Genomic DNA, 72,089 nt, shown 5'->3' with positions numbered 1-72,089 from the left:
CCTTTACTGAAGCAGTGGAATCGATTACTATCCCTTACAATAATCTCCCTTCCCTCCAACTTTGAAATGATTTTGATTGCTGTGTGCACAGTTGGTATATACGCACACATTTGGTAAATCCATATACAGATGGTATATACGCACACATTTGGTAAATCCATATACAATTGGTATATACGCACACATTTGGAAGTGCAAATCTAATTGTTCACTGAAAGTGCACAGTTGGTGTATAAGCACACATTTGGTAAATCCATATACAATTATTAGGAAGTAGAAGGAAATATAAGCATCATACTTCTATTGGTAATTCATCTTATTGGGAGTAAATGGAGCTCTTCATATGAGCAGAATATTTAGTGCAGAACTACAACTTCTCCTTAAGTGAAATCCCTCCAAATCTTGCATAAAGTTTATATGTTTTTGCTGTCTACAATGGTGTGATTATCTCTGTCTTGCATTCCTCTTATATTTAGTGATGGCTAGTAGAAAAAGAAGATTTGCTTGCATGCGTACATGTACCGTGCTCATATATTTCATGTATTGACGTAGTTATTTTATAATTTCAGGTCATACAGTCTGATGATCGATAATTTAGCGGGTCGAAGATTTCAATATGATGAAGAGTTACATAAATTATTTGAAGACTATTATTCGTTAGGATTAGTCATATAATGACATTAGCTATTTACTTCAAACAATATAAGTTTATTTTTAAGTTACTGTGATATTAATATTTTGGATTAGTACTGTCTTTTATTTGTTAAGATTTAATGAGATACATTATGTTTTTATGAATTATTATTAATATGTTTTGTTATTTGGATCATCTTTTGAACGGATGTAGTATTATTAATGATTGGTAAACAATTGTCCATTATAACTGGTGACTTTTAGCGACCGTTTAACAGGATTTACCAGTTATAAAAATGGACGACAAAAGGGCAAATTACGATGTTTCCATAGAGGATATTGTAGCCATTATAATTTCTGTTAAAGATGACTTTTAGCGGCAATTTAATTGAATTTACTAGCCATTAAAATAGATGCTAAAAGGGAATACTAATACGTTTTTCAGAAGGGATATTATAGCCATTTTAATTGCCACAAAACAATTACCGCTAAAAGTATGCACTTTTAGCGACAATCTTTTTAAATTTATCGGCTATAAAAATGGACACTAAGAGATCATTAGTAGCCGTTTTATATTGGATTTAGCAGCCATCATAATTGTCGCAAACAATTGTCGTTAAAGCAAATGATATTTAGCGGCAATATGTCATCCCTTTTACCAGCTTTTGTGATAATCGCCACTAAAGGGTTTGCCGACCCCAATTTCATCGGCTAATAATAAATGGCCGGTAAATGATATAGCGGCGATTGTTATTGCCGCTAAAGCCCCTTTTTGTTGTAGTGCGAAACACACCCGAGGCCCCCGATACCCCGTCCAATCATACAAACCAGTCCCATAATGTAACACAAACTTTCTCGAGACCTCAAATCCCATCAAACAACATCAAAATCATGAATCGCACCCCAATTCAAACTTTAATGAACTTTGAAACTTCAACTTCTACAATCGATGCCGAAACCTATCAAATCACGTCCGATTGACCTCAAATATTGCACACAAGTCACATTTAACATTACGGACCTACACCAACTTCCGGAATCGAAATCCGACCCCGATATCAAAAAGTCCACTCCCGGTCAAACTTCTCAAAATTATCCAAATTTCCAACTTTCGCCAAATGACCCCTTAATGATCTACGGACCTCCAAATCCACTTTCGGACGCGCTCCCAATACCGGAATCACCATACGAAGCTATTCCCAGACTCGGAATTCCAAACGGACATCGATAACATTGAAATACACTTCAACCCAAATTTATGGAATTCTTCTAAAATGCTAACTTCCACAATAGGCGCCGAAACGCTCCCGGGTCATCCAAAATCTGATCCGAACATACGCCCAGGTCCAAAATCATCATACGAACCTGCTGGGACCTTCAAATCCCGATTCCGAGGTCGTTTACTCTGAAATCTAATCTTAGTCAATTCTTTCAACTTAAAGCTTTCGAAATAAGAATTTCCTTTCCAATCCAACTCTGAACTTCCCGAAATTCAATTCAGACCATACACATAAGTTATAATACCTGAAGTGAAACTTCTCATGGCCTCAAACTGCCGAACGACGCGCTAGAGCTCAAAACGACCGGTCGGGTCGTTACATTTACGATTAGATTTTTTTTAAAGAGTACAAAAAAAGTTAGTTTATTTATTTTATTCTTGATCTTCCCGAATTACATATGATACGTAGGCAACCCACATCAGGTTCGACCGAATCATCTAAACAAAAAAAAAAGAAAAAAGTGAAAGAAAAAATAAAAAAAATAAAAAGAGTGTTTATTCTAACATGTTTGTTGTTTTGAAATAAAAGCTAGTAAAAGGTGGTCGGTTTGACGGTTTGCAATGGCAAGTCACAGAAACAATCCACGATCCTTCAAAAATTAAGCAACATCTCAACCAGTGGAACAAGTACCATTGTTGTTGATCCATCCAAGGTCATAAAAAGGCAAGTAAACAAGTTGTGGTGAAAAATCAAAATGGAAGGCAAATGTTGGTTTGACTTTACCAGATTTAAGTAATAGGACATGCCCTGCTCGGGATGATTTTATGATGGGGAGACATGATAATTCTTCCAAGTCCTTTGGTAAATAAGTTGTTTTGAAATTTCCCATGCCATCAGTACTGAAATCCGACAGCCAATATTTTGAACGGTTCGGTCAAAAAATCAAAATTTGAGTGCTGAATCAAAAGCAATAAAAATGATTGAATGCTGTAGTAATGCTGATGTGGAAATTTGTGGCTAAGATATCGCTTAGCAACTGGAAAGTCACTCCTCTTTTAGCCAGGGAGGAGTCTTGGTAGCTTATTTTATCGTCTTTTATGTTATCTGGGTTATCCAGAGTTGTTATCCAGATTTCAGTTTGTTTGTCTTGTCGTCAAATCCTTCTATCCGTTATTCAATGAAATACAGTTTGTCCTTTTGTGCCATTCTATGCTTAGTTTTTCGCCGCTAGTTCTAGTGACATGACATGCATGCGAAATTTTTGTCCAGATCCTAGAAAATTGATTTAGTATTGAATTGATAACTGAGAAAAAAACACTTTTGAGGATGAATAAAGAGTCAAAATACTTTGGAATTAAGCTCGAGTAAAATTCATGTGGAACTAGAATAGTCATACCCATGGAGGTTAATGATCTTTACCTTCAAATCATTGTGAATGTCGGGTTTGAGGAAGAACCAATTGAAGTTTGGTGAAAAGTTTGATATTAATGGATGGAAAGTGTCTTTCGACCACGACACACCAAGAAAACAGACATGTTCATCAATGTTGTGACCGCGAAAAGATAGCATGATTGGCCATTCTCGAAGCTAGGAGGCCCTTTTTCTGCTTCCCACACACTTTATACCCTTTGTTACCCCTTTTGAGTCTGTATTATTTTCTTTGACCACCCTCTTTTGGAATCAAGTTTAGAGTCAAAAGTTTAAAAAAAAAATATGAAAAAAAATGAAAAGAAAAAGAACAGTCAAAGGTCCATGCCCCCAGAAAATAAAAGTTGGGGCAACTTGTTTTGAAAACAAAAAAAAAAAATAAGAAAAGAAGAAAAGAAAAAAAAAGAAAAAAAAAAAGACAAAGAAAAAGAAAGAAAGATGAAAAAAATTAGTTAGGTCACATGTTTGAACTACGTTTGACCTGATTCCTTAAAACAGAAGGATACGTAGGCAGCCTTACATGGTTCGGTCCAACCAAATACGAATTCACAAAAACAAAATCCAGTATCTAAAACTGGGGCATGAGTTTGTTTTAGTTTTTGAAAGAGTCGATTCCAAGAATTGTAAAGTATATGACCCCCATCATTGAGTCTTTTGAACTTTCATACCGTCCTTTATTTCTAACCATATCCAAAAGCCTTCCAAATAAGACCTCCTGATCAGTTTTGAGAATGCCAAGGGAAATTCGCAATGAGCAATGTTTGTCATATGAAGGACATGGTCATGGTTCTCACTCAAGGAATCAAGAAAAAAAACAGAAAAAGAGAAATGATGAGAGAGTCTTACTAGTGAAAACCCTCACAGGAACTGTAAGACGACGATAAGTAGAGATAAATAAATGAGAGAGACTAATTGGTGAAAACCTCTTGGGGCACCACTAGCCGAAAGTGAGTCGTGAAACTGATGCAAAGAATTAACACAAATAAGCTCGACTTCAAAGCCCGAAGAAATAACTAAAGGAATGATTAGATCAGTTTGATAGATCAGGCTGGTGAGTCCAAAATGCATGTCACGATCATTAAGGCTAGTTACCTCATTTAAAAAAAATAAAAAAAATAAAGCCTCTTCCTTCTTTATAAAAAAAATAAATTCTCTTCTTTCTTTCCTGACTTAGGCATCTCTTGTTAATATTGTTTCTTCGCATCATGATGTCATTTGCTTTGAATCAGTCCTTGTCAAAACAAGCAAGAAAAGATTTCAAAATCTGCTACTAGCTTTTCAGTTGCACAAAGTAGATTTGGCCAGCACACTCAATTGTTACAGTCAACATGTCTTGAGGATTCGTGTAATACGAAGGTTTCCCCCAAAAGATGCTCATGCCGGCTCATTTGTCTAAGGCAAGCAAAGAAAAATTGCAAGGTTAGGTTTTCTGTAGTACTGAATAGAGACTATAAAGTGTGTATATCACGCAAAAGGTGCATACCCAGTTGCGATTCTCTTTGACAAACAAATTGCTCAAAAGGCAAGAAGTCATTCAAGATATCAGAAAAGGTCACCTAAGCAAAGATCTCTATTTGGAATAAGGCCTGATTGATCCACAAATACAAATGGTATTGGGTGTGAAACAACCAGGGTTGATACAGAGCAAAAGTCTCTTGAAAGCAACAACAAAGTCTCCCAGTAGTGCATCCAACTACCAATACTGTCGGTCTCCCAAAAGCGAATGGGCACAAGGCCAAGCTGCCAAAGACATCAAGGCCATAAACCGATCACCACTTTTGAAACTCACAAAAATTTTCTTTATTTGAAACATGAACAAAGCAGTGCAAAGAAGGTGGTTCAAAAAAAAGAAAAAAAAAAGAGAAAAATAAAAAAAAATGATGAAAAAAGAAAAGAGAAAAAAAAAGAGCAGTCAAAGGGAAGTTTCTCAAGTCTTTGCATTTATTTGTCTTTCTAGTATGCATAAAATCATGCTATTATTCTTCACGTTTTCCTCCTAGGGTAATACATCCTAGTCTGATGGATTTTTCTCCCAATAAAAAAATCTTAATATGATGAATCTTTCTCCTAAGATAAAAAGACCTAGTCTGATAAATTTTCTCCTAGGATAGAAGTCTTAGTCTAATGAATCTTTCTCCTAAGATAAATAAAACCTAGTCTAATGAATTTTCTCCTAGGATAGAAGTCTTAGTCTGATGAATCTTTCTCCTAAGATATAAAAACCTAGTTTGATGAATTTTCTCCTAGGATAGAACTCTTAGTCTGATGGATCTTTCTCCTGAGATAACAAAAAAATGACCTAGTCTGATGAAATTTCTCCAAAGATTGAAGTCTTAGTCTAATGAATTTTTCTCCTAAGATAAGAAAACCTAGTCTGATGAATTTTCTCCTAGGATAAAAATCTTAGTTTAATGAATCTTTCTCCTAAGATAACAAAAAAAAGACCTAGTCTGATGAACTTTCTCCTAGGATCGAAGTCTTAGTCTGATGAATTTTTCTCCTAAGATAAGAAAACCTAGTCTGATGAATTTTCTCCTACGATAGAAATCTTAGTTTGATGAATCTTTCTCCTAAGATAACAAAAAAAAGGACCTAGTCTGATGAACTTTCTCCTATGATCGAAGTCTTAGTCTGATGAATGTTTCTCCTAAGATAAGAAAACCTAGTCTGATGAATTTTCTCCTAGGATATGAATCTTAGTCTGGTGAATCTTTCTCTTGAGATAACAAAAAAAATCTAGTCTGATGAATCTTTCTCCTAAGATAAGGAAACCTAGTCTGATGATTTTCTCATAGGATAGAAATCTTAGTCTGATAAATCTTTCTCCTAAGATAACAAAAATAAAGACCTAGTCTGATGAACTTTCTCCTAGGATAGACGTCTTAGTCTGATGAATCTTTCTCCTAAGATAAGAAAACCTAGTCTGATAAATTTTCTCCTAGGATATAAATCTTAGTCTGATGAATCTTTCTCCTAAGATAATAAATTAGAAAACCTAGTTTGATGAACTTTCTCCTAGGATAGACGTCTTAGTCTGATGAATCTTTCTCCTAAGATAAAAAATCAAGTCTGATGAATTTTTTTTCTAGGATAATTAAAAAAAAGAAGTCTGGATTTTTTAAAAAAAGGGTCATTTGTTCATGCCCTCAGAAAATAAGCGTTGGGCAATTTGTTTAAAAGAATGATTTTCTCAACAAAAAAAAAATCCTTCATGGTTCATTTTAGCATAGGGTACACAATTTCCTAGTCTCGTTTTCCAACATAGGGTTTCCACTCCCTAATTGATTTTATTTTAGATATAGGGTCTCCACTCCCTAGTCTTCTTTTTCAATATAGGGTCTCCACTTCCTAGTTAATTTTATTTTAGACATAGGGTCTCCACTCCCTAGTTGATTTTATTTTAGACATAGGGTCTCCACTCCCTATTCTCCTTTCCAACATAGGGTTTCTACACCCTAGTTGATTTGATCTTAAATGCAGGGTACACAACTACCTGATATCTTTGCCAATATAGGTTATACCATTCCCTAGCCACATTTTCCCAACATAAGGTACACCAATCCTTAATTGAGACATCTTTTTGAAAATAAAGGAATACCATTCAAAAAAAAATCATCATCATCTTTTCAGGGTAAACTATTCCCGACCTTTTATTGCTTTCAATAAAGAAATAGTTTAGAATTTTGTTAAACTAACTCACGAAAAATTTTGTTCGTTTGTTTGTTTTGGTGTCTAAGCAGGTTTTACCTCAATGCACAAGGTTCGAGATGACCAAAAGAAGAAGTCTCAACCCAGAATAAAAGAAAACAAAAAAGAAGTAAATCCAAAATGCAGAAGCAGATGAAAGATGTGAAATGCTCAAGACATGACTGAAGTCACGAGCTCTGCATTCCCCGTTTATATCAGAAGAAGCCATAGAAGAATGAACTAGCACCTGCAAGGTTCAAATCAAAAGTCTGCATGAAGAACCATTCAAGACTCAAGATCAAGCTTTGGAAGACTTATAGATAGGAATCTTGTAACTCATAGCTGATAGGCATGTTTAGTTCCTTTTGATTTTGATTTTGATTTTGATGTAATAACAGAACCACGGACCGGAGCCTCGACGGAACCTCACTCGACTCTCGAACTCATCACTCCATCCTTTAACCCATTTGAACTACACGCGACATGATTCTCTTATAACCCGGGATATGTAGGTTGTCCAAAACCAGGACTCGGTTGCACTCTTTTCTCTCATTTCTTCCCTTTTGAATAATGGTATGGTCAAAAATTAGTCACATGGCTCACCTTGTCTTTGCCTGAAAACTCTTCATGTTTCCAAGCAAAGAGGAGCATGTTGTGAGCACCTAATTTTTGACCATAATCGAAATTTTCACCACTTTTTAGTATGTAAATATCTTTGAGTTTAAACTACATATTTTAGCTTTTATTTTACCTTTTATGAATTTTTCTTTAAAAAAATAAAAATCACAAAAGATTCACATTTTTGAATTACTAGCTTTTTTTTAATTCGCAAAAGAAAAGAAATTCACAAAAATATGTTTTTCTTCTAAGACTAACAATTTTATAACTTTTTCCTTAATAGTTTCTTATATTTTTCTAGTTTTTAGTTTTAGTGTAGTATCTTTAATTTTGATTATCTTTAATAAATAAAAAAGAAAAAAAGAACCAATGCAAAAATGTCACTTAGCAAGATTCTTCCATATCTTTTGTAACAAACTCACATGCTCTCACTCAAAAACTCACATGCACATACACACTCTTATTTTCTCGGCCACCAATTAATTCCTAAACATACACCTCTATATCTTTCACTCACTCACACAATTAAAAGGACACACACACACGAAAATAGATCTGGAGAAGAAACAGAAAACAAAGGGACGGAGGTCAAAAAATGGGGGGAGGAGCTGAAGGAAAAAACGCAGCCTTCCTCTTTCTTCTCCAGCACTGAAAATACCATGTCTCACCACCCAAGCACTCCCATCTTCTTCCTTAAACCACCAGTAAAAGGCCAGCCATGAAAGGCAGCTAAACCATCTCCAAAAAGGCACCAAAACCCACCCATAACGACCTCCAAAGCCACCCCATTTCAACTCCAAAAATGAGCTGAAAATTATCCATAAACCAGCCGTTAAACCACCTCAAAACAGCTGCAAAAATGTCCAAAAACAGTCCGAAAATTAGCTCCAAAACACCATCATTTTTAGCCCCAAAATCGACACCAAAACACCAGTTGAAACGCCCATTCAAAACCATCGAAATCTGCCCCAACTTCACGTTAAAATAGCCCCAAATTTACTAAAATAAACGACCATGAACGAAGCTCCAAAAATCGAGCTACGTCGCATCATTGACACCACCTAAAATATGGAAAACAGTCCCCTTTCACACAAAAATAGCAACTCCAAAAATTGAGTTCGGGGTAGACGTCAAGTTTCTCTGGTTGGGTCTCTGTCGTGGTCTTGTGTACCAGTCATTTGATCTTCTTTCTGTCGATTGCTTGCCTCCGATTGTTGAGGTTTGTTTGCTGGGAGATTCCATATTAATTCAACTCATTTGTTTGAAAAGAAATCTTTTGCAAAGAAGGTGCATCTCTTTATGTCTAATATTGTGTTTGGCTAGTTTTCATGCTTATAAATATTGTTATATTGTTGTTATGTGGTTTAATTTAGTTGTTGATCCAATATGTGATTAACGTTCGCGGATATAAATTTGCATAAAAATAATGACCTGATAAATGATTTAATTAGGAGATGATGTTTTTACTTTGATACTAGCTTATTAATCATGTTGTTAATCAATTATCATGATTATGCACACATTCACGTGACATAGTACGATTTTCCAAATTAAAAGCAAAATACGCGTTCGCAAGACTTTGGCCAAACAATCTTAATTATTAACAATGTGTTATTGATTGTGTACACGTTCGCGTGATATAATTTCGAAACACCAAATAAAACGAGTACACGTATGCATGACGCGTTTCAAGATAATTTCATAATTATGAATAATCAAGCAATTAAAAGCGGTTTAAGGCAAAAATGCATAAATTTTCCTAGAACACGTAATAATCCGTTGATTAAGCCAGGTATAAATTGCAAAGCGACCGTGCTAAAATCATGAAATTCGGGAATGCCTCACACCTTCTCTCGGGTTAACAGAATTCCTTACCCGGTCTTCTGTATTCGCAGACCATAATTCAGAGTCAAAACTTTCCTCGATTAGGGATTTAAAAATTGGTGACTTGGAACAACTAAAAAACTCCATTCCAAGTGGTGACTCTTTAAAATTAAATAAAATTGATCCCTTTTCGAATAATGTCACTTTAATTAAAAAAACTACCAAGTCTCCGACATTGAAGTGTCGAAGGTTGGTTCTTCGATTATAATATCTCTTGATACGCTACTTTTGGGTGGCCAACAGGACAAAGGCTGCTTCGCGCCTTTTATCCAATAAATCTAGGTTCGTGTTCATAGCTTCGCCGTTTGATCCCTCGGTTGCATACCGGAATCTAAGGCTTGGATCTCCGACTTCGACCGATATTAGAGCTTCAACGCCGTAAACTAGTGAGAACGGGGTGACCCCGGTGCTGGACTTCGAGGTCATTCAGTATGCCTATAAGACTTCGGGCAGGATTTCCTTCCATCTTCCTTTGACATCAATTAACCTCTTTCTGAGGTTTTGGAGTATGGTTTTGTTGGTCGATTCTGTTTGTCCGTTCCCACTAGGGTGGTAGGGCGTTGATAGTATCCTTTTGATCTTATGATCTTCGAGAAACTTGCTTACCTTGCTGCCGATGAATTGTTTCCCATTGTCGCACGCGACCTTGGCCGGCAATCCGAATCGGCATATGATATGATCCCAAATAAAGTCGATAACTTATTTCTCCCTGAACTTTTCATATGCCTGGGCTTCCACCCACTTAGAAAAATAGTCAATCATAAATAATATAAATTGAGCCTTACCGGGTGCCCATAGAAAGGGGCCGACAATATCCATTCCCCACTTCATCAACAACCATGGTGACAAAATCAAATGCAGCAGCTCCCCGGCTGATGAATCATCGGGGCGTGTCTTTGACATTCATCACATTTTCGTACAAACTCATTTTCATCCTTTTCCATATCAATCCAGTAATAGCCGGCTCTGATAACTTTTCGAACCAATGATTCAATGCCTAAATGGTTTCCATAGGTGCCTTCGTGGATTTTCCTTAAAATGTACTCGGTGTCCCCTTGTCCTAGACATATCATGAGTGGGCCATCGAATGTTCTTCTGAACATGGTTCTGTCTTCGGATAGAATAAACTGGGCTGCCTTTGTATGTAGGGCTCTCGATTCCTTTGGATCCGATGGCAGTTTTCCGGTCCTTAAGTATTCTATATATTTATTTCTCCAGTCCCAAGTTAGGCTCGTTAAGTTAATCTCAGCTTGACATTCTTCCACAATTGATCTCATAAGTTGTACGACTGCCCCTCGAGTTGAACTTGTCGTCCTTGACTGATAACCCTAGGTTAGCAAGGGCATCGACCTCACTGTTTTGATCCCGAGGTACGTGTCGCAAAGTCCATTCTTTGAATCGATGCAATGTTACCTGTAATTTATCCAGGTACCTTTGCATTCATTCTTCTCTGACCTCGAACGTCTCATTAACTTGGTTTACCACAAGGAGGGAGTCGCACTTAGCTTCATTTAACTCTACCCCCAAGCTCTTAGCTAGTTCGAGACCTGCAATAATGGCCTCATATTCGGCCTCATTGTTAGTCAATTTCACAGTCCTAATAGATTGTCTAACCACATTGCCTGTTGGTGGCTTCAATACGATGCCAAGTCCGGATCCTTTTGCGTTCAAGGCGTCGTCCGTAAAGAGGGTCCAGATCCCCGAGGAGGTCCCTGAATTGATTAATAACTCTCTTTCGACCTCGGGTATTAGGGCCGGCGTAAAGTCAGCTACAAAGTCTGCCAAAATTTGAGACTTAATGGCGGTTCGGGGCGATATTTAATATTGTACCCACTGATTTCTACGGCCCATTTGGCCAACCGGCCCGAGAGCTTGGGTTTATGCATAACATTCCTCAATGGGTAAGTAGTCACGACATATATGGGGTGACACTGGAAGTATGGTTTTAGCTTTCTAGAGGCGCTTAGCAGAGCAAGCGCCAGTTTTTCTAGGTGAGGATACCTAGTTTTGGCCTCACCTAGGGTCCTGCTAACATATTAAATTGGAAATTGCGTACCTTTCTCTTCCCAGACCAGGACCACACTTACCACTATCTCCGATACTGCCAAGTTCAAGTATAGTTATTCGTCTATCTTCGGCGTGTGGAGCAGCGGTGGGCTCAATAAATACCGCTTGAGTTCTTCCAAGGCCCGTTGGCACTCCGGGGTCCACGAAAATTTATTCTTCTTCTTCAATAGTGTGAAGAACCGGTGGCTCTTGTCGGAGGACCTCAAAATGAATCGCCCAAGGGCGGCTATGCGCCTGGTTAATCTTTGCACGGCTTTCACATTGTACACAACCGTGATATCTTCGATGGCTTTGATCTTGTCGGGGTTGATCTCGATTCCCCAGTTGGATACCATGAATCTGAGGAATTTGCCTGACCCAACTCCAAATGCAAATTTCTGTGGGTTTAGCTTCTTATTATATTTCTTCAATATGCTAAAGGTCCCTGTAAATGTTTTAAATGGTCCTCTGCTCGCAGGGACTTAACCAACATATCATCAATATAAACCTCCATTGAGTTTCCTATTTGTTCCTCGAATATTCGATTTACTAGGCGTTTGTAAGTGGCACCGGCATTTTTTAACCCGAATGGCATCACGTTATAGCAGTAGGTGTCGTATTTAGTAATGGAGGAGGTTTTTTCCTGGTCACCCGGGTCCATCTATATTTGGTTGTACCGGAATAGGCATCGAGAAAACTGAGAATCTTGTGGCCGATCGTGGCATCGATCATGCGATCGATGTTGGGCAAAGGGAAAGAGTCCTTGGGACATGCCTTATTCACATCCTTATAGTCTACACACATTTTTGGTTTATTCCCTTTTTAAGGACTACCACTACGTTCGCTAATCAATCCGGGTATTTGACCTCCCGAATGGAATCTATTTTAAGGAGTTTAGATACTTCGTCCTTGATGAAAGCATATTTGATCTCGGACTGGGGTCTCCTCTTCTATTTCACTGGATGGGATTTAGAGTCCAGTCTTAGCTTATAAGTGGTTATCTCCGGCGGGATCCCTGTCATGTCAAGGTGGGACCAAGAGAAATAATCTATGTTTGGTATAAGAAACTGAATGAGTTTTTTCCTGAGCTCCGGGTTTTACCCCGTGCCCTGGTATACCTTTCGATCGGGTAGGTGCTCGACCAATATGACCTATTATAGCTCCTCGACCATCGATCTTGTGGCATCGAAATCATCGGGGGCTATAAAAGACCTGGGTACCCTATAGTCATAATCATCGTCTTCATCAGGCCCCTGTTTATCTAGTTGGATCGGAGCTGGTGTCGGTAATTGCTATTTAGTTTCTAGCTTTGTGACCAAACTCAGGCCTTTTGTCATTGTAAGTGCGGATACCGGAATCACCTCTTCGACCACAAACATCTTCTTTGCGACTGGCTGTTCTCCGTAGATTGTTTTGACTCCGCCAGGTGTTGGGAATTTCAATACATGGTGTAGTGTCGAGGACACTGCTTCATGTTGTGAATCCACGGCCTCCCGAACAAAGCGTTGTACCTCATGTCTCCTTTGATCACATAAAACTTAGCTTCCTGGATGGTTCTGGCGGTGTTCACGGGTAATGTTATCTCTCCCTTAGTGATTTCACATGCCATGTTGAATCCGTTTAGAACTCGGGTTGCATGTATGATTTGGTCTTGTAGACCGAGATGCTCCACGACCCTCGATCGGATGATGTTGGATGAGCTACCTGGATCAATTAACACACACTTAACTCAAACTTTATTTACGAGTACAGATATTACCAGTGCATCATTGTGGGGCTATATGATCCCTTCCGCATCCTCGCCATTGAAAGACAAGGTCACTTCTGGTATGTAATCTCGAGTCCGCTTTTCCCTTGTGATGAATACTTTGGTGCGCTTCATCATCGGCCCTTGAGTGACATCGAGCCCACCGATTATCATGTTAATGATGTGTTGAGGTTCCTCCTGTTTGGTCTGTTTGTTAGAATCTATATTCCTGAAATGATTCTTTGCTCGGTCGCTCAGGAATTCTCGAAGGTGCTCGTTGTTGAATAGGCGGGTTACTTCCTCTCTTAACTACCGGTAATACTCCGTTCTGTGGTCGTGAGTGCTATGATATTTACACATCTGGTTAGGATCCCTTTGGGTTAGAACGAATTGTAGAGGTCGAGGCCATTTAGTATCTTTTATGCGTCCGATAATCGATACAATGGCGGCAATATCGACATTAAAATTGTATTCCGATAACCTCAGTGCTTCTTTAGGCCCGATGGGTCTATCAAAGTTGTTTTTGCTCATGAGTCCCCGGTTGCTCTAACCTCAGTCACTTCTCATTTCGTTTCTTATAGGGTTCTGACCAGACCCATTGCTTCTTCGATCTCTATTATACGGCTGGTACCGATCGCTGTTTGGTATTGGTTTAAGATCGATGTCTCTCCTGACTATGTCGATGTTTCTGACGGGATAAACAGACCCCGAAGAGGCCCCGAGTTGATCATCTTCCACTATGATCTTCGATTGATACCGGTTATGCACGTCGGCCCAAGTAACGACCGGATATTCTATCAGATTGTTTTTCAACTGCTGTGAAGCCACCGATCTTCGAACAATGAGTCCTTGGGTGAATACCTGAACTACCCAATCATCAGCGACCGATGGCAGGTCCATTCGTTCCATTTGAAAATGAGATACGAACTCTCTGAGCATCTCGTTATCCTTCTGTTTTACTTTGAAAAGGTTCGATTTTCTGGTCTCGACCTTGATGGCCCCGGCGTGCGCTTTCACAAAAGAATCCGCAAGCATAACAAATAAATTAATAGAATTAGGAGGTAAGTTGTGATACCATATCATAGCCCCTTTTGATAGTGTTTCCCCGAACTTCTTCAATAGGACAGACTCGATCTCATCATCCTCCAAGTCGTTCCCTTTGATGGCACATGTGTAAGAGGTTACATGCTTATTTGGGTCGGTCATTCCGTTATACTTAGCAAACTCGGGCATGCAGAAATTTTTGGGGATCGGCTCTGGAACTGCGCTCGGAGGAAAAGGTTTTTGCACAAACTTCTTGGAATCCAGGCCTTTCAATATCGGCGGTGCTCCTGGGATTTGGTCTACCCTGAAATGGTAAGTTTCCACCTTTTTGTCATTAGCTTCAATTTTCTTCTCCCCTGATTCTATCTGTTTTGTCAGCTCTCCGAGCATCTTTATGATCTCGGGGTTAGCCCCCGATTCAAGTTCATTTGACCTTTCTGCGACCAGTTCATCCCTGCGGGTGTATTTCCTGGGGCGAATCGGGTTCAACCCTTCTCGGTGCACGGCTTTGGTTCTGTAACAGAGTTATCGCTGCCTGTTGAGCATGCAGCATTTTGAAGATCACCCGTAAACTGATCCCGTCTCCTCCAATATTTTGTGTGTTTCGAGTTACCAATCGGGCTCCACCACGGATGCTATTCTCAGGGTCGGTAGGCAAATTTGCTTTGATAGCCATATGTGAATTAGCGTCAATCGGACCCGCGACCGGAATTCCGATGAAATCAACAGGCGGCACCTCGTCACCGGCCGCTATGTTGTTATTTTCACCTTGGTGGTCGGACTAGTTGTCCACATGTAGGGGTGCTGCTGATTGAGAGTTTGACATTTTGTGTTTTAACCTGAAATTAAAGACACTTCAAAGAACAAGCATAAGTGGTGAGTGATATGGAGATTTGTATCAAATAACCACTATTATCCTCAGCCCCACGGTGGGCGCCAAACTGTTTACCCTCAAAATCGGATAACAATTGAATTTATAAGTGGTTTTAAAGATACGTGATCTAACTTGATACAAAACGATAAATCAGTTTGCAATTGAAATAAGTAATGGTTAAGTGAATGCAAACCACAAGAATTGAGCGGTCTTAGCCCTGGAAGGTTAGCCACCCTCGAGCCAAAAACGCCTTGATCGATATCAGAAGAACAATAAGAGAATAATAAGAACTTAAAGAGAATAACAATATATTGCTTTGGGATGCGTGTTACCATCTCCGCTATGAATAATCAAACCCCCATTTATATAGCAGAGGAATCTTACTTTATGTACAATTCTATAAAAGGTAAAAGATCTCTTGATTCACTGATTGCCGGTTCTTTATTGATTCGTGCCGAGATTCACGCCGTAATATCCAACCGGTCACGGATATTTCAGATTTCTGTTAGTTATCTCAGCAATGTTTCTCCGAGCTCGTCCGAGGCTAAGGTCGACACCGAACTTAATGTTCTTCGAAGGCAGGCTTTCCGACCTCGGGTTCTAACTCGGTGGGACTCGAGGTCGATCTTCAGTCCTTGATCGCCACGTTCCAAGCCTAATCTACCAAGTTGTAATCGAGCTCAACTTCGACCGTATACAATATATAATGCACTTATCTCACATGTGTTGTATCAAGGTTTAAATGTTCATTGTGATAGGATTTGGGAATAATTAGGTATAATTGTACAGTTTGACTTATTTGTCTAGAACCTTGCAATGCGTTATAAATGGTTGGAGCACTAATAATTAAGCCTCCAAACGGGTTGTTCATAAAGGTAACAGAGTTAACTTCTTTGTAGATAATTGGTTTTCTAATCCAGGTACCCTACGAAGCAACATTTGTGGACATCTGAACAAATAAACAAATATTTGAAGGGACTATACTATGAATAATTGAATACTATGAATTGACCAGATTGGTGGTACAAAAATTTTATGAAAAGTGCATCATATAAGGAGGAGGCAATTATAGAACATTACTGGTTTCAACTCATTCAAAATCACCACGTGATACCTTTATAAAAAAAAAGACTTGTTTATTTTAAAGATGTTTATTCCGCCCAATCCGAAGAACATATATAATAGACAAACGGGTGAATTACCTGTCGAGTATGGTAATTTATAAAGTTTAAGTTTTATGTATTAAAAGTATAGAAATTATTTAAACGATCAGGTTCATTATTAAGTAATTACAGATAAATCTCTTGAAAAACATTAATTTATATTCTGCCAAAGATTATCGAACCCATTAACTCTACTCCTTTTGAGCCTGGTCTCTTCTTTCTATCATGCTTCAGATTCACCCTTTATCATGTTGAACTATTCCAACCCCGCCCGCTCTCTCTCTCTCTCGATCCACACTTCCAACTTCTTAAAGATTTTTTTAAATAAAAGCTCCCTATATCAGGTTACACATACAAGATAATAAGAGGGTTTTAGAAAATACATCTTTTCACATTGGCTATTCAACTACTAGGTTTAATATTTATATTCTTTAACACATGACTGAAAATCGAAGTTTGATTAATAAGGGCATTCTATGTATCGAGGAAGTGATACTGTCACGATCCAATTTTTCCTCCGTTTGGGTATCGTGATGGCACCTAGTCTTAGGAACTAGGTAAGCCTAACAATAACTAAAACAACAACATTATTAAATAGAATCTCTTAAAATTCTCAAAACCGGTAGTACAAGTCATAAGCTCTACAGAGTGTTTGCTAGAAAACTTCTAAATACAACTGTCCAGAAATAAGAATAAAAAGTACAAAACGAAAAGTTGAAGGTGACTCCGAAGCCTGCGAACGCAGCAACAGGTTTACCTTGAGTCTCCATAGCAACAGTCCACACAACTAGCTAACGAACAAGTACCTGGATCTGCACAAAAAAATGTGCAAAAGTATAGAATGAGCACACCACAGCAGTGCCCAGTAAGTATCAAGACTAACCTCGGTGGAGTAGTGACGAGGAACAGTCAAGACACCCACTGGTCTAATAAACTGAACAGGTATAAATATATGAACAATAGAAACATGACGTCTATATAAAGACTATGCAATTTGGCTCACAATACAGTAATGGCAACCAAGAAGGAAACAACGAGTATCAACAAAATATCATGAAAATGACACAGACAAAGTGAATGGAGCACAACCTAAATCCGGAATCACAAATACAGCAAGGACAAGTAATAACTCAGCGACTATAACTGCCTTTACATCAGATTTTAGTCAACAACTCCACGAGGTACCGAACCTCGAAAAAATTATAATTCACGGGTCTCAATACCTGAACCCTAACACTTGGCATCATGTGTCCTCATAACCGCACAGACGGCTCACGTGCCAATAGAGCCATTCTCACATAGAGTAAAATAAACAAGGGTGAGTATCTATGCTCCACAATATCAAGAACACCTCTTATCCGATAAGAGTGCTTAACTACGTATCTGCTTGTGCAAGTGTCCTACCATAGTCCATGTCAGCAATAAGCATAAGGAAAAAGAACGGACAACACGTCGAATATTTTCTCACAGCTTTCACAAGATAAGGCTCACACAGGTACATATACCACTACACAAATATCAACAACAAGAATGCCCCCAGGCCACAAATCATCACAATTCAATCCCTGACACAGCCCACCTTGTCTCGCCACGTGTACAATAGTAACATAAATGCCCGCCTTGTCTCGCCACACGTGCATAATAATATTCCCACCTTGTCTCGCCACATGCGCAACCCATATATATATATATATATATATATATATATATATATATATATATATATATATATATATATATATATATACACACACACACACACACACACACACATCACGCCGCATGTGCAAATATCAATAGTAATAATAGCACGGCAGAAATCTCGTGCAATCCCATAATAACAACCGCACTACAGAAATCTCGTGCATCACAATAATAACAACCGCACGGTAGAAACCTCGTGCATCACCACAATAAGTGCAATAGCAACAATGACAATAATACAAAGTACGACAAGTAAATCAACTCAAGAACTTTAATTCACAAAGAAATGGTACAACTAATTCACAAGGAATAACCACAGTAAAGAATGCTAGGCGTAAAGAGAACAGCTCAACAAAGTGAAAACTAATGTGTAGCAACGATCCCACAATATACACTTCAACAACAGGGAAGCTAACACGAACCAAATAATGACAAACAAAACAAGTCGACTAAGATATAGGGTATCTAAACTTCTTTTAAGGTTTAGAAAATTATTAAGGGTATTCAACAATTCAATTAAGGATAAGCAGCGGAAAAATAATCATAACCTCAATTAAGACTGAACAATTATAGGATGAAATAATAATAATTCCAAATAAATATAAGCAGTTATGAAAAGATATCATGGTTATAAAAAAGATAACAATTTCAGTTAAGACACATAAGAATCAAGTAACAATAATAGTGGATCATGAAACAATTGATTCTAATTAAGCAGGTAGATGTGAATCTAGTAATTAAGATATATAATCATAACAAGAACAACTATATATTCAATGAATACAAGGACCTAAGAACCCTAAAAGGCCAACTTCCCACAAATAAGCATGTACACGCACTCGTCACCTCGTGTACACGGACTACAATCAACATAGAAGACTTAAATCCTAAGGGGAAGCCCCAACACAAGGTTAGGTAAGATACTTACCTCGAACCAAGCTCAATCAGTCCGTAAGAATGCCCTTTTATCAATTATCCGACTCCGAATGGTCCAAATCTAGCCAAACACAATTGCATATCATGAATACAACCATAATAGACTCATCTAATTAATGAATTCAATATTTTAACAAAAAATCCAAAATTCGCCTTAAAAAGTCGACACGGGCACACGTCTCGGAATCGGATAAAAATCATAAAATACGAACACTCATTCACTCACGAGTCCAACCATATAAGAATTACTCAAATCCGACCACAAATCCCCCTTCAAAACTCAAAATCTTTATTGAAGAAGTTCTTCTAATTTTTCCCAATTTTAACCCCAAAATCCGAAATTAAATGGAGAAAATAACTATAGATTAATGTAGTACAACCAAAAACAAATTAGGAATCATTACCCCAAAGCTTCCTCTGAAAATCCCTCGAAAAATTGCCAAATTCCGAGCTCTCAAGTCCAAAAACGAAGAATGAAATCAAACCCTCGAATTTCTCTTTTCTGCTCAGGCGTGACCGCACCTGCGACATAATTAGCTGCATCTACGCAACCGCAGGTGCGCATGTCCAACCGCACCTGCGCTTCCTCTCACTTCTGCATCCCAGAATCCGCTTCTGCAGAGCCGCTGATGTGCACAAATTCTCCGCACCTGCGGAGACTGCCAAGTCCAGCTCTTTTCGCACCTGCGCCTCCATCTTCGCATCTGCGGGCATCGCAGATGCGAAAGTTTCCTTGCACCTACGACCCCTGGCACTCCTCCACTTTTCCGCTTCTGCTCTTGACTCTCCGCACGTGCGCTCCCGCACCTGGGGTCTCTCCACCGCAGGTACAAAAATACCAGATGCCTGAAGACTTCAGTAGCAACACAAATCCAACTTTTAATCCGTTAAGCACCCGAAACTCACCCGAGGCCCCCGGGACCTCAACCAAACATACCAACCAATCCTAAAACACCATACGAACTTAGTCGAGCCCTCAAATCACATCAACTAATGCTAAAATCACGAATCACCCTCCAATTCAGACTTAAAGAACTTGAAACTTTAGATTTCCACAACCGATGCTAAAACTTATCAAACCACGTCCCATTGACCCCAAATTTTGCGCACAAGTCATATTCAACATCTCAGACCTATTCCAACTTCCGGAATTAGATTCCTACTATGATATCAAAAATTCCACTACCGGTCCAAAACTCCAAAAATTCAACTTTCGCCAATTCAAGTCTAAATAAGCTACGGACCTCAGATTCACAGTCCGGACACGTTCCGAAGTCCAAAATCACCCTACGGAGCTAAAGGAACCGATGAAACACCATTCCGGAGTCGTCTTCACATAGTTCTGATTACGGTCAAAATTTTAAGACTTAAGCTTTCGTTTTAGGGACTAAGTGTCCCAAATTACTCCGAATTATTCGATAACTAAATTCAACCACGCACGCAAGTCAATACATATAATACGAAGCTGCTCAGGGCCTTATGCCGCCGGACGGGACTTACATTCTAAAAATGACTGGTCGGGTCGTTACAAATATAAAAGTTATTCTTTATGTTATTTCATAGTACGGAGATAATGATATATTGTTACTGAGTGGCTACCGTTTAAAAAGAATTATTTTAGAAGGAGAAAAATTAATATATTTTTTATACTAGTTCTTGTTGATGTTACTTGGGCGAAAGGAGCCACCATTCTAAAAGTGATAATACTCCTTTTCTTTTTTTTCTATTGTTGAGAGAAGACAATTTACTATTTGGAATGGAGGCCATTTGGCAACAACTTTGAAAAGATTGACCTTTCCTTGGAAAATATAAACATAGTACTTAACAAATAATTTCCTTTGATTTCTCTTGAACGAAAAGAGTTATCACCTTCGTACTTTGTAAAATCGTTTCGATAAAGACAAATGAGTTGGTTCGTTTCTATTTGGAATTTTTACATTCCTATATACTATTTCAATCTTTATTACCCTCCCTACTCAAGTTTTAATATAATTACATATTATATACCCAATTACCAATTATGTATATTTTTAGGCATTTAATGATAATAATTAGTGTCCTAAAATCACTCTAACGTATCTTTCACTCCCCCCACGTTTCTCTCTCCACAACCCCCTCCCCGCATGTATCTTATCCCTCCATTAATGCCTATTTCCACTCTTCTTCAAAAATAAATCTACATTTTTTCACTCTTCTTCAAAAATCCCTCTCCATATTTATAGATTCAAGCTCTAAATACTCTACCACATACCTCCATTAACGTATGTTACTTGCTTAATTTTCAATGAAGAAGATAACAGTTTCAAAGATCAGCCCTAAAAAAACTAAAGTAGGTAATCTTCCTACATTTGATTTGGGTGTTTTCTCAGAGAATTCACCCAAAAAAGTTTTAAAATCAGCACATGCAAAAGAAGAGACCAAGCTCAGGCTTTCCCCTCGTGAAGCTAGGGCAGAAGCTCGTACAAAACAAAAGCACGATATGGATGCTGGTGAATCCTCGATACCTGTTAAATCTGCAAAACGAAAAGGCAAAGAAATTACTTCCGATGATGATTTCGTCGAAGAAGAAGCTATCATGAAAGTTGCAAAAAAAATTTAGAGTGTCTCCTACTGTTAAACCTTCAAAAAAGAAGAAGGTTCAAAAATCTTCTAAAACTATTCCCCAACAGTCTTTGGAGAAGGTAAATATTTAGTAGTTTCAATTTTTTTTAAAGCTAAAAAACTTGTTCTCATTCTTATGAATATGCATAATTTTTGTTTTTGTAGTTGTAGAAATTTTGTCTACTTTGTGTAGATTTATTGAAGATTTATGTTTTTCTAATTGTAGATAAATTATAGTATAAACGTAATTATTTTGTTTTCTGGTTTTGACTCTATTTTTCTGATTGTAGATAAATTGTAATATAACTGTAGTTATTTTGTTTTCTAGTTTTGACTCTGTTTTTATGATTATAGATAAATTATAGTATAAATGTAGTTATTTTATTTTCTGATTTTGAAACAAGTTTTAATAACTTTCCTTTTCTTTTGCTGCAGAATGGACCATTTTTTACACCTTCTAATGTTGATTATGAGATCATTAGGTTCCAGACATTATCCGACTCCACTATTCCTGGCCAAATCAAGGATTTGCTGTCTGAAAATGGATTAAAGCTGTTTTAGAAGACATATTTTGGGTATTTTCTTTCCTTGCCCAAAATATGTATGCAAAATCAAGCAATTCATCTTCTCATGAAGTATGAATTGAACGCATCTGGTTCCGACTTTTTTTCCGCAAAGATAAAGGATGAGAGGCTGAATTTTAGTTTGAGAGAGTTTGCCCTGATTAGTGGCCTTAGATATTTTACGGAAGTGACAAACTTTGGTTACACACCTAAGTATGACTGTAAAATAATGAGAAGCTATTTTCCAAACAAGAAAAAAGTTGAGAAGTCGTACTAAAAATAAATTGTAACCAGTTGTAGTTGGGTGAACGATGAGGATGCAGTCAAGCTGTGTATTCTCTATCTCATAGAATTCTTCCTTTGTCCTTCAGACAAATATAATGTAGGTTTGATGATCATTTTAGGTTCTATTTGGTAGACTCAGGGCAGTATGCGAACTACGCATGGGGTAGTAAATCTTATACACAATTGCTTCAGTCCGTTAGGCACAAGCTCAACCCTTCTGTTCATTTTTATGTCATTCGAGGCTTTGCACTAGCTATGCAAATATGGTTGTATGAGTGTTGCTCTACTGTCAACACTGATATAGCTACAAGGGTTACTAATTCGATCTCTCGCATACTTAGCTGGTCGGCAATTGAAGATAGAATGATCAAACTATCATGGATCAAGGTAAATGGTTTTCACTTCTGCGCAGACAATCTAATGCAAATTATCTACACATTTTATACATATTATGTCTAAGTCACTCACATTTATTTTTTCACTCAGTTCACCAACATAATTGAAGCACCAAAAGAGCTTTCAAGAATGAATTTGTCAGATAAAGTTGAATACATCCTTGAAGAAGTTGAAACAAAGTCCGAGCATCCGATAGATGCTCCATCTCTATCCGGACATAAGCAGGTAATTGGAATAGATGACAAGAAAGATACTGTGAAATAAATAAATAAACTAAGAAAAGATGTTGACAGGTAACATATATACATAATCCTAGATGTTTTCTTTAATTTATATTATGCAAATTATTTCGTTAACTTTTTCTATTTTAATATGTAGGTTGGTTCAGATCTTGGAACTTTCAAGAAAGAGAATTTTCAAGAACTAGGTAGCATTCGACTGCTACTCAATAATTCAATCAAGGCTGTTTTATAAGCGATAAACAGTCAAAAGGATAACATTGATGTTAAGGTTTCATTTGAAATATATTCATTTTAGACAACATTTTTTACCATGTCTAAGTTTATATTATCATTCATAAAGTATATAGCCTAACAAATTAAATGCTTGCAGTTTACTGGCAGTTCTACAAAAAATGATGAGCACTCCAAAGAAAAGAACAATCAACACTTTTCGGGCAGTAGTACTAAACCAGTGCATACCAGCAACAGTAAAACAGGCATCTACATTATATCTAAAATATATATATAATATATCTACATATATCTATATATCTACATTATGTCTACAATATATCTACATATATCTACATATCTACATTATGTCTACAATATATCTACATATTTCCTAAATTACCAGCAACTAATCTGCATTATATTTCCAATGGTTTTCTTAGATACAGGGCACATGAATGACATAGAAATTGAGGAGAATGTTCATGTAGGTGTTGATTTATCTTCCCAATTTGAAGGGGCATTTGATGAAGAGAATGCAGGTATGATTTAGTACATGTTATCATCACATTTCACAATACATTTTGCATATCAGCTGCAGGATAATATTTTAATAAATTTACTACAATTAAACTACAATTTATATGTAGTGATGTTAATGTTTACTGCAAATTATCTACAACTTTATTAAGTTATACATATTTATTGTAACAGAGAAGGAAACTATGCATGTAGAATCTCCAAAATATGAAGCTACAATAAGCATTCTAGGAGAACAAAAAAATGAGGAGAATGAGACAAAAATGCAATCTCCCATTCAAGAAGAGAACGTTATACAACAAGGAGATGATTGCTGTGAAGATTTCAGTGGTATTATACATTATATTATAATTGTAGGAAAAAAAATAGGTTTAACATAAGTTTCAATTTTCAATAAAGAGCTGATGCAACATGTCTTCTTATTCTTTTGTCTTAAATTTTGAAGGTGAACCAGCCGACTATATTAATGTAGGTGATTCAGACAATGACTCCAGATCTGAAAAAAGGAAAGTAACACTTGATGATTTTGAGCTGCCAGAGAACTTCTCCCAGATTGTTAAGTTCGACGAGCTTAATAAAGATGAAACCGCCCCTGTGCATCAAGGAAGAACAAGGCAGCCTTGAAAGCATGCCAGATCCCCCTTTCTCCCTTTTTACAGTCCTGGGGGGGAGCACTTCTGTTGGACCTCTAATTTTCCTCATCAAGCATCCATTTACTGGGGTTATTGGCGAAGATGTTGATCCTGACTTGTTGGAAGAATTCAATAAGTGGTTATACTTTGGTACCAATACAGTTTCAAAGAGGTTAGTTTATACAATTTGTTCATATTTTCGAGTGCATCCATCTTTTGGATTTCCACTTGAATCTACATATTTATTGCAATTGCTATGTGTTTAAATAGGAGGAAGGCGCTTTATTCTGTAAAAGATAACCAGCTTAAGTCGTGGTATGATCTTGGAGTGGAGAAAGTTGATAAAAAGGAGTGGTTTTACACTTGGCGCATCCCGAGCAAGTCCTCAACGACACGGTAAATACATACCCTGACAGAATTTAATGACTAGCTGTAGTATTCTATCATCTAAAGATTTTGTAGTTTTTTTGTTTAAAAATTGTAGTTAAATTGTATGAAGCATTGAGAAATAATAAAATCTATTTTTATGCAGCACATTGATGTTATTTTATACTATTTGAGAAAGAGAGGAAAGTATGGTCCTCAAAACAAAATACAGTTTACAACCACTGATTGTATGTTCAAGACTAGAATTGAACAAATTTATCAGAGGTACATCAATGCTCCTGCTGATAAGAAGCTTGTTTTTGTCAAACCCCAGGACGTCGTATCAGAATACATATTGGGGTACAGGTTACTCGCAAATATTGTATGGGATTAAGTTAATTTTGTGATTATGCCCATAAATATTGTGGAGAAATTTCAATGGTTGTTGGTTGTGTTTGACATTACCGATAAGGTTCTATATGTTTATGATTCTATGGTCTCTTCACAAAATCACAACCTTATTGAATTTGTTGTCAACAAGTTTGTTGTTATGATCCCCCTCTACTTGTCATGCGCCGGCTTCTATGGCAAGCGTCCAGACATCAACTACAAAAACACAAAGGCATACATTAAAAAAGATGTTACTGACCCTCTTGACATTCAGTGATTGGTCAGTGAGATACCCCAGCAAAAAGAGAGATCACTGTATGAAAAAACTATTTTTTCTTCTATCTATTTAACATATTTTATTTTACAATGAATGCTAAATCTTTTCCCATAATTTTTTTTTGCAGTGACTGTGGTGTATATGTGGCTGCATTTGCAGAATATGTCAGCATTGAAGAGCTAGCAGTTTCAAAGGAAGGCCTTTCTGATATTGATCAACATCATAGACGCTATGGAGCGCTACTTTGGGATTATCCTAGGAAGAAGCAAGATACTGGTGCAATTAATGAGAGCGAGGTGACTGGCAGATTAGGAAGAAGAAAAGGTGCACCAGCTGTGAATGAGAGAACACAAGTCCGGAAGAAGAAGAATTAGTTGCCCTTTTCTGTAGAAAAAATTGTAGTTAAATTGTTTAGTTGTAGCTGTTTTGTAGTAAAGTTGTAGACAAATTGTTATCTAAGAACAAGTCAGTTGACGTTTATTTGTAGCAGATTTATGCTACAATTATTTTACCCTATGTTTTGTTATTTTATCGAAGATACTACTACTTAGAATATGAAACATCTGTTGTTTTATTTTTTTGGTTGAAAGTTGTTAGTACTTGATATCGTTATTGTTAGCATATAATTTCTTTACAACTTAACTACAATTATGTATTATACATACAAAAAATACATAATCCAATCAAGTTATGAAAGGCTGAAATGAATACACTCAGTAATTAAACAAAACAAATACAAACCAATTGCATTAAGAGCTAAAAATATTTCATTATAGGAGACAGTCTTTAATTAATTTATCAACAAAATTACACCTCAACTATAATTCTCCAGAACACCTCAACACAATTTATCAAAAAATCTTGTGACTTTATCAAATTTTATTTCCTCTTGGGAGCATTCTTACAAGATATTTTGTTATGCCCTTCTAGTCCGCAGTTTCCACATGAAACCTTGTACTTCTTTGCATTTACTTCATCATATGAATTGTATCTTTATTTTTTAGGTCTTCCTGACTGTCTTTTCCCAATAGGTGGCATTACAACTTTTTCAGCTATATGTTGTGGCACATTCCATTTGCTTTCGTCAGGCAGCGGGTCTACTGGTATTTCATAAGTATGAAAAAGGCTCTCCCTCGTGTAATAAGGAGAACAATAATTTTCATAAGACTCATTCTTGTGCCTCAAAGCCGCCAAAGCATGTGCACAAGGAAGTTCATCAAGCTGGAATTGTCCATAACTACATCTCTTGTTTTGAAGACAAACAATAAAGCGCTTCATATCATCTATCACGGTATGGATGTGATCTATTAAAGCCCTCTCCTACAATTTCATTACAAACACACAACAAGTTGTCAAAAATATATACAAAATAACTACAATTATACAACATTTTATCTACAATTAACAGTATATATTTAGTTTGATGGAATCCTTGATCTGATGTTACTGGATATAGCTTACTCTCATCTTCCGCGATAATGTCATGTTGTCCTCCAACTCTTTGTTGTATTTTTTTTCTAAGGTATGTGAATGTAACTTTTGCTTTCAATAACTTTTCATTAGTCCAACGTTCAAGAAGAGTCATCATGTACTCTAATAGTTTAACTATGGGCAGCTCTCTTGTATCTTTTGTTACCGCATTTAATGACTCTGCAATATTTGATATCATCATCCACGTTTTGTTCACCGTAGCATGTACCCGAGACCATATGTGATAGCCAATATCGTATAGGTATGCTTTAACACGCGTATCGATCTCTTCAATCTTTGACACTCTTTCATTAAATTCATCAAGTGTGTATGATCGTGTCGTGGCAAAGTACAATTCGCTTAACTTTAGATGACCCTTCTTGAACTTTGACTTTATATTTGTCCAAATATGCCACATGAAAGCATAATGTGGTATGCAAGTATAAACAATAGATGTTGCCTTCAAGATACTCTCATTCCGATCCGAAATAACACGCATATTTGGTTTTCCACCATACATGTAACGACCCGGCCGGTCTTTTTGAGAGTTAGAGCCCCGAACCCCTATTAACTGCTTTTCCCATATCTATTTCTGCTATTGTGACTTGCCGGGATGATTGGTTTTGAGTTTCGGAGTGTTTTGGGACACTTAGTCCCTAAATGAGAGCTTAAACCTTAGGATTTAGACCGTAGTCAGAACTGTATGAAGACGATTTTGGAATGGAATTGTGTTGGTTCCGATAGCTCCGTTAGGTGATTTTAGGTTTAGGGACGTGTTCGGATTGTGTTTTGGAGGTCCGTAACTCATTTAGGCTTGAAATGGCGAAAGTCGAATTTTTGGAGTTTTGGGCCAGTAGTGGAATTTTTGATATCGGGGTTGTTTTCTGATTTCGGAAATTGGAGTAGGTCCGTAATGTTGATTATGACTTGTGCGCAAAATTTGAGGTCAATCGAATGTGATTTGATAGGTTTCGGCATCAGTTGTAGAATTTTGAAGTTTCAAGTTCTTTAAGTTTGAATTGGAGGGTGATTCATGATTTTAGCGTTGTTTGTCATTTGAGAGCTTGACTAAGTTCGTATGGTGTTTTAGGACTGGTTGGTATGTTTGGTCGAGGTCCCGGAGGCCTCGGGTGAGTTTCGGACGCCCAACGGATCGATATTTAGACTTAGGAGGTTGCTGAAGTTTTCTGGTGTCTGAGTTCTGGTTTCCTTATACGCGATCGCGTAGGCTTAACTGGGAAGAGGATGGAATTGTTCTTCATGTTCGCGAACATGGGCATGAGAACGCATAGTGATGTGAGGTGGTGGTTCGCGAACGCAGAGACAAGGTCGCGATCGCGTAGGGTTAAGTGTGCCAAAGCTGGACCACGCGCTTTGCTCATCACGAATGCGTGCGGATGTTCGCGATCGCGTGAGTAGGGGAGCCAGAGCATCGCGTTCGCGTGGTGTTTTAAGCGATCGCGTAGAGTAATTTCTGGGGCAGCAAAGTTGTTCTTCGCGATCGCGAGGCTATTTTTGCTATCGCTATTAAGGAATCGCTGGGCAGTGTTAAAGTTTCCAAAAAACGGGGGGTTTTCCATTTTACCAAAAACTTGAGATAGGGAGCTCGGATTTGGAGAATATTTTGAGGAATTTTCAGAGATATTGATTGAGTAACGATTCTTAACTCTTTTATGGTTATATCCCACTAATCTATCATTAATTTCCTCTTTGATTTCGGATTTTGAGGTTGAAATTGGGAAAACAATTTGGAAGAACTTCTTCAACAAAGATTTCGAGTTTTGAAGGGGATTTGTGGTCGGATTTGAGAAATTTTTATATGGTTAAACTTGTGAGTTAATGGGTGTTCGTATTTTATGACTTTTACCCGATTCCGAGATGTGGGCCCCACGGGTGATTTTTGAGTAAATTTCGGAATTTTTGTTAAAGTGTTGATTTCATTAATTAGATGAGTCTATTATGGTTGTATTTATGATATGTAATTGCTTTTGGCTAGATTTGGGCCATTCAGAGTCGGATATTCATGGGAAAGGCATTGTGACCGATTGATTGAGCTTGGTTCGAGTTAAGTGGCTTGCCTAACCTTGTGTTGGGGACTCTTCCCTTAGGATGTTTGATATTAATTGATGTGTGGGTGCCGTGTACGTGAGGTGACGAGTACGTACACGGGCTATTATTGCAAAAATCACGTCTTTCCTTTCTAAATCATAAACCGTTTTCCCTTATTAAATTGTACTAATACGTTTAATTGTTTAGCTTAGATTAGAGAAGCATGCTTACGTGTTTTAACTGCCTATTTGACATTCTGTGCGCCATGCTTAGTTAAGTCCCTACTTTTCTTATCTGTGTTCTGTATAAACTGTATAACTCGATGCCTTACCCGTCATTTCATCTTGTGTTGCATATTTAAATTGGGACTACGAACGTATTCCGGAAGATCCCCCCGTCTTGCATATTTATTTTGGGACTACGGATGTATTCCGGGAGATCCCCCAGCATTGCATATTTACTTTGGGACTACGGACGTATTTCGGGAGATCCCCCAGCACTAAATATTTACTTTGGAACTACGGACGTATTCCAGGAGATCCCCTTGTACTGCATATTCATTCGGAACTACGGGACGATATCCAGGGAGATTTCCCATTGTGTTTACCTTGTTTTGAGCCGAGAGCTTCCTTAACTGTTAAATTTTAGAGAATTTCTTTAACCGTGTTAATGTAAATTTTATTTATATTTTTTACTATTTAATTTATTATATTTACTCCGGTAGGATCTTGACCTGACCTCGTCACTACTCGACCGAGATTAGGCTTGGCACTTACTGGGTACCATTGTGGTGCACTCATGCTACTCTCTGCATATGTTTTTTTGTGTGTGCAGATCCAGGTGCACCTTATCAGCCGCACTATCAGTGAGCCGGGACAATTTTGGAGACTTCAAAGTATATCTGTCGCGTCCGCAGACCTCGGAGTCCCCTTCTACTCTTTCCCATATCCATTATCTTCTGTATTTTTCCTTGTTAGACTCTGATGTATAGAGACACTAGATCTTCCCTTCTGTAGTTTGTGATTCACGATGTTCCGAATTTTGGGATTTGTTGTGTATTTTTGTATAGTTGGTTAAATTATATTTTTATTTTATTATTTCGCAAAATATTAGGCTTACCTAGTTGCAGAGACTAGGTGTCATCATGACGTCACACGGAGGGGAAATTAGGCCGTGACAATACGCATGTTTGAATTGCTCAAAAAATCACTTCCATGATGCGTTATTTTCTGAATCAACAACAGCGTATGCCAGTGGTAATATGCTACCTATCACATGTGGCAAAAAGAAATTCAATTTCCATAATAAAACTGGAGATAAAAAAAATACATACTAAAAAACAAAATTACAACAATATTTCTACAATTAATCTACAATACATGTTGCATCCATTGTGCTAGTTGTTAACATTATTCCCATGTATGCCGACTTCAAGAAGGTCCCGTCAACTACTACAATTGGCCTACAATACTCCCAACCCTTGATGGACGTACTAAGCGTAACAAATGCGTACAAGAAACAGTCATCGTCAGTCTTCTGTAATTTAACTACCGACCCCAGATAAGTCTTCTCCAGAATATACAAATAACTTGGCAAGCGACTGTAGGAATCAGCAGGATGACCTCTCAAAAATTTTAAAGCTTTTTCCTTTGCTCTCCAAGCTTACATGTATGTTAAGTTCACATCGTGTTCCGACAACATATCAGTTTGTATGTCTTTTGGTGTGTAAATTATCTTAGGATCCACATATTTTGGTATAACCATGCTACCAACTACCGTGGCAGTAGGTTTGCGTTGTATGTATGTATTGTCCATCAAAGAGTATGTGTGCAAGCTGTTGAATTTTCGAACCTTGAACAATTCTGAATCATTATGCTGGTGGACTTGAAGTGCCATGTACAATTGTCCCCAATACATACCAGGCAGTAGGTACAGAATAAAAATAATTTAAAGAATATTATGAAAATGTAGCTACAAAATAATAGGCTGTTTAAGCATAAAAATCTTATATTTAACAATTTATATACAAAAAAACTACAAATTATATACAATTTGTATACAATGATATTACAAACTATACAAAAAAAATACAAAGAAACTACAAATTAAACAAAAATATGATGTTGACAATTGAACTATTTCTACCTTCTTGCGCTAGACCTTTTCACCCTAAATTGGAACTTGTTCATGATAGAATAGTGCTTCATTGCACTGGCAATTGTTTGCTTGTCTTTGTAGACTTGGCCTACTTCAATAACATTTGGCGTATCTGTTATGATGATACTTTCATATTCCACTATCGCCGGAGATGTTGGCATATCAATCAACTTCAGTGTTTCAGATGAACCTGCACTCAATTAAAGCTTACTACAGTTCAGACATACATTGTAGATAGTTTATAGTAAAATTGTAGAACACGTGAAATTCAATACTTCAATATTCATAACAGTTGAACTACACTTGTTATGTAGTATTTTTGCATCTATATTGTAGAAAAATTGTAGAACACATGAAATATAAAAAAACATCACCACTGAAATAATAGAGCAAACCTGCAATTGTGTTCGAATTAGAGATACTGCATTTCAAATCAAAATCAATCACTGTTATACATAGCGGATACCTTCCTAAGCTTTTGTTTTCCTTTTTCGTCTCCATGTATACTCGAACTCCCATATCATTCTGAATTTTCATTGGAGGACAATGTTCGTTGACAATGAATTTGATTTCGATAATTTTTTCTGATGTATCGATCATTATTTGCTCTGCAATTGCAGAATTCAATTGACTATAATTTGAATCATCGCTGACTATAATTCCGTCAACACTAAAATCTCTGTATCTCCCAAAGCTATCCCAATTACCATTTAGCTGAAGCATAATAACTATTTTTGACATTATGTCGCAGAATTCAACACAATTATAGATAATTGTTTGTAATTTCTTTTTCAAAACCTTCGCTTATGATTGTGACACCAGAGGAGACAGAGAAAATCAGAGTATCGGCGATGATAAACTGAGAAAATCAGCGTAATAGCAGGCTTAATTCAATTGCGATGATTGTGTCGCAAAATTCTCGAAAAAATCCTACGCGATCCCAAAATTCCTCCTCTAAAAAAGGAAGGCTACTACAGAAAGGATTCTAGTTTAAATAAATGTATATAATTTGTAGACAAAATGTGTTTAGACCGGGTAATTAAGTAAACATGGATATTTTTGATAATAAAGTTTCATATAGTGTTTAAGAATGAAAAAATGTCTTTCTATTTTCTACCTAAGCAATTTTACATTCGTGATCATGTTAGGCGAAAAGTAATATTAAAAAAATAATTTTTGAGCTTAAAAATAATGAAAATTTAACCTAAATAGCATCCCACTTAATTACTTAATTTAAAAATAGCCGGTGAATATATAATATATATAATTATGTATAATCGATGTATAAATTATATATATTGGTTAGGAAATGTAAGCAGTGAAACATGCTATTTGTGTAAAGATCCCCTTAAAAATCTCTTTCATTTTAGAGAAATTTTCATAAAGACTATAGTTTAGAGCCTAGTAACTATAGTTTGTTTAATTACCATTTGTAGCTATTGTTCAATTGTTACCAGCTTGTATCACTTGTATTCAAACACGCAACGATTACAACATGTGTCAATTGTATTCGTTCGCGCAACGAAGACAACATATATAAATTGTATTCGTTCGCGTAACGAATACAATATGTATCAATTGTAACCAAGGCGAAATACAAGGATGTATATAAGGGATACAACATATATCGACTGTATTTGTTCATGCAATGAATACAATCACGGCGAAATATAGAAATACAGAAAATAAAATGCTCTTGTTGAGAGTCGAACTCAAGACCTCTGCTAACTAAGCGGACACTTTAACCAACTTAGTTGTGAGAGCTTGTTGCTCTCTTGCTTCAGTTCAAAACAAATTAATCTCATGTTTTATGAATTTGCTATAAGATTTAAACATAGTTACGAATGATCAATTTGCTGAAAGTATAGCTACGAATAAAAAATATATATGTATTTTTGACGTGTCGCGTAATTTTACTTGTAAAGCTGTATTAAACCCAATTTACAAAAGGGATCTTTACACAAATAGCCGGTCATATTCACTTTTTACCTTTTCTAGCCATATACATGGATTATACATTGATTATACATAATTATACACATATAATATATAAAGTATTCATGTATTATATCTTTACCGACTATTTTTAGTTTAAACGGTTTAGTGGGCGGCTATTTGGGTTAATTCTTCTTTACAAAATCCAGACCAATTCGTTATATGAGCCCAATATTCTCCGTGGAAAGTTGGCCCTCAAAGATTGGATTATGGCTGAGTATTTGTGTAAATATCCATATTGGAAAAGCCCAGAGTTTTTTACGCGCAATAACGAAAAGCGTGCCGCCATTTACTTAACGACTAAGCTACGTGTCACCGTCAGATGTACGCCAACTCGCAAATATATATATATCCATTTTCTTCATCTTTGGTTTATACTCTTTCCAAATAAAGCAAATCAAATTCCCCATTCCCGATTTATCTTTTCCACTTTTCCCCGCTTCTGAATTTCAATTTTTGTGATTCCTTTCTTTCTCTCCTTAAAAGAAATTCAAAATCTACTTTTCCAGCGATCATTTGCTCGGAACACCGTGATCATGGGAGCTTCTCACAGTCGTGAAGGTCTAGAACTTTCCGATGATTCAGATTACGATGACGACGAGGAAAGCACCAAAACGGAAAGTGAAGAACAGTACGAAGACGCCGCCGACGATCACGCTTCAACGAGGACTCCGCCGGTGAGTAGCAAAACCCTAGACGAAGTCGATTCTAAACTCAAAGCACTAAAACTTAAGTACGGTTCAGCTGAAACACCGTCTAATCTAAAAAACGCCGTTAGATTGTACTTGCATGTCGGCGGTAACACGCCGAAAGCCAAATGGATAACCTCTCAGAAGCTAGCGTACTATGAATTTGTTAAAACATTGAAAATCGACGGTGATGATGAAGATGATGATTACGAATTGTCAAGTCGAGAGGGGTTTTGGGTTCTGAATGTGGGGAAGAAAATTAGGGCTAAGGTTTCGACTGATATGCAGTTGAAAATGTTTGGAGATCAGAGGAGGGTTGATTTTGTGGATAAAGGAGTGTGGGCTTTGAAATTCTTTGTGGATGATGAGTATAGGGGTTTTATTAGTAAGTTTCAAGATTGTTTGTTTGAGAATGTGTATGGAATGGAGGCTACAGAGGCAAATAAAGTGAAGATTTACGGAAAGGAATTTGTTGGATGGTTAAGACCTGAGGAATCAGATGATGCAATGTGGGAAGATGCAGATTCTGGAGTGTGGAAGGGTAGTGGGAAGAGTCCCATGACGCCGGTGAGGGATAGCCAAGATTTGCTGGAGGAGTTTGAGGAAGCTGCTACTGGTGGAGGAATTCAGAGTCTGGCATTAGGGGCTTTGGATAATAGTTTTCTTGTGAATGATTCAGGGGTGCAAGTTGTGAAAAATTTCAGCCATGGGATCCATGGGAAAGGTGTTTATGTGAAATTTGATGAAAAGGATAAGAGGGGAAGTTCAACCCCAAAAAAGGCTCTTTTGATGCGTGGAGAAACTAATATGATGCTAATGAGCCCTTTTAAGGAAGGGAAGCCTCGATCTACGGGGCTTCACCAATTGGATATTGAGACCGGGAAGATTGTCACTGAATGGAAGTTTGAGAAGGACGGGACTGATATTACCATGAAGGATATAACAAATGATACAAAAGGGTCACAGTTGGATCCTTCTGAATCGACATTTTTGGGCTTGGATGATAACCGGCTGTGTCAGTGGGACATGCGTGATAAGAAAGGAATTGTTCAGACATTAGCCAATACAAGTTCTCCTGTTTTGCATTGGACACAAGGGCACCAGTTCTCTAGAGGGACAAATTTTCAATGCTTTGCCACGACTGGTGATGGCTCCATTGTAGTTGGATCACTTGATGGGAAGATTCGTTTGTACTCGAAGACCTCGATGAGGCAAGCAAAGACTGCATTCCCTGGGCTTGGCTCTCCGATTACACATGTTGATGTTACTTATGATGGCAAATGGATACTTGGCACGACAGATACATATTTGATCTTGATATGCAGTTTGTTTACTGATAAGGATGGGAAGACCAAAACGGGTTTTACTGGTCGAATGGGAAATAAAATCCCTGCCCCAAGATTTTTAAAGCTGACTCCAGTTGATGCGCATATGGCTGGGGCAAATAACAAGTTCCATGGTGGCCATTTCTCATGGGTAAGCATGCTTAATTTATTTAGCTGCTTAACATATAAGTACTCTATAGGTAATTGCTATTGTCATGTTACTTGTTTGTTGAAGGGGCATTACATTGTTAACTCCATGAAAGCTGTCCGTTGTGTTGTGAGTTCATATAAGTTGGTTGTTGCTACTTCCGTATAGGCTCTTATGCAACTTTAGTAAATGCAATGACCTTGGACTTTAATGACTTTATTAACAAAAAAAAAAAAATCCTTGACTGTAATGATTTGTATGGCATACGTAATGACACTTTCGCACTGTTTTTTTTTCCTTGTTTGCCGGAGATCATAAATTATAAGTTTAAAGCTTTACTATAGCTTCTTTTTGTTGCCTCTTGCCATGAAGTTATGGAAGTTTAGCATATGTGATGTCTGCAACCTGCTTTTCTCCATACCTTGGAGGTTACCGCATCCATGATGGTTGCTCATTTCCTTGTATACTATATGTAGCTTCTTCGAAATATGATTTCCTAATCAGCTTTTCTCACCTCAGATTCCACTATGCTGCAATTTAAATCTCGATCCTTTTAGTCATCAGCCTCGATTTATTCTTTATAGTGGCAGTAATCCTTCTTTTCTTTATTTATTGACCAAATTATCTGTTCTGAATGAACCAGATGTTTAAAAGTTTCCTGCAACAAAACAGTTATATCTCTTTCTCAGGATGATTAACCAATGGGAAATATTCTGAAACTTAATGCCTCTATCGTAGGAGTGCTAAAAAATTTTAATTCTTGGTTGGTGAAAAATAGTATTTCTCCAATAAAAGCTTATATATTCAAGATGAGAACTCCAATTGGCTGCTGAAACCCTGAAACTAGCAATTTCTGAAATAGCTGACAGTGCAATATCTTCTTTGCTTCCATATTTTGTTAGGCTATGGGATACTTTTTTCTATATTCTGAAGCAGATTTTGGAAGTTGGCAATAGAGTGGTGGACTGTTGCACTTCTTTGTCTTAGCAAGCTTCTCACATTTGTCTATACCACTGGGAGTCCTCTTCTTTAGCTGCCTACCATCTTTTGTTACCGTGCTTGCAGCAGGTCATGGGCATGTAATATGACCTCTACCGCAGCTGTCGATTGACGGAAGTATAACTTGAATTTGACTATTGTTACAACTTGCACCAGATCCACTGAAGATCTGGTTAATGTTTGTTGCATGAGAATTTGTTTGTCCCGCGGCAGGTTTTACCCTTTTATATGTTTTTCCTTCTCTGATGTAGGTCTATACTGTAGTAACTGTGCATGCTTGTGTTTTCTATTCCTCAAGCTGAAAGTAGGTGAATAACCTGACCTGCCTTGTATGTCATTTTCCAGGTTACTGAAAGTGGAAAACAAGAACGCCACTTGGTTGCAGCAGTAGGCAAGTTTAGCGTGATATGGAATTTCCAGCAGGTGAAGGACAGTGCTCACCGTTGCTATCAGAATCAGCAAGGGCTGAAGAGTTGCTATTGTTACAAGATAGTGCCAAAGGATGAGTCAGTTGTTGAGAGTCGTTTCATGCATGACAAATATGCCGTCAGTGACTCACCAGAAGCTCCTTTGGTTGTGGCAACTCCAATGAAAGTTACTTCCATCAGCATGTCTGGCAAGAAGCGGGGGCTGGGAACTAGTTGACCGGTGATTTGATCAATGCGTGCAAGAAAAACTTTCTATTGTGTATGTAGGAAGGTTTGAGTTCATTTTTTTTTTTACGATCCCTGTATTGTTTTATCGTTTATTTGTTTGTGTTTATGTTTTACAAACTGCTTTTTAAACCGCATACTGTAAGTACGAGTGGAATTCTTATGAGTTATGACGTGCAAGATATTGTGTCAGAGAATGTTTGGATGAAGAAGTTTGTGCATATAATTCAAGTCAAATAAATTCAAGCCCTATGATTTTCTGTTGGCATATCAATTCTAGCCTTCCACTGTGCATGAACAGTACAATCTAGAAGGGTCTTTGCACACTTTTACTTGCCAGTGCTCGTAGGTCGAGTTGTGATGCAAGATTAACTTAAGTGTCAAATAAGTAATAAATTCTGGAACAAGTTTTAGAATTGAATCTGGCAGCTAAGTTCTCTTGTCATCCAACTTAAGTTGTTAAGATTACGGTGGCCTATCTTGCACAGGAGGTGATATCAGGTAATTCTTCGCATTTTCTTTTATAATGCCAGATTAGGCATAAAGTGAATTTCACGTATAGCGACTGCACTTTCCTGACTAAACCATACAATTCAAAACTATTTTTGTTACATTACAGTAATCGAACTTTACTCACTGTAGCATAAAGTTATAGAACCATCTCGTCATATTAAAGTAACTTAATTTTTTCTGTTACAACAGTAAAGCCACAAAACTTTACTCATTATTATAACAATAAAGTCCCAAAATTTTACCCATTTAAGAGTAAAATCACCTTGATAGGTAGGTTTTGTTGTCACAGTAGGTAAAGTATTGGACTTTACTATTGTAGTAGATAAAAAACAATTACTTTAACGTGACAAAAGATAATTATATTACTAATACTATAATGGTATATAAGATTTAGTGACTTGACATTTAAAATGAGTAATATTCAATTATTTTAATGTGACGAAAAAATAGTTTTGTGACGCTTAAATTATATGTAATTAAACCATAAGCCATCACTAGTGACTACAGAATCTCTCCGACATTGAACATAAGCCAAACAAAATACAACATCAGAGAATGTTTAACAGGGACCAAATAGCGCCTATGAAGCAATCAGAGTAGCAAAATGGTATTTTCACACAAGGTTCGGGAAGTTATTTCTCAGACAACAGTTTACAAATGAAAAAGATAAAATAAATAGTGCCCTCCCCAGACCCCCACGGTGTGGGATAATACTGGGTATGTTGTTGGCGTAGGCGTGCAATTCTCATAAAGCATCTCGGGCAGCAATTCTGCAGGTGATGGCATCAGCAAGTGATGATATCTCCAGCTCCAGATTAGATATCTTGTAATGCTGTCAAATTTCAAATTATTAATTCATAATGAAAAAGGAAGCATGACCATACTCCTCCAAACCACTTGAAAAGATAGCTATCCACCCACCTTTTGAATCTGAGCTTGGTTTATTCTTTGTTCCAATTCCTTCAAGTCAATCTCCTTGCCCTTTATGAGTTTTTCTATGGCCACCATCTAGTTGCAAAGTAAGAACACATCATTACCGCCAAGAAAAAGAAGTCAATAAATCAACTCGGGTGACATAAACAATGTTGCCTCACCTCATCAACCGAAGCACTAAAGCGTGCTGCAAGGATGTAGCTTGTGTTATCTGCAATGCCACATCTTTTCAAAGATTCTGATATCTACTACGATCAAGCAGAGCTAAAGTCAATGGACCACAAAAGGATAAAATCCACTCAATCATTAGATTTAGCCTTAAATCTACTTACATGCTTAGATCCTGAATAGTTGTAAACAAGCTCAGAGTGGAGGGTCCGTGTAGTCAGTGAATCCCGTGATTTAGCTACAAGTGCCTTGTGTGCAGCTGCCAAAACAGGAAATACTTCTGGAATCTGTTGTAATATGCCCAAAAATGAAATCAGCTTGATATGCACAAAGCAAAAACAAGGGAGCTTTGAATGAGAGAGTGAAGAGTGTACTTACAAGTGATGCATTCAGAAATGCTACTTCTGGCTCCAAAGTTGCTGACTGCATTAAATCCAGTAGTTCTCTGAAAAAGATGGTCACTTAGGTTTATTTTAACTTTAGTCATTAATGTAGTTTTGTATTAAGCATAACTTATTTTTCTGATTCTAATTGTTCGCATTTGCTGATATTATCTTTTACTTCAGTTTAGAACTTAATGAGTATCTTCCCTTTTTGGCAAAGCAAACTTTTCCATGTTGGCACCCAAAAATTGGATCACAGGAAACCTAAGATTGCACAATACACATAGTTTTCAAAGATTTTTCAATAAAACAAAACAGTACAACAATTTCCTTCTAGGCAATACCCCTAAAAATTATACTTCCAGAAGATGCACACTTTTTGTCAACAAATTTTGTCTCTTCTTGTTGCTCTTTTTGATCTGTGAATTAGCTTAGCTCATTGGTGCCAAATAGGCTCAAGGTGGTCAGCTGAATACCCTTCACCAAAAAATTATTTTGTGTATATAGGTCAAATATTACTTCTTATACATATATACCCTTAGCAAACTTCCGGGCTTCACCACTGTTTCTAGATGCCTAATGCCGAGTAGAGTATAGTTTTCAGATAAAACATGAATTAATCCCATGTTGTTTCTAGTGCTGAGTGCAGTCTTTTTTCTTTTAGCTGGGGGGTGGGGGTTTAGGCAGCATTGGGGATAAGTTCTAGTACTTACTGCACATGAAGCTATCAGAAGAAAGCCTGAAAGTGCAACTATGTAGTCTGGTACTTCCTGAAAAGGAAACGCTTGATATTTTGGATACAACTGAATCGGGATATAAGAAAATCTTATGACAGAGTAAAAGTCATGGATCAATTTTTTCCACATCTTCTTTATACTGTTAGGCTTTTGCAAACTAGTGCAGCATAGCTATGTATAGCAACAAGCCTCAGACTAGTGTTACAATTAGTATGACAATTCTAAATGATAAGTCCCTCATTCGACAAAATTGTGTTTATTTTTGTGTCGAAAGATAGAGAAGTTCTCTCCTGAACTTAGCACCGTTCATTCGGTGCACAGTTAGATTAATTTGGTCCTAATTACCCCTGATACTTGGCTATTTGAATGTCTAGACCCCCCAAAGAGCCACCTGGCACAACAAGTGGTTTCAAATGATGAGAGAGTAATTTTAATGCCACATCAGATCATTTCACGGTAATAAAGGCTGAAATTACCATTTTCCTTAAAACTTTTTTTCCGTTCCCAACGGTTATTTCCCTTCTTCCTATTTCTTTTCTCCTTCTTCTATCCTCTTCTTTTTCTTCCATAAAATTTCAGCTCTTACTATTTCTTACCTTCTCATATGCTAAAAGTCCTCGAGGTTCCAATTTCTCCCCAGTAGTACCCTCATTGACTTCGGCTTTACTAATCACTAAATTGGTTTCACTGGAACCCATCGTAACTAGCATTTGCTGCTGTATAAACCAATTTCAAAATGGGATAACTGCTCGATAGGGCATGAGTTCTAGTATCACACGCATTTCCTCATAGGAACATCAATTTTTCTTCGTCTCCTCCTTTTTTATTAGATAACATTTTTTATCCCCATCTTTATCACCTTGACAACATCATGGACTAATGCAAACCCCGAACAAAGATACTTCGATGCAGGCATTATGGCGTATTAAAGTCAGTTGTTTTATGTCTAGAAACTTCAATTTCGGCCTAATTTAGGATTTTTTTTTTTTTCTTGTTGGGTCTCGTTTAGGATTTTGTTTCTGATTTAATTTTTTTGGATTTAGCACAGGCTAGATGTCAGAATTGCTTGTGGACATTTTCGATTTTTCGATAAAGCACATTTACCCCTACATCTTTAAGCCAGTGTGTTAACAGCCAAGCAACTTACATTTAAGCTATAGGGGAAAAACCAAGTAAGGTCTACCATAATTTTTAAAAAGATAGGCCCTTTAGTAATCATTCACAACATAATTACCAACAATTACTCAAAAGATAGGCATACAAAAATGAATTCCAGACTTAATTAGTTGTATAAAGACATCAGAGAGAAAATAACGTACTTAGAATTTGTAACATCGCAGAAAAGGGCAAGACAAAGGGTGGTTCCACCAACTTCGAACGCCTTCATTGCTAACTGAAAACAAAACAAAACAAACTAAAAAAATCATGAAATTCTGGTAGCAGAAATGAGAAGTGAGAAACTTGAGATGCAAAAATAATAGAGAAGGCAACCTTTGTCGTGCCAAACTCAGCTCAAAAGAAGCTAAGAAGAATTCAAGCACGTCGCCAGGGAAAGTGGCGGCGCTGCACTGGTACAGTGTAATCTGGGGTCAAAACTATATTTTAATTTCTACTAAGGTAGATCTTATTCGAGTAATTACACAATGGTCCCTGAATTTTTCGTGTAATACCTTTTTCTTCCCTGATATTTCTTTTCTTTTTCTATCTGATTTCCTCATAATTGATAAGCCAATTCTTTCCCGGATTTTGACATGTCTATAAAAACAAATCCTCAAAGTTCAGTGCTAATCTTATTTTCATACTATAAAAATAAGGATAAATGGAAGAGAAACATACTTTTTTTAATGATCTGATTGAATGGTTGGAAGAAAGGAGGAGTGTTAATTTCATCATGTAAAAGTGTATGAGATTGGACAAGTTTGCTTATGATTCATTAATTAACTCGTTTTAACTCAAAATATTTGTTTCTCTAAATTTTAGTAGAAATATCATCTTAGAAATGCAATAATTAATACCTCATACAAAATTTAACCTTTTTTTGTAAGTCCAACTATATGTTGAATATTTTAGTAAGTCATAGGAAATTCAAATCTGAATTGATCAAAGCTTATAATCTAATAATACCATTTGGAGTTTCTCCTACAATAGACGTGGTTCAATTTCCATTATCTTCTTATTCTTTCAACTTCTTCCATTTATGTTATAGAAAAATTTGCAATAAAAAAGAAGAAAATTTCAATATATTCCTCAAGTATGTATTTACAAGTTAAAAGCTTTTGTTTACGGTTTGTTTGGATGGCTGTTATTCATCGTTTCATAATGTATCGTATGGTACTTATATTATTGTACTGTATCGTTTTGATGTATATAATATTTGGATATATTATTGATTACCTGTAAAATGGTATAGTTGAATTTATATGTGGTTTCTAGACAAGTGAACTAATTTGATCCTGAAATAATGCAATAATTAAAGAAATGTACAATACTTAGCCTTGGAATGTAGATGAAACGACAGAGATGACAGTTCCGGGAACAAGGTTTCCCGGCACAACAATGATGAGATCAAAAAATAAGAAAGTAAGATTGTATTAAGCTTTATATAAAATGTAGTATGTGTTTAGCCAGAAAATTCATGTCCTTTACAATGACCACTTAGCTCACTATTTATAGCTATGTCTCGGGAAGGAGGTCCTAGGATCGTACCCTCCTTTAATGTCAATTATGAGGGTCATTGATGAAGATGTAACGGTAAACACAAATGCCAAATTCTTTGTAACGGACCGTCGCTCTTAATGCGACAGAATATTCCCTATTAAATGCTACCGGGCGCAGAGAATTTAACACACCTTTATGAACGTTATCCTTTCCGGTGACAAGCGAAATGGCTGTGTTCGGCCATCCCCGTCTTAGGTTCCACGTTTTCTCCCTTTAGATGACCACGTGTCATATCATATTTCACCCTATACATATAGTCCCCCTGTTTTTCGGTGACATAACTTTGTGTTACCGAAAAGTTGGTAGAAACACCTTTTTGGCGGGAATTACTATAACTCCCTCTGAAGGTTCCTGACAGTTGATTAGACGCGTGTCTCTCTGCATTTAATACCCCGAACACACGTCATCCCATGATTCAACACAAATTTTGCCGATTATCGAGGTAATCATGGCCATAAACTTAGCCGCCAAAATTTTACTTATACGCAACATTCTTTTCCTTTTGCGTTTCATAATTTCTCGAGCTTCCAATTTGCATCTCTGTTTTCCATCCTCTCTTTAAATCTTTTCAAACTCAAAACCTTTTCCTTCTTCTTTTTCAATGGCTTCTTCCTCCAAGCGTGCTGGTTCTACAAAGAACAAGAACAAAATCGAGGACTCTAATCCTCCAATGGTGGGTTCCATCATCCCAAAAAAACTCGGTACCACAGAAGATCTCGAAGAGAAATTCCCTATTGCTAACCCTCGTACATGGGCTATTAGTAGGTATCCTTCTTCCATTCGTCCTTCCAGTATTCTTGTTGTGAAGGAACACTGTCGCTGCCATGACTTGGATATCATTGCTCCTGATCTATCGGAGCGAGTGACCCTTCCTAAGGAAGATTTTATACACTATTAAATGTATCCTTTTACTTTGGGTGCGTTTTCTATGAGTGAAGAAATTGATTCCGTGATTGCGGAGTTTTGCCTTCGCTACCAAGCGTATTTGGCACAGGTAAGTCCTTCGGTATGGAGGACGGTCGCCTATTTTCGACACCTGTACTAGGAAACTGAAGATGAGCTAACCTTAGCTCATATGATAAATCTCTATTCCCCCAAAATCTTCCGCGGGGGAATAATAAACTTCTGCAAGAGTGGCCACCATGCTTTGCTGTCTAGCATGGATACTGGAAACGACCGTGGGTGGATGAAACGGTTCGTTGCAGTTGCCACCAATGACATCATTCCGACAACAGCTTCATCATTTCCGCCCGCTTGGAACCGCACTCGTAAGCTCTTTGTTTTGTATTTCTTTTTACTAGATATTCTTTTGTGGTCGTATCAACTCTTCACCCTTCACATGTTTCAGCAATTCGATGGATCCTACCGGTGGTGGAAGGTTTGGACCGATGGGTTCAGAGCCCGAAACTCATTTGTGGAAAGAACTGGCCCTTAAATATGGGTGGAAGGCCAAAAATCATGGTAGTTTTAGTTTACCTTGCTTCCATTTTTTTTGTATATGGAGAACTTGGTTGAATCCTTCTGACTTGTTCACGAAATTAGGTCTACCTGCAGGCTCTGTTGCTGTCCCCGAGGAGGACATTTTGGCTGATCCTACTGATGCAGCGAGGCTGCTTCAGGAAGCACTTACTCGAACAGGTATCTCCGGGCCTGTTTCAAGCGCAAATACTTCTTTACGGAGTCCCCGACCGGAGGATAAGCAACCAAAGAGAAGACGTTCCTCCGCGACCGAGGAAAAGAATAAGAGGGCAATGACTGATGCCCCCGAACCATCTCCGGTGGTGATAATGACTGGTCCTCCTTTCGGGCTGGTCATAGACACCGTGATGATTGATGAAGATGAAGAAGCTAGCGATGAGGGAGCTTCTCTACATAGAGGGCGATGATCATCATCATCTCAACAGGATTCTCGACCTGTTGAGATAGTTACACCAACTGGAGACGATGTCTCGGCACTTTGGGGAGAGTATGATTTGGTAGAAAATGCCAACTCCTATTTTCGGGCCCCAATTGTTGTAGCCGATGCTGCGGGACTGAGTACCGGGTCCCTGCCGTCTTTGGTTGGCGAGCATCCAACATCCAGCACTGCATTTGATGTAGCTGCTTCTCATTCTTCAACTTTATCATCTTCATCTCCACCTTCACCAACACCAGCAACTGCTACATCACTTCCATCTTCAACCACTCTTCCACCAACAGTTGCTACATCACCTCCATCAGTCGCATCTGACCATGAAGAAGGCGTTCCTCTTCTACAGTCCCTAGTTCATGGGAATTTGGGGCAAAATTATGCTGCTCCTTCTGAAGATCCACAAAGTAGGAGGAATGTTATTCTTTCAGTCTCTACCGGATGTAACTTGTTATCCCGGTCGGTAGAGCTTGCTAATTATCTGAAGCTTTTGGCTTTAGAAAAAGACTGGAAAAAGATTCGGGCACTCTTGGGAGAATGCTTGTCGAACAATGCTATGCACAATGCCGCAGCGGTACGTTCTTTTCTTCCTTCATTATTCTTCTACTTTTGTTTGAATGTATTCTAATTTTCACTTCTTCTTATTTTGTAGGCCAACTTTCTTGCTTCTGAGGGACTTCAAAGGTTGATTCGTGAAAAGGAAGAACTTACTTTTGAATGGAATCAGCTTTTGGTGGAACGAGACCAAACTGTTCTCCACCGCTCGGAACTGGAAAGCAAAGCTACTAAGGCCGTTGTTTTGGAGGCTCGCTTGCAGCGGAGCGAGCAAGAATGGTAACCCTTATCTAAGAAATTGGCCCGCTGAGGGTTAGATTTGATGAGGCTAAGTTCAAATGGGCTGAAGTCTAGGACGCCGTTCTTGCTGCAACCGAGCGCTAGGCTGCTATTGCCGAAAAAGTAACTAACTTAAAAGGAGCCTTGAACTCCAAAATCGAATCGCTTGCTACTGTGGGGGCGAAACAAGCCCAGCTAGAGGAGAAGTACAAGAAAACTATCGAGCATAATAGGCTTTTTAGTTCAACTATCTGCTACCTTGACGTCAGCCTCAAATCTGCTAGGTCCGTCAGGGAAAGCCTTTCTGCCGAGGTTACCCGACTCAAAGAAGAACTTAAGTGCCGAGCGACTTCCTTCGTTATCGAAAAAACTTACTCCATGTATAGCATGAGGAGAAAAACCTTGGATGAGGCCAAAACTAGTATCATCGACTTTGATGCCGAAATTGCTAAGGCCCGAGAGCTTGAGTTAGCTGCCAAAAATGGACTCCCGGCGTAGTCTGATGCTCCTGGTTCTTCTGGTTTCGGTTCTGAGTTTTTGGAAACTAAAGAGAGATCAAAAGGTGACGATGCTGAAGACCAAACTGGGGAAAACGTCGAGCCATCGGTGGACCCACCTACTTCTCCCGGGAATGCAGACACTTCTCTTCCTCCTGGTTCCGGAGGCGCTGCAGTTTAGCTTTTATTTTCTTTTTCTCATTTTAAACTTTTACCGTTTTGGCATGTTCTTGTAAATACAAACATATTTTTGCTCAAGTATCGTTTGAGTCTTACTTTCATTTGAATATCTATGCAAGTTTTTAATCTTTGCATTTGCTCAAGAGTTCAGCGCATATTTTCCTGTTCGCGCTTTACTATGTGTAGTCTCGAATGTGTTTTCCTCGAAGCACTTTGGTTCCGAGCATTATCCCTTTTATGTGAGAGTTTATAAGTATTTGTGCAAGTTTACTTTTTGCGTCCTTTTCATACGTGGCTTTGGGTGTATTATTCCCCGAAGGCATTTTTGATTCCGGACATAGATTTTTCCGGAACCAACCCTTTAGCATGAGGGTTTTTATAAGAGAGGACCCTCTTATGTTTACGGTGCTCTTGAAGAGGACGTCTCCTGTTCATTACGGCACTAACATTTGAAGTACTTGTTTAACTTTTAAATGACAAAGTTTATTCATCGTTCAGACAAGAAACAAGATAAAAATAAAAGGATTTCATTTTATTCCTTCTATTTTCAAAAAATATATAAGTATTTGCTATGCTGAAAAGAAATTTCCATTACTTGTGGCTATCTTGTACAACTTGTTTTTACGGGGTTGGCTGCGTAGTCCGCGGTCCCGATGATGCGTTTAGTTTTCGGATTTTCGTTCCTCGGTTGATGTGGCAGTCATTGTTGTCGTATCCTCATATCATTCCCCGCCAGTGTTCGAATACGAAGAGTGCGAATTGGAACACTAGAAGTCTTGTATCTTCGAAGATTCCACTAATGAATTGCTAGATAATCCTCAACTTGGTAACACAACTTTACTTCCCCTCAGGAATTTATGTTATCGAGCGAAGAAATATCTAACAACCCTCTAGTGGTTTGTGCTCATGAACGGTTGGGTAACCTTTGTTCGGTAGCAAACTTAACTTTCCAGTGGGAATTTGCTACCGAACCAAAGATTATCTAACCGTCCCCGAGTGTAAGCTTGCTTGTTTTCCTTGCTATCAAAAGTCTTATTGATGTTGTATTCGTAGTATGCTTTCTGTTGTTGTCTCATTAAAAACCTTGTCAGAAAAACCCAATTGGGACAAAAACTGAACGAAGGGAAAAAGAGTGCAGCACGTACTTTCCGCTTGAATAATGTTCATCAGCAATAATATCTTTTGAGGTGTGCCACGTTCCAGTTGCTAGGCAACTTGTCTCCCTTCTGGTTCTCCAACTCGTATGATCTTTTCCGAGTAATAGCTGAAATTCGGTAGGGACCTTCCCACGTTGGACCTAGCTTCCCCGCGTTGAGCTCCTGGGTGTTTTAGGTTACTTTCCTCAGAACCAAGTCTCCTACTTTGAAATAACGGAAGTTGGCTCTTCAATTATAATATCACTCCATTCTCTGCTATTGAGCTACCATTCTTACATACGCTAAGTCCCTGCATTCCTCGAGCAGTTTTAAGTTGATTAACATTGCTTCGTTATTCGATTCTTCACCTTCCTGAAAATATCTCAAAGTAAGTTCACCTACTTCCACCAGGATTAGGGTTTCAACATCGTACACAAGGGAAAAAGGAGTTTCTCCTATACTTGATCTGGTCGTTGTTCGGTAGGCCCATAGGACTCCGGGCAATTCTTCGGGCCATTTGCCTTTTACTGCTTCCAACCTTTTCTTGAGGTTTTGAATAATCACTTTGTTTGTTGACTCCGCTTGACCGTTTGCGCTCGGATAATAAGGGTAAGATGTGATCCTATTTATCTTCAAATCTTCGAGAAACTTTGTAACTTTTTTGCCGATAAACTGTTGCCCATTGTGGCATGTTATTTCTTTTGGTATTCTGAAGCTGCAAATTATGTTTTTCCCATAGGAAATCGACCACTTTACGTTCTCCGATCTTCTGATAAGGACCTGCCTCCACCCATTTAGAAAAATAGTCAGTCAAAATTAAAAGAAACCTTACCTTCCTGGGAGCCGGTGGCAGCGGTCCGATGATGTCCATCCCCTATTTCATGAACGGCCATGGGAATAGAACCGAATATAATGATTCCGTCGGTTGGTGTACTAGTGGTGTGTAGCGTTGGCACTTATCACATTTTTATACGAAGTCTTTGGCGTCTTATTCCATGTGAGGCCAGTAATATCCTTCCCGTAATAACTTCAACACCAAAGAATCTGTGCCCCAGTGATTGCCGCATATCCCTTCGTGGACTTCTCTCATGACACAATTAGCTTCTGACGCTCCTAAGCATCGAGCCAGCGGGCCTTGGAAGGTTTTTCTACACAGTTGGCCTCACTTGAAGATATATCATGCAACTTTGGCGTGTAATGCCCGTGACGCTTTGGGGTCTTCAGGCAACTTCCCGTGCTCGAGATAGTTTATTATTTCATTTCTCCAGTCCCAGACCAGACTAGTCGTATTTACCTCATAGTAACCGGCTGTATCCAGGACTGAGCTCATCAGTTGTACTACCATCCCGAATTCTGATTCCTTTATTTCCGTCGATAATCCAAAGTTTGCTAATGCATCCGTTTTTGTGTTATCCTCCATCAGGATGTGAGTGATTGACCACTCCTAGAATCACGACAAAAGTGCCTGGACCTTTACCGCATATTGTTGCATACGTTCTTCTTTGGTATTAAAAATCCCGTATACCTGATTTACCACCAGCTGCGGGTCACATTTAATTTCGATAACCTCGGAATCAAGTCCCTAGGCCAATTCGTGCCCTGCAATCAAAGCTTCATACTCTGCTTCATTGTTAGTTAAAAGGATCATTCCGATGGCTTGCCTTAGGGTTTTCTCCTAAGGCGTGATTAAGATTATTCCGAGTCCAGACCCATTTAAGTTGGAGGATCCGTTCGTAAATAAGGTCCAGATCCCCGATGTTGATTTTGACACCATTATTGCCTCTTTGGTTGCCAAAGGCAGCAGTCCCGGACTGAAATCAGCCACGAAGTCAGGCAAGACTTGCGACTTAATTGCAATCCTTGGTTTGGATTCTATGTCAAACTCACTCATTCCAACAACCCATTTGGCCAATCTGCCCGAGAGCTCGGGTTTATGGAGGATGTTCCGCAAAGGGAAGGTAGTCACCACAACTATCAGGTGATATTGGAAGTAGGGGCTCAGCTTCCGAGCGACGACTACGAGATCTAAGGCCAGTTTTTCCAAATGTGGGTAGCGAGTTTCTGCACCCGTTAAAATTTTGCTAACGTAATAAATTGGAAATTGCGTACCTTCGTGCTCCCGGACTAAAATTGCACTTACTGCTACTTCTGAAATCGCGAGGTAGACTAGCAATGTTTCACCTTCTTTTGGTTTTGAGAGAAATGGAGGGCTCGATAAGTATTTCTTCAGATCCCTCAGAGCCTGATGGCACTCCAGTGTCCATTCGAAATAATTCTTCTTTTTGAGCAGTGTGAAGAAGCGATGACATTTTTTCGATGACCGGAAAATGAACCTGCTCAAAGCTGCTAATCTTCCTGTGAGACTTTAGACTTCTTTTACGTTCGACAATTAGTCCGGGATATCCTCTATGGCCTTGATTTTGTCGGGGTTTACCTCAATTCCCCTTTGTGAGACCAGAAATCCCATAAACGTACCGGAACTAATCCCGAACGCGCACTTCTCGGGATTAAGCTTCATATTATGCTTCCTCAGGATGCCGAATATTTCTTGCAAATGCTTAAGATGGTCACCTGCATTCAAAGACTTAACGAGCATATCGTCTATATAAACTTCCATAATCTTTCCTATTTGCTTTTCGAACATCTTATTTACGAGTCGTTGATAAGTGGCTTCGGAGTTTATCAACCCGAAGGGCATTACATTGTAACAATATGTACCGAAATTCGTTATAAACGAAGTTTTTTCTTGATCTTCCAGGTCCATCTTGATTTGGTTGTACCCAGAATAAGCACTAAGGAAACTCATCAACTTATGCCCGGCCGTGGCATCAATCATTTGATCGATATTTGATAGTGGGAACGAGTCTTTCGGGCACACCCTATTAAGGTATTTATAGTCTACACACATGCAAAATTTATTATTCTTCTTAGGAACTACTACTACATTGGCTAGTCAGTCCGGATACCTTACCTCTCGGACCGAACCGATTTTAAACAAGTGAGTTACCTCTTCTTTGATGAATTTATTCATGGCCTCGGCAATAGGGCATTTCTTCTACCTTACCAGAGGTACGTTGGGATCCAAACTCAGGTTGTGCATGACTATTTCCGTCGGGATACCTGTCATATTCTCGTGCGACCATGCAAAACAATCAACATTAAAATTATGGAATTCAATAAAACCAGACCTGAGGTCCGGGTGCAGTCCTTTCCCCAAATGGAATTTTCTCTCTAGGAATTCCTCGAACAATGCAACTTGCTCCAGTTCCTCCATCGTGGACTTAGTTGTATCCGTCTCTTCTGAAACTTGGAAATGTCTTGGCACCTGATATTATTCTGACGACTCTGCTTCCGGGCTAACTCCTTCTAGCTCGGGAGTAGGTGCAGGTTCCTGTAATTGCTATGGCGTGTGTTCCTTCCCTTTGCTACTAGAAACTGAGATTGCATTCATCTCCCTTGCTGCCGGTTGATCACCTCTTATATACTTGATTCCTTCGGGCATTGAAAACTTTAGCAATTGGTGATATGTTGAGGGTACAACTTTCATCTCGTGTAACCATGGCCTTCCTAGGATGATGTTGTATCCCATATCACCATCTACTACTTCAAAGAGATTTGTTTTCATTACCCCTTCAGCATTTGTGAGCAGTAAAATCTCTCCCTGGGTCGTCACGCTCGCAAGGTTGAGTCCAGTGAGGAGCTTTGTTGCCGGGATAATGCTTCAGGTGAGTTTAGCTTGCTCCAATAATCTCCATTGTATGATATTAGCCGAACTTCTTGGATCCACCAGAACACATTTAATCTTAAAATCTAACACATTTAAAGAAATTACCAGTGCGTCGTTGTGTGATAACAACAATCCGTTTGCGTCCTCCTCCGTAAAAGTGATATCGTCTTCCCGGAGTCTTTTAATATGAGTTATTGATACTTTCGTCTTCTTTGCTGCCGAAAAGGTGACCCCGTTAATCTCATTCCCCCCGAAGATCATATTGATCGTTTGGTGTGGAGGTTCTTCTCTTGCTTTCGGAAGTTCCGTGCTATCTCTGTTACGATCATAATTGTTCTTAGCTCGGTCACTCAAGAGTTCTCTGAGGTGACTATTCTTCAATAGTGTTGCCACCTCCTCTCGGAGGTGTCGGCATTCCCCTGTCTGGTGACCGTTCATCCTATAGTACTTGCACCATAAGTTGGGATATCTCTGGCTAGAATCAGATCTCATAGGTCTCGGGAATCGTGCATCTTTAATGTATCTCATGGCTGACACCAGCTCCACTATACTGACGTTGAAGTTATATCGATAACTTAGGGTAAGAAGAATCCTGAAACCCCGACATCTCCTTGTCCTGGAGTAATCTATTATTTCGACCACAATCGGTCCCTCTGTCAGTGATGAACTTGTTTGCTGCCCGGAAGTTTCTGCCATGGCCTTCGGTCCGCCCGTAGGGAAAAAAACCGGCCCCTCAAAGTCCGTCTATCCACGTCATAATCATCCTTTGATTTTCTCTGCTTTTCTCTCGTCTTTTGGCCGATGATGTGGAATCGACCTGGTCATCTTCGATCCTTATCTTTGACTCGTACCGGTTATGGACATCTGCCCAAGATGTTGATTGGAACTCAAACAAGCTCTTGTTCAGATTCCGGGAAGCGTCTGAGCTTCTCGGGTTCAATCTTTTTGTGAATGCTTCACCTGCCCATTCATCCGGGACAACCGGGAGCAACATTGTTTCTTTCTGGAATCGGGTAACGAATTCTTCTAGTAATTCGGATTCTCCTGTGCGATCCTGAATATGTCGGCCTTCCGGGATTATACTTTTCTGGCCCCAGCATGAGCCTTGATGAAAGAATCCGCGAGCATCTCAAAGAAATCTATGGAATGCTCGGGTAATAATGAATACAGCGTTAGGGTTCCCCTCGTGAGAGTTTCTCCAAATTTCTTTAGCAGCACATATTCAATTTCGTGAGGAGCTAGATCATTTCCTTTTACCGCCGTTGTGTGTGGGGTAATATACTCCTGTGGGTCTGAAGTCCCGTCATACTTTGGCATTTCAGGCATTCTGAACCGCTTCGGGATTAGTTCTGGTGTCGCGCTCGGCTTGTACGACAATTAAGTATACTTCTTCGAGTCTAGGCCTTTCAATATTGGCGGCGCGCCCGGAATTTGGTCCATGCAGGCGTTTACTTCCCTCATAAACCGTAAAGGTTCATTCTTGAATGGGTCGCTCTCGTTGTTGAGACCGAATCTACTCCCCCTAGCTCCGTCGGAGCCAACTTCATCCCTGGGAGTGTTGTTGTTGACTCTCTGCGTCGTTTGGTTTGCGGGAACATCGAGTGGAATTGTATCTCGTCTGTTTGCATTATCTGAAGCCCCCGATAGCGCCTGCTTCAGTTCTGTCATAACCTGATCATGCCGCGTGAGATGGCCTAGAATGATTACTTGCTCTCACAGGATCCTCACCGCATCCACGACATGCTCCTCATCAGCATCATCGGGAGTTGTCTCTCGAACCTGTCGAGGGTTCGGCCTGTCATGCATCGGCGTTGCGTCATTTCCCTCATTGCGGGTGTCACTGATTGAATCCTCGAAATGAGGTTGATCCCCTCGAATTTCAGGGTTGTGCGTATTGTTAACGGTGTTATCTGCCATTTTTTATGAATTTTTCTAAGACAAAATAATCAAATCACGTTAGTAAAAAAAGCGAGGATCAATTTAATTGTATGGCTGTCTAGGCCCCACGGTGGGCGCCAAACTGTTTACCCGGCGGTACAGTTGAATTTATACGTGATTTCTAGACAAATGAACTAAGTTGATCCTGAAATAATGCAATAATTGAAGAAATGTACAATACTTAGCCTTGAAATGCAGATGAAATGACAGAGATGACAGTTCCGGGAACAAAGTTTTCGGGTACAGCAATGATGAGATCAAAAAGCAAGAAAGTAAGATTGTATTAAGTTTTATATAGAATATAGTATATGTTTAGCCAGAAAATTTCTGTCCTTTACAATGATCACTGAGCTTACTATTTATAGCTATGTCTAGGGAAGGAGGTCCTAGGATCGTGCCTTCCTTTAATGTCAATTATGAGGGTCATTGATGAAGACGTAACGATGAACATAAATGCCAAATTTTCTTTAACGGACCGCCGTTCTTAATGCTGCAGAATATTCCCTATTAAATACTACCGGGCGGAGAGCATTTAACACACCTTTATGAACGTTATCCTTTCCAGTGACAAGCGAAATGGCTGTATTCGGTCTTCGGTCATCCCCGTCATGGGTTCCACGTGTCCTCCCTTTAGACCACCACGTGTCATATCATATTTCACCCTATACAATTATATTGTTAATCGTCATTTTATGATGTCATGTACCAACGATATGAAGAATAAACTTGTAATATTATAAAAAAAAAGTAAGGTACATGGTAGAATTATTATATAAAAAAGTAGAATAAAGGAGATAATAGGACTATTTAAAAATAAGGAAGGGCGATATGTGAGAAAAGAATAAGGTAACGACGCGACCACACCAAATCAGTCGTTACATAAATTGACACTTTTTATTGTTACGTAACGACGGATTTAACGATATGATACAATCAAAACAAACATTATATTTAAAATGATAATACAATACAATAGGTAACAACCATCCAAACAAGCTGTTAAAGAGAATATAAAGAAAATTACCATCACCTTAGTACTTATAAAAAAAAATGTAGTTCTATTTTCTTTTCTTTTTCTTCACAATTCTTTACATCATTTAAACATATATAAAAGAATGCAACGTAAGGTGGTCCAGTCAATCTCCGAAAAATGGAGTAATCTCTATCTCTTATGCCCAAAAGCCTTTGAATTTCTTTCTTTCTTTCTCCCCTTTACCAGGAGCAACCAGGCCAAACCATTTTCCAAAAATGTCCACCTCCATTTTCCTCCTTTGGCTTGTTAGCATTCCTCTAGCCATTTATGCCGCCCCTAATAATAAAATTCAACCCCACGGTAATTACTATGCTGTTCAATTTCAATGACATTTGTAGATTATACATTAACATTAGTCTTAATGTGTTTTCAGATGATCTAGAACGGGTTCTGTTATGTTAGTTTGATTGAACTTACAGTTTTTGGCTCGAAATTATATGTGCATATATAAGAAAATTGAAAATGTATACATATTAATCTATTGACTCTAAATTCTGAATTGGTCTATGAATTCGTTAAGTTGAGTTGCGAATTGTTTTGACATTTTCGATTTATCATTTTGATCATGCCAATATATCTATTGATGTTATGTTTTTACAGGTTTCCTTCTAAATTGTGGTGGAAGTGAAAAAATAGAACAAGATTCGCTTACATATACACCAGATGACAACTTTATAAAAACAGGAAATAAATCAGAGATACAACAAGAAGGGCTAGTGCCTTTATTATCATCTGTTCGGTATTTCCCAGATGATGTAGAAGAAAAATTTTGTTATCATTTCCCAGTGAATAAAGGAAGGAAATTGCTGGTGAAAACAATATATTATTATGGAGGTTTTGATGGAGGCAAAGAGCCACCAATATTTGATCAGATTATTGATGGTACAAAGTGGAATATTAATACAACGGCGGATTATGCAGAAGGCCTCAGCTCCTATTATGAAATTATTATGGTTGCTCATAATAAGGTTTTGAGTATTTGTCTTGCAAAAAATGAGCACACAACTTCAAATCCTTTTATCTCAGCTATTGAATTGCTGTATCTTGATGATTCCCTTTATAATTCTACTGATTTTGGGAAATATGCATTGGTTACGCTTGCTCGTCATAGCTTTGGATCTCATGATACCATAATGTATGTATGCATCTCTACCTCTTCAATTTTTTATTTTTTTTTGAGTTTTCACTATTAGTTTTTGGGATAATTTTGTGGATGGTCATCCAATTTTCAGTTTATTGCATCAAACTCATGAGACAATTGTAACCGCCCAACCACTAGTGATATTGTTCACTTTGGACCTAGACCCGCACGACTTTAAAAGGCGTCACTAGAGTCTAAGACATGTTTACTTATATACCCAATATCTCTCCCGTATTTTGTCAATGTGGGATTTGCCTAGGGTGTCACAACACTTCAACTGTACCCATATACGGCAGAACATAAACAATGCCGGAAAATGCTAAATTCAATCCCGAAATCACAAGTAGGTAGTTACATGTATAAAATTGCCAGTAAGTATAGCTACGTCTTTAACTCACCTTATATAATATTCATGTGGCACCACTTAAAGAAAACAAAAAGCTCATCTGCCAATCCAATCTAATACCCGATGTCTTTCACCATGTGGCATATAATAGTCTTTTTAAAAATCTTTTAAGTGGTGCCACATGAATATTATGTAAGGTGAGTTGTTGAAGTGACACAACCTACTGCTTCTATGGGGATGTATTTAGCATTTTTCGATGTTTTTCATTTTCTGTGATATATATAGTCATAGTAGAGTTATTTTTCCTTCCCATTACAAAAATTAGTTTTAGATTTTGGTAGAAGAAATTGAAAGTTGGATGATCCGTCTGTGAAACTATCCCTTAGTTTTATGATCCCTTTCTTGAGCTGGAAACAACATAAATATACATCTATTTTGATGTTGAAATTTTCAATACATTCTTCTTTAAATGTTTTGTTTGGTTACATGGATATTAATTGACATTTGATAGATGATGTTGAACATGTTGAACTAGTTTTCCAGATGACAAATTCAATCGTTATTGGTATCCATTACTCGACGACAATCCAGTTGTAACAAGCCATACAAGTATAACTCCTTCAGCATTCTGGAATATGCCACCTGAAAAGCTATTTGAAAATTCAATAACAGCCAGTCGAGGAAAAACTCTTGTGGTAAATTGGCCACCATTTCCTGTTCCTAAGACATACTACTACATTGCTTTGTACTTTCAAGATAGCAGAACGCCGAGCCCCTTTAGCTGGAGAGTTTTTGATGTCTTAGTAAATGGAGCAAAATTCTACAGCAACCTTAATGTCACAACCGATGGTGTTACTGTTTATAGCACAACTTGGCCTCTTGAAGGGGAAACTAAGATTACATTGATTCCCCCGAATAATAGTCCTGTTGGACCTGTGATTGCTGCTGGTGAAGTCTTCCAACTTTTGCCGCTTGCTGGACTCACTCTCACTAGAGATGGTAATGGTTTTTTCAGCAATATTTCCTTTACTAGTCAGTGGCGGATCCAAATTTAGACACCATGAGTTTTGAGTTGGATCCGCTACTGTTACTATTTGTCTGTCAATTTAGTTGTTAGTTTCTAGAGTAACGACGAGAAGTCTTGGCGTAACTGGTAAAGGTGTTGCCATGTGACCAGCAGGTCACGGGTTCTAGCTGTGGAAATAATCTCTTGCAGAAATGTAGGGTAAGACTGCGTACAATAGACCTTGTGGTCCGGCCCTTTCTCGGACCTCGCACATAGCGAAAACTTAGTGCACCGAGTTGCCCTTTTTTCCCAGAGTAACACATTTTTTGTTGCACTTAAACAGTGGCAGTCATGGATGATTTGAGAAAAAGCTTTAACAAAAAACCTCAAGATTGGCATGGCGATCCATGCCTTCCAAAGGACAAGTCATGGACTGGAGTTACATGTTCTTCGGGCATGAACACACGAATCATCTCACTGTAAGTTTAATTTTCTTATTTAATCCAGGAGTATTATTGGTAATTTGACTACTGATCAATCAATAATATATCACTTTTCTGATAACAATTTTGTGCACTTGGTTATGTTTTGGATGAAGGAATTTAACCAATGCTGGAATTTCTGGACCATTGCCACCAAGCATATCTAAATTAACTGCACTCACTCATCTGTAAGCTATCCGTTTATCATATCACATTGCTTGGTTTTTGTTATCTACAAATTAATGGAATATTACTAATTAAAAATGGCTCATTAAAGGTGGCTTGGAAGTAATGAACTTACAGGTCAAATACCTGATTTAAGCCAATTGAAGTACCTAGAAACTCTGTAAGTTCCAAATATTTTGCTTCTTTTTCCTGCTTTGATTTATAACCTAGAAATTCCCGAGGGCCAGCTGGTGCATGGCTCGAAACTTGGCATATAGTGGGCATAATTCTATTCTTCTCTACTTAAATACCAGACTTTTGTTCGATATGCAAAAAAAAATAAGATTTTTCTTTTTCCTATTTGACTCTATTTCTTATCCTATATCGGAATCTATAACAAATCCAATATCTCCCTGCAATGAAAAAGGCACTTGGAAAACAACCAGTTGCAAGGATCAATCCCTGAATCATTAGGACAACTTCCAAAACTTCGAGAAGTGTATGCTCCTCTTTGACTAATCTCTGTTTTCATTTTGTACTTTTGATGATTAAAGTTCAGCTCTTTAAGTGTTATTTCTGGTTTTATAGGTTTCTCCAAAACAACCACCTCAAAGGGAGCATTCCAGCAAGCCTAAAAAACAAAAATGGCATAAACCTTACGTGAGTAATCTTGAATTGAAACATGTCTCTATTTACAAATTTGATACAACTTTTTTGATCTTATTGATGTTATTTAATATCTGTTGTTTTAGGGTCACTCCTGGAAATGAAGTATCAAGTTAAATACAGGAATAAATGAAGTACGTACCAGAATTTGTTACACATTTCAGGAAGTGGACAGAAACAAAGAGAAACACAAGCAAGAAGTTGGGATGGAGGGATTCGAAAGAAGTGCATTTAGTCTTTGGTATACTTGGTGTATAGCATAAGCATAATCAAATCTAAAATTTTAAAAAATAATTAGCAAAGTAAGGGTGTATTTGTATATCAGTTATTATGACTAGTAATGATTTAATAGAGGATAGATGTAACCATGTTTTTCTATGGTAGATTTCACAAATAGTCATATAATTTTGACTTTTTTTTCCAACTAAAGTCATATAACTTTGTTTTTTCACACAAAAATCATAAAACTATTCAAGATATCACATCGAATGGGATGGTAACACCTTCGTGCATTTATTTGATTAAATTTATAGCTTTCATGGTGTGAGGAATATATTCAAAATATCAAATTGAATGTCACTATAATACCTTATGGCACTTATCTCATTCTCACCCAATATATATATATATATATTCGATCAAATCAATTGGCACGGCAACATCTTTCGTGCATTTATCTCTTTCTCACCAAGTATACATATAACAGACTAGGTGGGAGAAATGCCAATAACAATTGAATCCTTCAAAACACGATACTTCTATATTTTCTTTTTCTTTTCAAGATATTCATTCAAATTGATGGCATTTTTCTAAATGCTCTCTAATTATACCATTTATTTTTTTTCTTTTTTGGTCAGGCTCTCGCGCATTCCGAACTAAGTTTTTTTGTGGGGGTTTAGGATTCAATTTTTGTATTATTTTAATTTATGTATATAGATTTTGGTTAGGTTGGGTTAGATCATTCCCATTTTAAGGGAAAATACAAAATTAACCGGAACCGAAACTAATTACATTCGTTAGAAAAAAAACTAATATATATATATATATATATATCGACTATTATTTTTGTGAGCGGTTAAAAATATGTATTTCTCTTATTTTAATTGGGCTATTATTTATTAGATAAAAATAAAAAATAAAAAAACGTGAAAGAAGAAAATACTACCTAAAAATTATGTTTTCCGGTCACTATATTTTTTGTGTGAGTTAGTGAAAGTTGTATGATTTTTGTGTGAGAAAATAAAATTATATGACTTTGATAAAAAAAATATAATTATATGACCATTTATAAAATTTACCGAGTTTTTCTACTACAACTTGCTTTTTTTTTTTTGGGTGGGGGAGGTAATGAAATATTGTATAAAAAATTGTTTTGATGGGGACTTTGCCAAAGTTTATGGAGAGAATGTAAACTATAATCACCTATTCTGACCACCTAAAATTTATCTGAAAAAGGAAAAAAAGAAGGCAAATGCAAATTCTTCCAAGTTTAAATGGAACAGCATTAGTCACGTTACAGTTTGCTCGACCTACTTCTTCTAAGAGCCAAACAAAACTACGTTTTTCATCTAAGAAACCATTTTCGCTACTAAGTTGTGTATTCAAATTATCTTTTCCGAAATTGTTTTTGAAATTTTTTAAGAAATATTTTGAACATCTAAAAGTACAATTTAATAGTACAAAAATCTTAGACCTGAACAAACTCTGAGAATCCTTACTGGTCAGTGGTCCTCAAATTATACTCTTCTTCACGTAATTATAAAGAGAGCAAGAAAATCTAAGTAAACAAGAATGATAATAAAACTACTGAAATTCAATACTAGTAATGTTATTCTTAAACATTAAACGTGCTGAAAAACATAATAATTGACGGAGAAACTTACTTACATTCGATATTTTAAAAATTATAATAATTTATCATATTTAGTAATAAAATTAAAGTGACAATGTATATTAGTAATTAATACGGTTAAGCAAATGATTTATGTTATTAAGTTGGGCAAACCAAATATAATAGCCTGTTTGGCCAAGCTTCTAATTCAACTTATTTTGAAAAATATTTTTCTCAAAAGTATTTTTTGTGAGAAATATATTGTATTTGATTAATTAATTTAAAAAGCACTTTTAAACATTAATTAGTGTTTGATGAAGCTTTTAAGAAATAATTTTAAATGTATTTTTCTTTAAAATACTTTTCAAAAAAGTGTTACTTCTCAAAAACTGCTCATGGCTTCTACTCAAAAAATACTTTTTTTTTTTATCTAAAAACTTGGTCAAACGTCTTTTAACTTTAAAAAAACAAAAAACCAAAAAAGAAAAGCTGACCAAACAGCTATAATTTTTTTCGGAATTATACTTTGCAAATTTCACCGACCTTCTCCAGTGTTTTGGCAAACTCCGCTGTCTTTTCTCCGTCCATACATACTTAAAATTCCTTAAAATGAACACCCACGTTTTTCAAAACTCACACTGTTACTCCTTTATCTTTTCTCCGATAAATGACATTAAACCAACATTCGACAACACACTTGATTATTACTCTATGATACTACAATTCACCTTATTAATTTCTTTCAAATGTTGCCTTTAATAAATCCTTGTTCAATCTACAGTCCTCCAAATTCCTCCATTTCCACAGTTTCTCTTTTTCCTCCTCATAAACCCACCTTCATTCGTTGCCACGCCGCTGCCGACTCAGCAGCACCTGGGTTTGGCAGAATTAGCCAAAACTCCGACGAAATTGCTAATAAGCGAATTGGGAATAATAACATAAAAAAGAACACAAAAGTGAATGCAAAGGAAAGGCGTTGGTCGCGTAACAGAGAGTTATTTGGCTGATGATAGTGAAGCTCTTCCTCTTCCTATGACTTACCCTGGTACTTCCACTGTTTCGCCTGACGAAATTGACCGCCGGTTCTGGTGTGACCCCGTAATTAAGGTTCTTGTTTTAAATTTATTTTAAGTTCTCTTTACGTGGAATGGTTTATTTTGTTGTATTATTTGTTGGGTTTCTGTAAAGTTGCAAACTTGTTGGCTCTAATTGAGAATCTTGACTTGAGATAAGGTTGCTAATACTTCTATCCTGACCTAATGTACGGTGATAAGACTGGTAAAATTATTTGAACCGTTTAATTTGCTAACTGTTATACAGTATACTCATTAGTTAAGCTGTGTACGGTCAAAACCGATTCCCAGTCATAAGGACCGGTCGAGACAATGACGTTTCAATCGAAGGGTATCCACATGACAAGCTCGAACAAATTCCGAAGTAGAGACGTCGAGCTTCGAACTATAAGACCAATCAACGGCAAAACTCGATATTATTATCGAGCCCGTGTACGAATCGGGCTACGGGGCAACACCGATCGACACAGGCCCCGAATATCGATGCCCCAAGGCAGAACCGAGCTCGAACCAAGACTCGGGATTCGATCTAACACCGAGCTCGAGTCAGTGTCAAGCTCGCAGACAAGAGCCATTACAACCGCACCAAGGGAGAGAATCTTGGCGAGAATCAAGGAAGAGACAAACCATAATGGGTTCTCCACTATATGTATTATTTTATTATGTTGTTATAGATAAAGCAGTGACCCTCTACTATAAAAAGGGAGATAGACTGCAATGGACGCAGGTCCTCCAAGATACATCAACGTTTCATTGTGCTTGTTTTTTCTAATTCATTTCAGCCTTCCCGTCCATCATTCACATTTTATAGCAAAGATACTTGTATTGTTATTTTGTATCAAAGGAATTTGCATACCTTTAGAACCATATATAAATTTAACGTTATCCGATTTTTTGGGTAAACAGTTTGGCGCCCACCGTGAGGCTAAGGGTAATAGTGATTGTTTGATATAAATCTACAGTGCATTCCAGCTTACAACTTCAAAATGGCTCTACCTATCGACCTCGAAGCCGGCCTTCAAGATGAAACCAACAACTTGGTGCCCGGGGCCGGAAGGCTACCTGACGACGGTAACGAGGCTCGAATCGAAGAACCCGAAATTTGAGCTGAAGTACCATTGGATATCAATTCACAAATAGCTCTAGAAGTGAATCAGCGTTCTGAACCGGAAAGAAGCGTTCAGGGCGGTGCTCGACCCATAGCCCAAGACACCTACAACACGGGGGAAATCGGGGTCAGCTTGCGTATGATTTTCGAAATGTTACAAGCTCAACAAACAGCAATAGTTCAGTTGCAGAGCCGAACTCATATGCAAAGCGGGCCGAACTCCAATCCGCTTCTTCGATAAGTCACCCCCAAAATGGAGCCCGCCGTAGTGAAATCAAATGAGCAGGAATCGGGGACCACTCCTAAAATTGCTAAATTGCTCGAGGAACTCACAAAACGAGTCGAAGCCAACGACAAAAAAGTGAAAACGTATAACGCTAGGGTCGATCAAATCCCGGGGGCTCCGCCAATGATAAAAGGGCTCGATTCGAAAAAATTCATACAAAAACCTTTTCCCTCGAGCGCGGCCCCAAAATCAATCCCCAAAAATTTTCGTATGCCCGAAATTCCCAAATATAACGGTACGATCGATCCTAACGAACACGTCACTTCCTACACATGTGCCATCAAAGGCAACGATTTGGAGGATGATGAGATCGAATCCGTGTTGTTGAAAAAGTTCGGAGAGACCTTCGCAAAGGGAGCAATGATCTGGTATCATAACTTACCACCAAATTCCATCTATTCTTTTGCCATGTTAGCAGATTCGTTCGTAAAAGTACATGCCGGTGCCATAAAGGTTGCAATAAGGAAATCAGATCTCTTCAAAGTAAAACAAAGGAGTAATGAAATGCTGAGGGAATTCGTATCCCGATTTCAAATAGAACGTATGGACTTGCCACCGGTCGCAGACGATTGGGTCGTACAAGCTTTCACCCAAGGACTGAACGAGCTAAGTTCGACAGCGTCAGGTCAGCTAAAACAAAATTTGATCGAGTACCCAGCAATAACTTGGGCAGATGTACACAACCGGTACCAATCAAAAATCAGGGTTGAAGATGATCAATTGGGAGCTCCGTATAAGCCCGTACGTCAGAACCATACAACCACTAAAAATCAGAGGGAAATCAACAGAGAACAAAGGTTGAACAGAGACCGATACCAACCGTACGACACAGATCGGATGAACAACGGTTCAGCACGTGATGCGGTTCTGAACAATCGAAGGACTGATCAGGGACAAAATTCTCGGGGACTTATGAGCAAGAGCGGCTTTGATAAATATGCCGATCCTATAGAAGTCCCTCGATTATCGGAGTATAACTTCAACATTGGTACATCCGCCATCGTATCGGCCATCGGACGCATCAAAGACACCAGATAGCCTCGACCCATGCAGACTGATCCTGCCCAAAGGAATCCTAATCAAATGTGCGAATATCATGGCACCCATGGCCAGAGAACGGAAGATTGCAGGCAACTAAGAGAGGAAGTGGCCCGCTTATTTAAAAAAGGACACCTTCGGGAATTTCTGAGTGATAGGGCGAAGAACCATTTTAGGAACAAGGAATTCGGCAAGCAAAACGAGCCAGAAAAATCGCAACACGTCATTCACATGATCATCGGCGGCGTCGATGCCCCCCAGGGACCGATGCTTAAACCCGCTAAAACATCGATTGTGAGGGAAAAGCGATCTCGAACTCAAGATTATACACCCATGGGGACTTTGTCCTTCAGTGATGAAGATACATAGGGAATCATCCAACCCTATAACGATGCACTGGTAATATCCGTACTCATGAATAAAACTAAGATTAAGCGTGTGTTAATTGATCCAGGTAGCTCGGCCAATATCATCAGATCGAGGGTCGTAGAACAGCTGGGCCTGCAAGATCAGGTCGTACCCGCAACTCTGGTTCTAAACGGATTCAATATGGCATGTGAAACAACCAAAGGCGAGATTACCCTACCCAATAAACGTGGTCGGAACCATCCAGGAAATAAAGTTTCACGTGATCGAAGGTGATATGAGATATAACGCCCTTTTCGGAAGGCCGTGGATCCACAGTATGAGAGCCGTACCCTCAACCCTACACCAGGTCCTCAAATTCCCAACATCGGGAGGTGTCAAAATAGTGTACGGAGAACAACCGGCCGCAAAGGAAATGTTCTCCGTCGAAGAAGCAAAATCAATATCCTCGTCTTCACCGATAAAAGGATCAGGTTCAGAAGGAGACACAATCGGAGAGCAGAGCGCCAAATAGCAATCACAGACATCGGCTTCGACCCAGCCAGGTAAGCAGAATATTGAAGAAGATGATGACGACCGATGGATCCCTCGATCCTTCGTAACCCCCGATGATTTCGATGGCACCAAATCAACAATTGAGGAACTGGAGCAAATCATACTGATCGAGCACTGGCCCGAACGAAAGGTATACCTGGGAACGGGTTTGAGTCCTGAACTCAGGAAGAAACTCATTCAATTTCTTATCAATAACATCGACTGTTTTGCCTGGTCCCATTTAGATATAACAGGGATCCCGCCGGACATAATAGCGCACCAGCTAAGCTTGAACCCTAGGTTCAGACCGGTGAAGCAAAAAAGAAGGCCCCAGTCCGAGGAAAAGCACGCATTCATAAAGGACGAGGTAACCAAACTTCTCAAGATAGGGTCCATTCGGGAGGTAAAATACCCCGAATGGTTAGCCAATGTAGTTGTACTACCTAAAAAAGGAAACAAACTTAGAATGTGTGTGGACTATAAGGATTTGAACAAAGCATGCCCCAAAGATTCCTTTCCACTACCCAACATCGATCGCATGATCGATGCCACGGCCGGCCACGAGATCCTCACCTTTCTCGACGCCTATTCCGGTTATAATCAAATTCAGATGAACCCGGACGACCGGGAAAAGACTTCATTTGTGACCCGACATGGAAAATATTGTTATAACGTAATGCCCTTCGGGCTAAAGAATGCAGGAGCTACTTATCAACGCCTAGTAAACAGAATGTTCGAAGAATAAATAGGTAAAACAATGGATGTCTATATTGATGACATGCTAGTTAAGTCCCTGCGCGCAGAGGACCATTTGGCCCATTTGCAGGAAACGTTCGAGATTCTGCGAAAATACACCATGAAGCTCAACCCCGAAAAATATGCTTTCGGGGTCGGTTCGGGCAAGTTCCTTGGCTTCATGGTGTCAAATAGGGGAATTGAAATCAACCCCGACAAAATCAAGGCCATCGAAGACATCACCATCGTGGACAGCGTGAAAGCTGTACAAAAAGAAGAACGACTTCGCTTGGACACCGGAATGCCAACAAGCGTTACAGGATTTGAAATGATATCTATCGTGCCCACCACTGCTTCACACTCCAAAAACCGACAAAAAACTATACTTGTACTTGGCGGTACTGAAAGTCGCCGTAAGCAGTGTCCTAGTTCGAGAAGATCAAGGTATGCAATTTTCCGTTTATTACGTAAGTCGGACCTTAGGAGAAGCGGAAACTAGATATCCGCACTTAGAAAAATTGGCATTTGCGCTAGTAAGCGCATCTAGAAAGTTAAGGCCGTACTTTCAATATCACCCCATAAGCATATTAACCACCTGCCCACTCCGTAATATTTTACATAGGCCCGAACTATCAGGCCGATTGGCCAAATGGGCCATTGAACTCAGTGGGTACGATATCGAATATCAACCCCGTACGGCCATCAAGTCTCAAATTTTAGCACACTTCGTGGCCGACTTCACGCCAACCCTCATACCCGAAGTCGAAAAGGAACTCCTTTTGAAATCGGGTATATCGTCCGAGGTATGGATCCTTTTTACGGATGGTTCTTCGAATATAAAGGGATCCGGGTTAGGCATAGTTTTGAAACCCCCCACGGGTAACATTATTAGGCAAGCTATTAAAACTATTAGATTAACTAACAACGAGGCCGAGTATGAAGCTATGATTGCAGGTCTCGAACTAGCTAGAAACCTGGGAGCAGAAATCATTGAGGCGCATTGTGACTCTTTGCTGGTGGTGAGTCAAGTAAACAAAACCTTCGAAGTCCGAGAAGGTAGGATGCAAAGGTATTTGGACAAACTGCTTATCACTTTACACGATTTCAAACAATGGACCCTACGGCATGTTCCACGAGAACGGAATAATGAGGCCGATGCTCTTGCAAATTTGGGATCGTCTGTCGAGGAGATGATTTGAGCTCGGGGACTGTCGTTCAACTTTCAAGATCGGTAATCGAAGATGGGCACGCCGAAATAAATTCTACTAGCTTAACCTGGGATTGGAGAAACAAGTATATTGAATACTTAAGAAACGGAAAGCTCCCTTCAGACCCTAAAGATTCCAGAGCCCTACAGACTAAAACTGCTCGATTCACGTTGGCTGTGGACGGAACACTATATCGAAGAACATTCGATGGACCGATGGCGGTATGTATGGGTCCGAGAGATACCAATTACCTCCTCCGGGAAGTACACGAGGGCACTTGTGGCAATCACTCTGGTGCCGACACATTAGTTCAAAAAGTGATCAGAGCGGGGTATTATTGGATCGATATGGGCAAGGATGCGAAAGAATTTGTTCGTAAACGTGACAAATGTCAAAGGTTTGCGCCAATGATCCATCAACCTGGAGAGCAACTTCACTCGATCCTATCCCCATGGCCATTCATGAAATGGGGGATGGACATCGTCGGCCCTCTGCCATCGACCCCAGGTAAAGCCAAATTTATTTTATTTATGACTGATTATTTTTCTAAATGGGTTGAAGCACATGCGTTCGAGAAAATAAGAGAGAAAGAAGTTATAGACTTTATTTGGGATCATATTATATGCCGATTCGGGATACCCGCCGAAATAGTGTGCGATAATGGGAAGCAATTCGTTGGCAGTAAAATCACAAAATTCTTCGAATATCACAAAATAAGGAGGATATTATCAATGCCATACCACCCCAGTGGAAACGGTCAGGCCGAATCAACAAACAAGACTATTCTTCAAAACCTGAAGAAGAGATTGAACGACGCGAAGGGAAAATGGAGAGAAATCATGCCCGAAGTCCTTTGGGCATACCGAACAACGTCAAAATCCAGTACGGGGGTGACCCCATTCTCCTTAGTATATGGTTCCGAAGCATTGATACCAGTCGAGGTTAGCGAACCTAGTCCCATATTTTGATTCATGACGGAAGAATCAAATAACGAGGCTATGAACACCAGCCTTGAATTATCGGACGAAGGACGAGAAGCTGCCCTCATCCAATTGGCCGCTCAAAAGCAACGAATCTAAAGGTATTATAATCGAAGAACTAAACTTTGCCATTTCAAGCCCGGGGACTTAGTGTTAAGAAAAGTCACCATCAATACTCGGAACCCAAACGAAGGAAAATTAGGACCAAATTGGGAAGGACCATACCAGGTACTCGAGAACGTTAGAAAAGGATCATACAGGCTCGGCATCATAAACGGCAAACAACTATCAAGCAGTTGGAATGTATCACATCTAAAACGATACTACTGCTAAGGTACGACCTTTCCATATTCATCTAACTGACCCATGCAGAAGTCCGAACAAGAGCTGAAGAAGATCTTTCGATTAAGAGCATGCGTTGCACTCTTTTTCCCTTAGACCGGTTTTCTCCCAAATGGGTTTTTCGGCAAGGTTTTTAATGAGGCAACCATCGATCGTGCTGCACTTTAAACAATATTCGAGGCCTCTTTCCGGCAGACCTCGAATACCGGGGGAGCATCAGGGTCCTCAAATACATCGAGTTCATATGCAAGAAAGTCATATCACAACAATAGGGTTCCAATAGGAAAAATTGTAAGAGCCAAATGGTCAAAATGAACCATGCTCATATATATATTGGCCCAAACATAAACACATGTGCGATGACTTGAGATTTATTGTGCAACCAGAATTAAGATTCACTCAACTATTAAGCCTACGGGCTACTATTATTTCGAGTTCGAGCAAGCACTCACTCTATCTCTAAGCCTACGGGCTACTTACAATCCGAGTTCGAAATAATCACTCGAATATTAAGCCTACGGGCTACCTTTATCTCGAGTTCGAAACACTCACTCGACCATTGCGCCTACGGGCCACATTATCTCGAGTTCGAAACATTCACTCGACTATTAAGCCTACGGGCTACTATTATTTCGAGTTCGAGCAAGCACTCACTCTATCTCTAAGCCTACGGGCTACTTACAATCCGAGTTCGAAATAATCACTCGAATATTAAGCCTACGGGCTACCTTTATCTCGAGTTCGAAACACTCACTCGACCATTGCGCCTACGGGCCACATTACCTCGAGTTCGAAATATTCACTCGACTATTAAGCCTACGGGCTACTGTTATTCCGAGTTCGAGCAAGCTCACTCGACCATTAAGCCTACGGGTTACTTACATTCCGAGTTCGAAATAATCACTCGAGTATTAAGCCTACAGGCTACTTTTATCTCGAGTTCGAGCAAGCACTCACTCGACCATTACGCCTACGGGCTACAATATTTCAAGTTCAGAACATTCACTCGACGGCTAATAAGCTACTTTTATTCTGAGTTTACATTAACTCAACCATTGCATTACACCTACGGATTATGTTCCTTCAAAGTTTGAATCGTCGACTAAACAAGCAAACCCAGGGGCTACAAATCTGATCGATCAGAGAGACTACAAGGTCAACATTCGATTAAAAGTCTTCACAAAACAAAAACAAGTCGATCCGATTATACATATATATATATACAAAAATTGCCTACGAGATTAATATACAAACATGAAGAATCAGAAACTAAGCTTCCTGGTCGAGCTCTTCCCCGTCCTCGGATCCGCCTTCGCTACCATCATCATCATCATCGGAAGCCAAGGCTTCAGCTTCCGCTTCAAGCTCTTTTGCCTTTTTACCTCTTCGGTAAGGTCGAAACCTCGAGAGTGTATCTCCTCGAGGGTCTCCCTCCGAGACCTACACTTAGCAAGTTCGACAACCCAATGAGCTCGAATATCGGCGGTCTTCGCTGCTTCCCGGGCCTCCATCTGAGCAGCCTCAGCATCAACCTGATATACAGCAATGGACTTATCCGCCAAGACTTTCGACGACTCAACCTCCGCCTTAGCCTCAGCAAGTCGTGTTTCAAGCTCCTCGATCTTCTTAGCTTGAACCGACCCCTTTTGCTTGACACTTCGAAGTTGAACGTCGGCCGATAATAATTTTGTTAAGATGGTTTCTTTTTCCGCTGCCAGGCGGTCGAGGGTCTCCTTCCACTGATTGCATTCAGCTCGAATTTGATCGACTTCTTCTCGAAGTAACCCGATCTTTTCGATCTTTTGCTGCAACTGAGACTATGAAGGGTTAACTTCCACGGTTGAGTCAGACCCATACTTTAACAGAACGAGGCTCACCTGCTTATCGAGCTCGACCCCTTCTTCACGGACCTTAGCCAAGTCCGCTTGGAGGTCCTTTATAGCCTCGTCCTTTTGGCTGCAAAGAAGCCGCAGGGCATCTTTCTCACCTGAGACCTTCCGGAGCTCGGCCTCACACTGGCTAAGATCGACTCGAAACCTGCTAATGGCCTGCACAGTAAGAAACACGAGTCAAGTATGGAAAAGAACAAAGAAACCAAGTATGGAAGAATCATTACCCGAGTAATAAAACGCTGAGCCTCCTCTAATAAAAGAGAAGCGTCACCGATATCGGAACCATCGTCGACTCTAGTAAAACAATCCCTAAAAGGATCCCCTGCACCAGAGCCTGCGCCGATATCGGGAGTCTTCAACTCTCGAGCTTCCTTCAACGCCTCCTCGGAAAAAGATGGAAGAGAAGGCGAATCACCCATTGTCATAGCCCCGAGCAAATCGCTCGGAGTACTCCGGTCGAGATTCTGGTCTTCGGAAACAACCCCGACAGGCACAGCCGCCATCGGCTCGGGAGCTCTGGCAACCTCGATGGCCTCCGTAGATTGGACTACCAAAGCCGAGGAGCTATTTTCTTCTTCTTCTTCTTCTTCTTCTTCTTCTTCTTCTTCTTTCAGTCGTTGGACCGAGTCAATCAAAAGGGCAATTGCTTTTCTCCTCACCCTTCGAGTTTTGGGCTTGGGGTCCTCTGACCAAGAGGAAGCTTTTCGCTTCTTATCTTCCCCCTGTTTAGGGACCAGGGGCTTGTTTCCTTCTTCACCGCTCGAAGGCCTCAAAGCGGCATCCCTGGTTACACCTGCATAAGAGGAAATCGGTAACGAATAGAATGCAAAGAATACTTCGAAAGAAATAAGAAGCAAATCCCACCATGATTCTTGGCCTCCCATCTGCCTTTTGCCAAATCACGCCAAGCGCGCTCGGCGTAAGAGGAGGTCGAGGCCAACTTCCGAACCCAGTCCTCGAGGTCAGGCAGCGCTTGTGGCATCCAAGGGGCAGCTGAACATTAGGGAAAGACATCAGAAAAAAATCGAAAAAGTACCTGAAAAGTGAACAAAAATCACTTACGGTCAAAATTCCATTCTTCAGGGAATGGCATCTTTTCCTCCGGAATGAGATAACGGGTCCTCACTCGAATATAACGACCCATCCAACCTCGATCCTTGTCTTTATCGATGCTCGACATCAATGCCTTCGATGCCCGACGATGAAGTTTGATTAGTCCTCGAAAGATCTGAGGTCGATACAATCGTATGAAGTGGTTCAGAGAAAAATCCAACCCCCCGGCTTTGATAGAGAAGAAGCGCAATAAGATCACTATGCGCCATAAAGAGGGATGAATTTGGCCAAGGGTGACTTGATACCTTTTGCAGAAATCAATAATCACCGGGTCGACGGGTCCTAGTGTGAAGGGATAAGTATAAACACTTAAAAACCCCTCCACGTAAGTGGTAACATTCTCGTCGGAAGACGGAATTTGCAACACGACCTCGGAACCCCAGTTGCAGTCTTTTCTGACGGCCTTGAGGTGATCCTCCGTTATAGAGCACATATATATCGATACGTGTTCACATCGACCCGGAACGGAAGAAGGGTTCTCCACCTTAAAATCAGTCTTCAAAATGCACGGGCCAGGAACATAGTCATGAACTGACGGTTCTGCCGGCGCCTTATCATCAGACGGCCGTGAGGAAGAAGCTTTTTTCTTTTGAGGTACGATTTTGAAAGTTTTCGCCATCGATATGAAAGGAAAGAGTGCAAAGGAAGGTGAAGAAATAGACAGCACCAAAATTCTGGTATGGGCGGCCTCGTAGCAGCGAAGTAGAGAGGATAAATAAGAAAGTTTGGAAGAAGAGAAGGCATAAAAGTGGTAAAAGTTATATGGAAAGACTATTTATAGAATAAAGCATGACGGTTCAGTATCAGAGATGGCCGACCACTGTCTGACACACATTAAATGCCTCGGTAAAATCGAGCGGATGGGACAGCTACCACAAACATCAAGATCGGGTTTGATAGAAACGTCAGCATAAATTTGATTGAGCCGCAGGGAAATCATATCGTTTCTCGTCATCCGAGGAACGAGGGGACTATCTGTGTACGGTCAAAAGCCGATTTCCAGTCATAAGGACCGGTTGAGACAATGACGTTTCAATCGAAGGGTTTCCACATGACAAGCTCGAACGAATTCCGAAGTAGAGATGTCGAGCTTCGAACTATAAGACCAATCAACAGCAAAACTCGATATTATTATCGAGCCCGTGTCCAAATCTGGCTACGGGGCAACACCGATCGACACAGGCCCCGAATATCGATGTCCCAAGGCAGAATCGAGCTCGAACCAAGACTTGGGATTCGATCTAACACCGAGCTTGAGTCAGTGCCAAGCTCGCACACAAGAGCCGTTACAACCGCACCAAGGGAGAGAATCTTGGCGAGAATCAAGAAAGAGACAAACCATCATGGGTTCTCCATTATATGTATTATTTTATTATGTTGTTATAGATAAAGCAGTGACCCTCTACTATAAAAAGGGAGATAGACTGCAATAGCGCAGGTCCTCCAAGATACATCAAGGTTTCATTGTGCTTGTTTTTTCTAATTCATTTCAGCCTTCCCGTCCAACATTCACATTTTATAGCAAAGATACTTGTATTGTCATTTTGTATCAAAAGAATTTGCATACCTTTAGAACCATATATAAATTTAACGTTATTCGATTTTTCCGATTTTAAGTGCCCCTCCTAATATATATGCATGCTATTAAAATTTATTATCCCTTTTAGTTTTGTATATACATATACATATATAGTTGAAGTTCTAGACAGTGGGTTATTCTGTTGTTCCTCTTTCTTCTTGACTTCGGATTTCACTGTGCTTATAATTGCTAAATATGAATATGAGGAAGACAGACGTTGCATTTTTCTTGATTGAGTTCTGTTATGTATGGAATGGACATTTGGAGTTGGAATATTTAGAAAATGAGAGAGAGAGAGAGAGAGAGAGAGAGAGAGAGAGAGAGAGAGAGAGAGAGAGAGAGAGAGAGAGAGGGGCTAGTCAAAGAAAAAGGAAACAAAAAACTTTCGGGAGTTCCTATGCAGTAATGTTCGAGATAGCGATATCTGTGCGACGTACAAGAGTTAAGGCACTGGATAGGACACTGTCTATGTTTTCAGAACTCTATGAGACTTACTGATAGAATTGCTGACTATTGTATGA

At 38.8% G+C, this 72,089-nt stretch overlaps 4 protein-coding genes and 1 long non-coding RNA gene across 7 annotated transcripts in view; 3 read left to right on the top strand and 2 right to left on the bottom strand.

Annotated features, from left to right (window-relative positions):
- LOC107774752 (uncharacterized) overlaps nt 1–829 on the top strand; it is a 9,896-nt gene extending 9,067 nt beyond the window's left edge. For both annotated transcript variants that reach the window (XR_001645588.2, XR_012702807.1), the window contains one exon: nt 570–829. This is a non-coding gene — a long non-coding RNA (uncharacterized LOC107774752). The remainder of the gene's footprint in view (nt 1–569) is intronic.
- A 25,650-nt stretch (nt 830–26,479) lies between these two features.
- LOC142173552 (uncharacterized) lies at nt 26,480–27,476 on the bottom strand. Its single transcript, XM_075239166.1, has 2 exons — nt 26,934–27,476; nt 26,480–26,806 (listed from the first exon to the last, which is right to left on the bottom strand). Exons 1-2 carry the CDS (start codon nt 27,474–27,476, stop codon nt 26,480–26,482), a joined length of 870 nt encoding a protein of 289 aa, XP_075095267.1.
- A 6,004-nt stretch (nt 27,477–33,480) lies between these two features.
- Nucleotides 33,481–37,223, top strand: LOC107774751 (protein CYPRO4-like). Its single transcript, XM_016594394.2, has 2 exons — nt 33,481–35,322; nt 36,664–37,223. The coding sequence occupies exons 1-2, from the start codon at nt 33,694–33,696 to the stop codon at nt 36,961–36,963; spliced, it is 1,929 nt and encodes a 642-aa protein (XP_016449880.1). The 5' UTR covers nt 33,481–33,693; the 3' UTR covers nt 36,964–37,223.
- A 761-nt stretch (nt 37,224–37,984) lies between these two features.
- Nucleotides 37,985–41,329, bottom strand: LOC107774750 (uncharacterized). 2 transcript variants are annotated; one of them, XM_016594391.2, is made up of 7 exons: nt 41,197–41,329; nt 41,025–41,098; nt 38,964–39,030; nt 38,750–38,872; nt 38,579–38,662; nt 38,406–38,492; nt 37,985–38,316 (listed from the first exon to the last, which is right to left on the bottom strand). In XM_016594391.2, the coding sequence occupies exons 2-7, from the start codon at nt 41,090–41,092 to the stop codon at nt 38,230–38,232; spliced, it is 516 nt and encodes a 171-aa protein (XP_016449877.1). In that variant the 5' UTR covers nt 41,093–41,098; nt 41,197–41,329; the 3' UTR covers nt 37,985–38,229. The 2 variants fall into 2 exon arrangements, with proteins under 2 accessions (XP_016449877.1, XP_016449878.1); XM_016594392.2 differs by having other exon boundaries at nt 41,025–41,094; nt 41,197–41,285.
- Nucleotides 41,330–53,778: 12,449 nt separating this feature from the next.
- On the top strand, nt 53,779–57,834 carry LOC107774749 (putative LRR receptor-like serine/threonine-protein kinase At1g51810). The gene is made up of 9 exons (XM_016594390.2): nt 53,779–53,977; nt 54,278–54,812; nt 55,700–56,163; nt 56,514–56,649; nt 56,769–56,840; nt 56,930–56,998; nt 57,245–57,316; nt 57,406–57,477; nt 57,570–57,834. Exons 1-9 carry the CDS (start codon nt 53,893–53,895, stop codon nt 57,598–57,600), a joined length of 1,536 nt encoding a protein of 511 aa, XP_016449876.1. The 5' UTR covers nt 53,779–53,892; the 3' UTR covers nt 57,601–57,834.
- Nucleotides 57,835–72,089: the final 14,255 nt, after the last annotated feature.

The sequence above is a fragment of the Nicotiana tabacum genome, chromosome 19, assembly GCF_000715075.1.
Source record: "Nicotiana tabacum cultivar K326 chromosome 19, ASM71507v2, whole genome shotgun sequence".
In the NCBI taxonomy this organism is placed as follows: domain Eukaryota; kingdom Viridiplantae; phylum Streptophyta; class Magnoliopsida; order Solanales; family Solanaceae; genus Nicotiana; species Nicotiana tabacum.
Note: the sequence above shows the minus strand (reverse complement) of the source record. Positions and strands in the feature narration are given on the sequence as shown.

What these genes read in the sequence shown, in the direction of transcription:
- LOC142173552 (XM_075239166.1), bottom strand. Translation starts at nt 27,476, where the DNA reads ATGTATGGTGGAAAACCAAATATGCGTGTTATTTCGGATCGGAATGAG. An exon ending in ATGAGAGTAAGCTATATCCA is followed by an intron (nt 26,807 to 26,933) that starts GTAACATCAGAT and finishes ATGAAATTGTAG; the next exon opens with GAGAGGGCTTTAATAGATCA.
- LOC107774751 (XM_016594394.2), top strand. Translation starts at nt 33,694, where the DNA reads ATGGGAGCTTCTCACAGTCGTGAAGGTCTAGAACTTTCCGATGATTCA. An exon ending in ATGGTGGCCATTTCTCATGG is followed by an intron (nt 35,323 to 36,663) that starts GTAAGCATGCTT and finishes GTCATTTTCCAG; the next exon opens with GTTACTGAAAGTGGAAAACA.
- LOC107774750 (XM_016594391.2), bottom strand. Translation starts at nt 41,092, where the DNA reads ATGAAGGCGTTCGAAGTTGGTGGAACCACCCTTTGTCTTGCCCTTTTC. An exon ending in TGCGATGTTACAAATTCTAA is followed by an intron (nt 39,031 to 41,024) that starts GTACGTTATTTT and finishes CATCTTTTTCAG; the next exon opens with AGAACTACTGGATTTAATGC. An exon ending in ACCAAGCTCAGATTCAAAAG is followed by an intron (nt 38,317 to 38,405) that starts GTGGGTGGATAG and finishes GAAATTTGACAG; the next exon opens with CATTACAAGATATCTAATCT.
- LOC107774749 (XM_016594390.2), top strand. Translation starts at nt 53,893, where the DNA reads ATGTCCACCTCCATTTTCCTCCTTTGGCTTGTTAGCATTCCTCTAGCC. An exon ending in GGATCTCATGATACCATAAT is followed by an intron (nt 54,813 to 55,699) that starts GTATGTATGCAT and finishes ATGTTGAACTAG; the next exon opens with TTTTCCAGATGACAAATTCA. An exon ending in ACTCACTCTCACTAGAGATG is followed by an intron (nt 56,164 to 56,513) that starts GTAATGGTTTTT and finishes GCACTTAAACAG; the next exon opens with TGGCAGTCATGGATGATTTG.